At 43.3% G+C, this 72,089-nt stretch overlaps 1 protein-coding gene across 1 annotated transcript; it reads right to left on the reverse strand.

Annotated features, from left to right (window-relative positions):
- Positions 1 to 21,745: 21,745 nt before the first annotated feature.
- On the reverse strand, positions 21,746 to 48,469 carry LOC141510958 (vitamin D3 hydroxylase-associated protein-like). The gene is made up of 15 exons (XM_074220334.1): positions 48,024 to 48,469; positions 34,302 to 34,415; positions 33,880 to 34,029; positions 33,277 to 33,410; positions 32,455 to 32,661; positions 29,939 to 29,979; positions 29,569 to 29,693; positions 28,281 to 28,406; positions 27,241 to 27,338; positions 26,732 to 26,831; positions 26,509 to 26,552; positions 25,794 to 25,833; positions 25,256 to 25,364; positions 24,092 to 24,237; positions 21,746 to 21,933 (listed from the first exon to the last, which is right to left on the reverse strand). The coding sequence occupies exons 1-15, from the start codon at positions 48,225 to 48,227 to the stop codon at positions 21,808 to 21,810; spliced, it is 1,764 nt and encodes a 587-aa protein (XP_074076435.1). The 5' UTR covers positions 48,228 to 48,469; the 3' UTR covers positions 21,746 to 21,807.
- Positions 48,470 to 72,089: the final 23,620 nt, after the last annotated feature.

Genomic DNA, 72,089 nt, shown 5'->3' on the forward strand with positions numbered 1-72,089 from the left:
TCTAAGAAGAGGAGAGGGAGCAACAGAGATAAAAATGGTTGATCACAAATCACATTTTAACTTAAAGGCCTGCAAACAGAGAGAGAGAGAGAGAGAGAGAGAGAGAGAGAGAGAATGGAAATTCTCATTTTTCAGAGGCCTGAGTGCAACAAGGAAATCAGAACAATCCCAAATAGAGGGTGTTGCCTCCATAAGGGGAGAGCTTCAAGGGATGCTCAGATGGAACTCCTGCCTAAGTCCAGACTGGGCTGGGTCTGTGGACTTTAGGCTCTGGCATGCTAGGAATCTGTAAGAGACTTATCCAGTGTCACCCAGTGTGACAGGGGCAGAATTCTGACTAGAACCCAGACTCCATACTCTGGGGCCTCTAACCCTTTTGGTAGTTGTTCTAAAGGTCTTCTAGACCCTGACATTGACCCCCACTCCCAACTCAGGGGCATCTGAATTCATAAGTGACAGGTTACTTGACTGAACCATTGAAATCAAGTGGGAAGAACAAGGAATGTTTGTAGGAGAGGAACTGAGGAAAATGGGAACTTCCTGAGAAGAAGGATGAGAAGGACATGAGAAGGAGGAGGAGGAGGAGGGAAAAGAGGAAGAGAGAGGAAGGGGAAGAAGAGGAGGAGGAGGGAGAGACGAGGAAGGGGTGGAAGAAAAGAGGTAAGGGAAGGAGGGAGAGAAAAGGAGGGGAAAGAGGAACAAAGGAGGGAAAAGGAGGAGGAAGAGGAGGGAGTGAAGGAGGAGAGGAGACAGAGGAGAGGAAGAGGAGGAAGAGGGAAGGAAGTGGAAGAGAAGGAGGAAGAGGAATAAAAGAGGGAAGGGGAGGAGGAAGTGAAGAAGGAGGGGAGAAGAGGAGAGAGGAGAAGGAAGAAAGAAGGGAGAGAAAAAGGAGTGGAGAAAGGGAAAGAAAAGGTGGAAGGGGATGAGAAAGAGGAGGTGGAAAAGGAAAGAGGAGGAGGAAAAGAAGAGGAAGGGAAGAAAGATATGAGGAAGGAGAGAAAGGGAAGGGAGGAGGAGGGAGAGGGAGAGAAGAGGAAGGGGAGAAGGAAAAGGAAGAAAAAGAGAAGGGGAGAGAATAGGAAGTGAAGAAGGAGGGAGGGAGAGGGGGAGGAGGAAGAGAAGAGAGGGGGAGTGGGAGAAGAAGAAAAAGAGAAGAGAAGAGATGAAGAAGGAGGAGAAGAAGGGGGGAAGGCAGAGAGGTTTGGCTGTAGAAGACCGGAGGCTAGAGTTTTTGTAGGGTTAGGAGGGGCCAAGTAGCCCTCAACTCTGGCCCTGCAGCCCTGGAGTCTGATGGGAGGGGCGCAGAGGGCTGGGCAGGGCAGGGATGGCAAAGGGACCTGGTTGGCCGCCTGGCTCCGGGCTGGGCCGGGCCTCCTTGGGCCCCAGGCAGGCAGGGCCTCAGGGTCTCACCAGGGTGTAATTAGCTTCCCAGGATTAGAGCCTCCCGCGGCTCGCGTCTCAGTTGACTCTGTCAAATCTCGTTTGCATTTTAAATGGGAGTTTGACAAGGTGGCCAATTTATCTGCTGACGGGGTTAATGGGTGTTCGCGGGCCTGGAGTCCCTGCTTAGGGCCGGGGCTGCGCCTTTGGCCTCCCGCACCCCCTGGCCCGGCCTGCCCCCAGTCCTTTCGGAAGAAGCCTTGCGGCCCCGGGCTTCTCCTGGGGCCCTGGCGATCAGAAGAGGAGAAGCCCCCTTCCCTTTGGAGAGCTTTCTCTGTTGTCACCAGATCAGTAAATGGTGAAGCCCCTGATGTGCCCCCAGGGCTCGAGATCTGGTCAGCCGAGGTCTTCTGGCAGTCTGGGGCAGGTGGGTGGCCCTCGCCCCCAAGACTCCGGGAAGGCAGAGGCGCGTCCGCCCCTCCAACCGGGTGCCTTCTCCTCCAGTTTGGTGGAGACCCGGGCCCCGGGCCCCCCACACCCACCCACACTCCCCCTCCTCCACATCACACCCCCCCGGGGCCCAGAGGCGGGGAGCCCCCCCTTGGGTAAGGAAGCACAGTCGCCGCCCCCAGGACAGAGCTGCAGGACGCTGGGAGCCACCGCCGGGGAGAGGAGGCTCAGGAGGAGAAAGGAGGAGGCAGGAGGAGGCGCCCCCCCCTCCAGCCCCCGCAGCCCCAGGCCCCGGGTCCGCTCCCCCCAAAGCCGAGCGGCCCCCGCCCGCCCGGCCGCCCGGCTAATGGGGCCCAATTACCTCCTAAGTGCCCAAACAAATGGGCGGGCTGGGGAGGGTGACAGTCTCCAGGTGATGGATTCGGGCCATCTCGGGCTGCGCGGCCGCCGGGGGGGCGCGGGGGCCAACACTAATATTGTAGCAGCGCCGCCGCCCGCCCGCCCGGGCCGTGATGAATATGTGTCACTTTGGACGCCGCGGCGCACTCGGGGGCCCGGCCTAGCGAGCATGGAAAATGGAGTGGCTGGGATTAATGATATTGAAAATGATAGAGAGCAGATTGGAAATGGCTTCCCCGAACCGGCGAGATTGAAACGTACCTCACAGCTATCTGCCCGGCCCCCTCCCCCCGCCCTGTGCCTGAGACACGCGCGCACACACACACGCACCCACCCCTCCGTGTGCGCCCCGCACTGCCTCAGCCCCCTCCCCTTCTGAGCTTCGCTCCTGTCCCTCCCCAGGCAGCAGGGCCCTGCCGCACTCACAGGACACACACACACACACACACACTCCTCTGGGTGTGCCCCTATCCCGGCCCAGTCTCCCCTGTTCTTCCACATCCCCCCCGCCACAGCCGAACCCCACTGCTCCATCCCCAGGTAGGAGCTACACACAGGCACACACACTCCTCAGGGAGAGGGAGTCAGAGTTTGCCACTGAGAGTAGCTATGGGTGCCCCATGAGGGGGAGGGGATGGGTTACTTGTGGGTGACATCCTCCTATCTCTGCATGGGTACAAGCTGCCATCTGAGACCTTCGAGATGAAGAATCTTAACCCGGCAAGCGGGTCTGAGCTCCTTCAGCTGTCCTCTAAGCTCTTCCAGCATTAGCACAAAGTCTGGTACACAGTAGGCACTTAATAAATGCCTATTGACTATTATTGACTCTGTTTAGGGACCTGAGGAGAGACACCTGCTCCTCAGAGAAGGCTTAGGGTGACAGGATACTCTGTTAAAGGGAGATAATGACCCTGCCCTTAGGGGAGCTGAAGTCTGGGGGGGGGGGCAGGAAGACAGATTTCAATCCCCACCCTTCCCCAGTGCAGGCTGTGCAGTGGAGAGCAGTTCCCATCCTGCCTCAGACTCTCCCTAGCACCTAGGCCTGGGCTTGTGAGGTGCATCCGATGAGATAACACACCATAGCGCTTTGCAAATCTTCTATGTTAACTATTCTTGTTAGGGGTCTGGAGGTCAGGAACTGATTTCCATTAGTAAAGAATCCCAGACTGGCAAGAACCCCAGAAGGCTTTTCCTCTAGCCCATGACTAAACAAGCTATCCTTATGGCACTGCCACAAGGGCCTGGGGGATGGGGGTGCGGTAGGAGACCCGTCATTATCTCTGGGGCAGCCTCTTCCAGCACTAGAGATCTCGAATGGTTGGGCAGGTTTTTTTTCTTAGAATTTTAATTGTCCTCCTTGCAACTTTCCCCTCTCTATTGCTCCTGATTCTGCCTCCCTAGGACCTAGCAGTCCAAGCCTTTGAGCCAGTGGCCTCTTGAAGACAGTCCTCGAGAGAACCCTTTTCTTTGGCCTTTTTCCTTCCCTAATTTGGGCTATGCTGAGGTTCCTTTGCCTGTGGAGGTCACACAGATTCTCAGCAGTGCAGGAAGAAGCTTCTGAGGGCATTGCCAACATCATCCACTCTACCCCCCATTCCTGCTCTGACTGGCTTGAAAGTGGGTGCTTAGTTAATGGACAGAGACTTGAGTTTGGTGTCAGACACCTGGATGACTAGCTGTGTGACCTTGGACAAGTCCCTTCCTCTCCTCTGTGTCTCAATTTTTTGCTCTGTAAAGTTAGACTGGAGCAAAAATGTCTCTAAGGTTCCCCCACCCAGAATCCTATGATGTAATAAATTCCTTTAAAGATGGAGGAATGTGTCCTGAACCTGGACATATTCTTGCCTCATTGGAATCTTCCCAGTCAATCACATAGGCTTGCTCAAATTGCCTTGAACCCCCATCCTATCCCCAGTGGAGCTGAGAGTCTTAACTTGGGTAGAAAAATTCCCACTCTGGCACTACCAGGAGACAGTGAGGGCTGGAAATGGCATCAAGGAGTCTCAAGGAATGGAGCAAGTAAGCATTTATTAAAACCTTGCTATAAGTCAGTCATTTTGCTAACTTACAAATAATTTACAAATATTATCTCATTTTATTCTCACAACATTCCCAGGGATTAGGTGCTATTATTCTCATTGTACATTTGAGGAAACTGAGGCAGAACAGTGTCCAGAGTCACACAACTGATAAGTGTCTGGGGCTAGTTTGACCTTAGGCAAATCACTTACCCTCTGTCTGCTTCAGTTTCCTCAAATGTAAAATGAACGAGGCCAGACTAAATGATCTCTAAGGCCCTTTCCAGCTTCTAATCTATGAATTTATCTTTCCTTCAGAATTGAGGACTCAGAAAATGTCAGGAAAAAACAAAGAGGCTTCTAGTCCAGTCCACACCTGAACTAGAATCCTTTCTACAACATATCTGACAAGTGGCCATCTAACTTTTGCTTGAAGATCACCAGTGATGGGAAGCTCACTACCTCCCAAAGCAGCCCGTTATCCTTTGGGGTCACTCTAATAGATAAAAGTTAGTGCTAGTGACTGGTGAGTAACTGGTTGAGTTTTTTAGTTCTGGGAGTCTTGTCAAAGCCCGGTTCTCTGCTGAACCTCAGGAAAGAGGCCCCATACAATGCACTGGGACCGATGGCTCCTCTGCTGAGCCCCCTTCCCTGGAACTTTGGGTCTTAGGAATGACAGAAGTTGGAAGGGGAGGAGTGGAAACATTTACCACCTTTCCATACAGTGAAGAAACTAAACTCATCAAAAATCATCACTGAGTCAGAGCTGGAAGAAACTTTGGTGGTCAAGCTACCCAACCCTCTTATTTCACAATTATGAACTAGAGAGAGAGAAGGACATCCCCAAGGTCACAAAGTGAACCAGGGACAGAGCAAGAACTCAGAATGCCCCGAATCCCAGTCCTACGTCTGACTGAAGCAAGGTGGGGCTGTTTGAGAAAGCTTCTTGTAGTAAGTGCATTTGACTGTTGGAGAAGAGAATGCAAAAGAGGGGAATGGAAGAGAGAAGGAAGAAAAGGATTATATAGGAGGGAGAAGAGGAGAAGGAAAGTAGAGAGGAGCCAGGGGAAGGGGAGCAAAGTCAGAAGATGGAAAAGGCAGAAAGAGGAGAAGAAAAAAGGGGAGCTGGTGGAAGATGAAGGCAGAGCAGGGTCCTTCTCTGATTTCCATCTCTCCTCGCCCCTCCCCCGACCCCCACCCCCATCTGTCTCTCATTTTCAGGAGCTCAGAGATGGCCTTGCCCATCTGGGATCGAGGGAGGGAGCCAGGCGGGCAGTGACGGAGACGCAGGTAATATAGCCGAGTGGAGGAGAGAGAGACGTGGAAATTTATGACATTGAGAATGACTGAGGGGGATGGGGAGGGGGGAGCTGGCCAGGCAAGCATTACACACACACACACACACACACACACACACACACACTTTCCTCCTGCCCAAGGAGACCACCTTGTAGAAAAGGAAAGGGCATGGCGGGAGAACCTCTTCCCATGAGAGACAGACAGATAGGAAGATGGAGAAACCCAGGAGATTTTCACAGGGAGATGACTGAGGAGAGTAGAAACCAGTCCCTGACTGGGGGGTGGGGGTGGAGCAGGAGAGGGAAGGTCCTGCTTCAGCTCATCTTGGTGGTGAGGCCAGGATAAATACAAATCAAGTCTGCCTATGGAAGCCCCCATTCCTGGGACTGGACTACCCATGGGTCTGTCTTTCTCTTTCTATGATTGAGTCACTGTGTAGATTTGTTATGTTTAAAGGCATCTCCCAGTTTTTTATGTGTCCAGGGGGAGGGTGCCAATGCTTTAAGGAGCCCAGAGAGTTCAGATATTCAAAAAAATCTCAGCTAGCAGGAGGCAATCTATGGAAATATCTCAGGTAATTCTTTGTTTTACAGGTGAGGAGGCTAAGGCCCAGAAAAATGGAAAGGGTTGCTCAGATCTCTTAGGGCTTAGCCTGAATTCCTTTCCTCACAGCTGAAGGAGGTCAGTGACCTGAATCTTACAGCTTCAGATCTGAGGAAGAGGGTAGGGACTGAGTTCTAGTTCTGGTCAAGGGATCTTTGGTGAGCCATTCTCTAGGCCTTAATTTTTTTTCTTCTCTAAAATGGGAATAGTAAAAAAAAGAAGAACAAAATATCAGAACTGGGAAGGGACTTCAGTCTCATGTAGCTGGGGAAGAAATCACTGCAAAGCATCCCCAACAAGTGTTTGTGGGTTTCTTATACAGCAAGCTCACTTCCTCCAGAAATCGCCCAGGTCGATTTTCAGTAGAACTGATTATGAGGAAGTATGTACAGATGTTGGGCCCAAATTGACGTTCTGGTAATTTCACCCATCTTCCCCTGGTTCTTTTCCCTGGGGCCAAGTCGGCAGTTTCCTTTCCCATCTGATAGCCTTTCTCTGAAAGATTTGAACACAACCAGCATGCTCATCCCCATCCCACCCCACCCCCCAAGTTTCCTCTCCTCTATCCCTGACTTTGACCAAAGAAAAAGATGTGACCAGGGAAGATGATACAGGACTGACCATTTCCTTCTTCATGGATGCTAGCTTGGGACCTGCTTTCCTGCAGGCTCAGATTGCCTTAGCTTTCATTCCTGAGTCTATAGTTCCTGCTTTGGCCCCATGAGCAGTCCCTCATAGTGGGTGTGGGACAAAGCCTTAGAATCATGGCAGTAACTAACTTCTCAATCTTAAAGGTCCTGTCCTCAGCCCATCCCACATCATCTCTCACCCTCCCTCTCTATAGGGAGAATCAGGTAGCTCCAGGAGCCAAAGGACTGGATTAGGCTAGAAGGCTTCCACAGGTAATGTTTGGAGCTGCTAGAAGAGATCATTTCCCACCATGTATGAATTAGATGATAATCAATGTCCCCTCACTAAGGACCACCCAGACAGCTTAGGGCTCTGAGCTCATCTTTCTTCTTGTTTCTAATTAGATCCTAAACAAAGAGAATGCCTTAAGACAGACATTCTGGGAAGAGGCTCTGGGGTCAAATAGCCCGCAAGAGTTTGATCCCAAAGGCAGCCTCCATCCAGGCTTATCCTGCCCCCTAAGGGCAGGAAGGTCTGACTGCTCTCTTCCCTGGTCTAGGGGGAAGAATCCTGCCTTTCCTTGTAGTCCAGGGACCCTATCTCTAAATCTCTCCCTACCCTAAGACCTCTGTCCCCTGCTAATATGACTTTCCCTCATAATCTGATGAAATAGATGATAATTCCAACATTTAAATATCAATTTAAGGATTTTGAGGTATATTTCATATATATCTCATTTGAATCTTATAATAACCCTATGTGATAGATGTTATCATTATTATTATTCCCTTCTCACAAATGAGGAAACTGGACACTAGGGAAGTCATAATGAATGTCCAGGATCACACAGGTATGTCTGAGAATTCTGACTCCCTAGTTGGTCCTGTGTTCTAAACACTGCTCCACCCTGCGGCCTCTCTGGGTAATGCAAGCATTCTTAACCATCCCATTTTACAGAGGAGAAAAGGAAGGCTGGAAGAGAGGGGAATCTGCTCAAGGTCAGCAAGCTAGTAAGGGACTCTCGTGCCTTCTTGGTATCCCCAGCATTTACTTGGCACAGTGCACGAGACATAGTAAGCCTTTAATAAATGCTTTTGATTTGCTCAACTCATCTGATGGGCTGAATTTTATCCCCCTTTGGGGGATATTTATTGGAGGCTTCCAGGATTTAGGGAAGCCCTGACATAATAACTTCTGTAGCATTCCAAACTTTGGATTCAGAGGAATGACATGGGTTCAAAGTCATCTCCATCATTTACTATCTGGGCAAATCACAAGTTCTCCAAGCCTCAATTTAAAAAAAAATGAGACTTTGGACTCTATGGTCCCAGAGGTCTCTCTCTCAGCTCTCTATCTATGGGCCTAAGATTCTACAATATATCAAACTTCTCCCTCATAACAACCCTGTGAGGTCTACAGAACAAGGAGCATTATCCCATTTTATAGAGGAGAAAACTGGAACTCCTGGCAGGTAAGTGGGTGGGGAGGGCAGGAATCCCTTATCCAGAATCACACAGCTAATATATGTCATGGATAGAATGACCCCAAACTGCTTACCTTCAGCTCCTACACTCATTCAATCTCCCCACATTGTCACCCTTCATAAAATGGGGGCAACAGTTCCTCATCAAGGAAAACATGAGGCAGCTCTTCTGTGAAGGAGACATCATAGCCCCAGACCTTTAGGCAGTCCCTTTGAACACTCATAAGTTTCCCTCAAACCTTTTGCTTTACCTAGCTTCCCAATTACTATCCAGGGTAACGCTATCCTCTTAGACTGTCAGACTGCCAACCAGAGTGCCATCCTTGACTCCTCACTCTCTCTCACCTCTGTCCCACATCCAATCTGTTACCAAGTGTTGTCCTTTTTGCCTTCTCAAAAATCTGTCTCCTTTTTCCTTCTGACATTGCCACCCTCTGGTGCAGGTCTCCATCCACTCAGGCCTAGACTACTGTAATAGACTGCTGGGGGTGAGGCTGCTGTCTCAAGCCTCTCCCCATTTGGGTCCATCCTTTAGTCAGTGGTCAAAGTAAACTTCCTAAAGGGCAAGTTTGACCATGTCACTTGGCTTCACTATTTTCCCCAGGATTAAATAGAAAGTCCTCTGTTAGACATTTAAAACTCTTCACATCCTGACCCCTTCCTAGCTTTCTGGTCTTCTCATGCTTTATCTCCCCCACCAACTCCATTATATGATCCAGTAGTAAGGGCATGCTTGTAATTCCTGAAGCAGTATAACCCATCTCCCAACTCCATGTCGTTGCACTAGCTGTGCCTCATACCCTCCCTCCCTATCTCTTACTCTGAGCTTCCCTGCTTTTTCCCCAAGACTCAGTTCACCTTCCACCTTCCACAGCCCTTTCCATATACTCCTGGCTGCCAACAGATTATTTTCTCATGGCTCTGTTTCTATCATGTATGTCCCTAATTATTTAAATACGATCTCCCCCATTAGAGGGCAGAGTCTTTGTTTTTATCCTCTTGTCCTTGTGTTCTTCTTGCATTCTCAGCCTCTAGCACAGGGCTTAGCACCTAGCAGATGTTTCATTAAATGTTTGTCGACTTACTGATGGACAGATTATACTTTCAGCGTTGTAAGAAAAATTCCTTGTAAACTCCAAAGCTTGTATGGATTTGAATTGTTGTTATCACTCTGTTATCAACAGGATGTGTTTGGAGGAGGAATGTTAAGCAGGAGAGGAGGCAGGGGAGAACCATGGCTCTCCCTCAGCTCTGTTTTTACATGCTGTGTGACTTTGTGGAAGTACTGGACCTCTCTGCTCCTGAGTTTCTCCATACACAACAAAGCACAAGTGAGGTCTGCCCAAAAACTTTCCCAAGCTTTTCCAACCTTAGCCCAGCCCTGGATATCCCTTATTCTCAGGCTCCTCCTTCCCTCCTCTCTCATTGTCAGCACTACCCCCCTCTTCCATAAAGCTTCCCGGACTGACTTTTCTAGCTCCTCTTTGCCTGAGGACACAGGGTTTGGTCTGAATCGACTTGCTCCTGGGTTCTCTTGTTCTGGAATCTTGACCACTTGGATCTCAGTCCTGCTGAGTTTACTTAGGAGGAATCTTGGTAAAGGCCCCTTCCTCTTCACCCATCTCCAAGTTGGTCACATTCAGAAGACAAAGGTCAACTCATTCACGGAGAGGGATTCGGGTATAAGCTGAGAGAGGTCTAACACAAGAAGGAACAGACCTATGTTGGAAAGAAAGGAACTTAGAGACCTGAGGAAACTTCAGAGAAATAAAAGCCAACGATAACCAAGCCATCATTAGGCATTTATTAAGACCCTACCTTGTATCAGGTGCTGTCCTAGGTACTGAAGATGCAGAGTCAAAAGTAGAAAAAAGTGCCTGTGCTCAGGGGGCTTACAATCTAGTTGGAGCCAACATATATAACTACAAGGTGGCAAGGTTGAGAGAGCCCAACACATTTCACCAACACCAAAGTCCTTCCAGTCTGTGCTGAGATTAGGTACCAATTCCAAGATAAATAGATGCAAGAATACACACATGACAGGGTGGGGACAGTTATTCAACTGAATAGGACCTGAAGGTCTTAGTGCATCAAAAGTTTGATATAAATCAATAATGTGATGTGGCAGCAACACCCCCCCCCCAAAAGTTGAGAGAATTATGGGCTGTATTATTCAGAAGGGAGAGGGCTTCCAAGAACAGAGTGGTGAGAGTCCCAGTGTTCCCCCCTAAACTGGAGTCTTGTGCTCAGTTTTAAAGAAGAAAGTCAAGGGGTCATAGATTTCAACTGAAAGAAACCTTAGAGACCATCTAGGTCAACTTTTTCACTATACTGATGAAGATTTTCCCTTGTCCTTCAGTTAGGAGTTACCTAAGATAGTTTTGAATTCAGGTGTTCCTGGCTCCCTTTATTATGCACACTGCTTCTCATGTTCAGAGGTGGGTGAAGCACTCAAGACCATTCCATCACAGAGTCAGTTGAAGGAAAGGGGAATATTTATCTAGAAGAAACAGGTGGGGGTGAAGATGAGCTCAGGCTATCCAGTATGGAATCCTGGCAACAACATTTGAAATCTGGGTAACCATCTGCAAATTATTTTTTTTTTCAGTTTGTTTTTGCAAGGCACTGGGGTTAAGTGACTTGCCCAAGGTAATTAGTAAGTATCTGAGGCTGGATTTGAACTCAGATCCCTCCTGACTCTAGGGAGGTGCTCTATCTACTGTTCCACCTAGCTGCCCTCATGTACAAATTATTATTCTGTCTGACACTTAGTTTCTTCATCTGTATAATGGTTATAATCATACTTTTTCTACCGACTCAAGAAGATGTTGTGGGTGGGGGGAGTCCTAGCACATTTTAGCTCACTTTAGAAATGTGAAGTTATGATTATTGAGTATTTGCAGGTATTTTATCAGGAGCAGGTTAATAGCCTGGTTCAGGGTGACCCTAGAAGGCAGGACCTGAGGCCTTGAGGAGAAATTGAAAAGGGTCTTATTAACATTCAGCATGAGGAGATTTCCTACCAATTAGAGCTGATTCAAGCTATAAGGAGCCCTCGTGTTTGGAGGGAATTCTAGAAGAGGCTTCTGTCTGTTTTTCACTTTCAGTGTAGGAGATTCCTGCCCTTGTATGGGTTGATGATAAGTCTGAGATCTTTCTAAGTCTGAGCTTCTGGAATTCCATGATATTTTCTAAGTAGTTATTCAGCTTTTAATTGAAGGCCTCCACAGATAAAGAAGTCCCAGATTGCCAGTTAGCCCATTATCCAGTCCCTTCACTTTGATAAGGTCTGTGAAAAAGCAACTCCCTCACACATGAAAGGGTGGCAGTGGAAGGTAGTGAGCTCCTATTAGCTGAGAAGCAGAGGATGGATGACTACTGGTCAGCAATATCACAGAGAAGATTCCTGATTGGGCTGGGAGAGGGCCTGTCTGGGTGCCTTCTGAGATCTCATCCAACCCATATTCTGGGACTCTCAGATTGCTGGTCCTGAATATCCCTGGGGCTCCTCTATATGGGGCTGAGCAGGGGTGAAGAGTTCAGCTGGCCCATGGAGCAGAGCTCTTTGGGATTTGGGGTGGTTGCCTGCCAGGGTCTGTCTCAGACCCCCCCATCACCCCTTCTGCCTCAGCAGCATAAAAGGTGACAAATGGTTAATGGGGGAGATAACAGGATTCATAAGGGAAATTTATCGGCCACTCCGGGGATATAAATATATTTACACCAGACAGGGGAAATGAAGTCACTGATAAATCATGGCATATCTACCAGGACGCTAATGGTAGGAGTGACCGGTGGAACCACCAACATTTTCACATGGCGGGGCCCTCCCCCTCCCCTGCCTGTCCACCCAGTCCCAACACCCCCTCTGGCTGCCTGATAATGGGAAGGAAGGCCAGCCAGGCCCTGCTAATGGGAATCAGGCAGACTGCATGACATGGTCCTGAACAAGGCCTCAGGGATCTGGCCCCTGCCCTAAACCCAGGGACCAGTCCTCCCCTCCCTTCCCTCCCTCTTCTCCTTCCTCTACCACCCCCTCCTTCTCTGGGCCAAGACAGAGGGATGAATGGGCCTATTGGGGAGCTCCTGCCCAGCAATCCATAAAAGCAGGGCTTGGTACCCCAAAATACAGATTTAGAAATCACAGAATAGGGTAGATATCTAGGGGTTTCCCCTGTAACCGCCAATCCTCAAAGACCTGGCTCTGAAGAAATAGAGGATAAAGTCAGAGAGATCTTTGGGGAGAAGAGTTTTGTAACCTGACCTCAAGGATTTCCTCAGTCTGAATCTTGGTTCAAGTCACTCATTCCTCTTTGCCTCAGTTTTCTCATCTGTAAAAATAACATAATCCTATCACTTTCCTTAATATCACTGGATATGAATCTTGAAGGATCAGTAATATCATCTAAGTCACACACATACACATACTAAAGATGGGCTAGGGACTTGCCCTCAAATTTAGATTCAAACCCTGGGACTTAATCCCATTTTGCAGATGAAGATTCTAATGTTTAGGTTTATACTCTAAGGCACTTGCTTAGAATCACACAGTCAGTTAATTGTTGGGGCAGGATTCGAACCCTGAACTCTGCCTACAACTTCCACTGTGCTAAGCTGGTATCTTAAAACAGAAGGTAAGAATGTCCTGGGATCTGTGACTCCAGGATCTGTGCCCTCAAGAAATCAAGTTCAAACTAGAAAATAGAGGCCTCAGAGCTACCAGAGCAAAAGGAGGCTGGGATAGGGACCTGGGACAGGTAGATTCACAGCCAGCACTAAAATGGAGAAGGGAAAGGCATTCTGGGAGACTTTTTTCCTGTAGTACAACAATTGGGTACTGGAGTTCTCCAAAGAAAGTAGAAAGAGTATTAAAGAGATGATTCTCCAATTAGAGTTGGAAGGGATCTTAGAGAAAGTATTGGGTCCAATCCCCTCATTTCCTATCAGAAGTCAAGCCTCCAGCCTAAGTCACCTCAGTAATAAGAGGCAGAGCCAAAATTCAAATTCCCAGCACCCTAAGCACATCCAGAATCTCTGTATTGCAACACCTGCCTTCAGGCACACAAAGGAACACAAAAGCATGGCTACATTTGAGCCTGATAGCACTTGCATGCAAGTATCGGAGTTGACTGGTAGAAGATGATGCTCCGATTAAGTCATTGGAGAGGAAAAGAATCCCTGACACCCTAAAGGATTCTATGATCAAAATAAATCACTGGTGTATTATGGCAGATAAGAAAACTGGGTGATTTGGGGCTTCACTAGGAGGGGCAGAGAGTCCAGGCTGAAGAAGGAGATGGATGACTTGGCCTTGGTCGGGCCACAGTAAGAGTATTGGTTCAAATATGTTAGAGGTTATTTTGAGTACAGCAGCCAGTCTGGTGGAGGAATTTGGATGCATGCTTTGTGCAATGCTGGAAGAGATATAGAACCTGGAGAGGAGATTTAGGGAGGCCCCGAAAGTTGTGTCTCAGATTTGGAGGTCTATCCAGTGCAAGGTGTTCTGCTTGGCTTTAGAGGTCAAAATTAATGGGAATGTGATAGAAGGAGGTTCATGCTGAATAGGGATGGGTGGAGGTATTAGCCAAAGTGGATCAAGCCATCTCTGGATGTGGCAGATTCCCCTTCCTGGTTTACTGATGAAGTTGATTCCCCTTCCTGGTCACTTCCATTATCAAATGTTGGCACAGGTTGGACTAGATGCCCCTGATGTTTATTCTTTCAAACCCAAGATCTCACTTTTTTTCTGAGTCCCATTCCTAGGTGTAATTTCTATTTTATTCAGAGGGAGCCATCAAGATATCCACTCTGAAGCCTTGGAGTTTCTGGGCATGGAATCATGGGGCTGAATAACTGAGTGGGACCAAACCTGTCACCATCAGTAGAGAGTAGCCACTCGTGATTTGTCTTCCTTATAACCAGTGCTGATTACAGGCTGCAAGGGCATCACGGAACAGTTTAAGGAACTGTTAAATTTCTTAACACTTTTGAGGAGACCATTGGGCTCTTATATCAGAATTAATAGACACCCCATCTTCCAGATAAGAAAAGGTGTCAGCCAGAAAGAAGAGACTTGACCAAGGTCATGTAGGTTGGCAGTAGAAGTCACTAGATAACCTTGAGTCTCTGAGCTTCTGAATTCAGATCTGGGGCTCTTCCCACTGTCCCAGGAGGGAGTCAACATTCTCCAGCATCCTTCCAGGGACACCCTCTCTGAAAATGCGATTGTTTTCCTTTGTGACTTTACCTGAAGTGAAACCCCAGAGATTATAAGGGAATGGCAACGAAGAAGGGACTTCAACAGAAACCTCAAATGATTCTGGAAACAGAATCCCAGAGACACAGCCAGATTCATAGACTCCCAGGATCAGGAAAGGCGATAGACATAGAGAGATCATAGAGAGGATCAGGAACATAGAGAGACATAGAGACATAGAGAGGTCAGAGAACTGGGATTCCCAGATCGCTTCCCATCAAAGTGGTCCACACACAGAATCTGGGTCAGCGTCCTGGGACTCAACAGCCCAGAGATCCAAAAACTAAGTCCCCATCATCCTCTGGGCCCCTGAGCTCTAAAAACCCCAGGGAGGACGGGGGGATTTTCAACCAAAGAAAGAATTCTCCAACCTCCTTCAATCTTTCATTTAAAAACCTGCCCGACAGGTTCCCTCAGGCCTAGAAGGAACTCCCCCCCCCCAACTCAAAGAGGAAGGGGAGCTCCTCTCACACCCCTTCCTATCTCCCTCCTTTTCTCCCCATTCCCTCAATCTCCCCGGGTCCTTCAGTTTCTCCAATCTCTCTTCCAAGTCCCCCCAGAGCTCCCCACATCCTCTATTTCTCCCCACTTCCCTTCATCTCTCCCTATTTCTGTCTCTGCCCAAGTCCTTAAGCCCCTTCCATCTCCCCCCATGTCTCCCCATTGCTCTCCCTCGGTCTCTCTCCAGCTCCCTGGGGGGGGGGATGGGGCGGGGGGAGGGAGAGGGTGGAAGGGATGTCCTCCTCTGCCTAAGGTGAGCCACTCCCCCGCCCCCTCCAGTTCAGACACAAATAGGTAAGACCGAACTCCTCCATCGCCCCCCCCCTTGGAGCTTGGGGAGGGGCCCGCCAGGCTGCGGGAGGGAACGCTCTCTGTCGTCCTCCCCCGGGGCGCCGCGGTCAACTTCATCAGTAAACCTATTACCGCCGCCTCATTTCCCTAAGCGCCCCTCGCTGCCCCCGGGAGGGGAAAGGAGAGAAGAAGATGGGGAGAGAGGGGGCTGGGGAAGTGGGGGGGGGGGGGTGAGGGGGAGGATGCCAGGCCGGGAGGGAGACTCCTGGAGAGGGCGCAGGCCAGACCCGGACCCGGGGCCCAGTTGGAGTCCACCTTGTTCCTACTCTCCCAGAGTGGGTGCGAACCTGCGTCCCTGGGGGTGTGGTTGACGTAGGTGTGCGGGGGGGGGGGGGGGGGAAGAGACAGAACTAGAGACATAGAGGGGAACAGAAAAGGAGACTGCGGTTCAGAGAGACCCAGGGAGACCCAGCCCGAGATAGGAACGAGAGACAGACAGACAGACAGACAGACAGACAGACAGACAGAGAGAGACAGACGGAGAGAAAGAGACAGAAGAGAGACAGAGACAGACAGACAGAGAGACAGAGACAGAAGAGAGAGACAGACAGGGAGAAAGAAAGACAGACAGACAGACAGACAGAAAAAAGAGAGACAGACAGAAAGAGAGACAGAGACAAAAGAGAGAGACAGAGACAGAGAGAAGGAGAGAGACAGAGACAGAGACAGAGACAAAAAGAGACAGACAAGGAGAAAGACAGACAGACAGACAGAGAGACAGGGAGACACACACAGAAAGAGACAGACAGACAGACGGGCAGACAGAGACGGGCGGAGACACGGGAGGCACGGAGACCTAGCGAGGCAGCCGGGCAGTGAGAGGGGCCGGGGCGGGAGCGGGAGGCGGCGGGCCAGGCCCCCGCCCCCCGCAGTGCGCCGGCTCCCTGGCTCGGGGCGATCGCGCCCAGACGCGGGGCCGCGCCGGTAATTGACTCCTTTCAGTTGATAATTCATAGGTTGCATATGCGGCTTTAATGCGGGCGAGGGGTGGGGGAGGGGCGGGGGGCGGGGGGGGGGGGGAAGGTGGGCGACGCCCATGATGGATGGGCCGCATTAGGGCTTTGGGAATGAGATCGCGCCGCTGCGGAGGCCGCGGGCAGGGAGGCGGGGAGGCGGCAGAGGCAGAGACGAGGAGGGGGAGACTTGCGGTGTGGAGTTGGGGAAAGGGGCGCGGGGCCGGCCGGATTTCGGGCGCTTCTGGAGACCCTAAGCCAAAGCCACCCTGGGAGGGAGGGCCCGCGCGCCTTGGGCCAGTGCCAGGGTTCTTGAGGCCGCCTCCCCAAGTCTTGCCTCTGTCCCGGGGTGTCCCCGACGTCCAGCATTCTGCCCTCGAGTGACCCTAAAGTCCCCTAAGTCCAGGCCCCGCTCCCCCAAGTAGAGGGCCCACTCCCCCATCCCACGCCCCGTCGTCTCTCCTCTGCGCCCGCATAGACCCTGACCTTTACCCACCCGAGTGGTAGCACCTTCAAACCCACTGAGTTCTCCCTGGGCCTTTGATTTTCTCTTCCTCTACACCCCCCCTTCCGCACCCCCAGATCCTGGGCTTCCTTCTGGTTTGGAATCGAGAAATAGAAGACGCCCTGAACATGCCCTCCAATCCCTGAAACTGAGGCAGGCCCTCTAGATCCCTCTGGATAATGAGGGTCGCGCGATGTCCCATCCTTCCATCCTCCTCGGGAAGAGGGAGACGGGCCCAACTAGGGGAACCTCCGTCCACTCCCTTCATGGTGGTTGTAGCCACGCCCGGGGTCCGGGGTGAGCCATTGCCAGTGGACGAAGATGCTCTACGCTCCAAGTTGGAACGGAAAACACCCGGGACTGGAGGGTCCAGGAATCCGAGCTGGTCCTCACTTTGTCTGGAACGCAGGACCTGCGGTGGGGGCGAGGGGAGCTCCTCGGAGCCTGGAGACCATCCCTTTAGGTGGGAACTCCAGGATCTGACGGCTGCTGGTCTCCAAAAGACCCTGGAGAAACGACCTTAACACTTTCCCCTGCCTTCAGGCTCTCCTACCTCTCACCCTGGGAAGTTCTGACATCCCTCCTGCTTTAGTCACCCAGGCTCAGCCTCTTTTCCCACTTAGTGGGCTAGAAAACGCCCCCTGACCAATTGGAGGAGATCCCAGTGAAGGTGAAAGTGCCTAAGGACCTAGAAAGCGTTTGGGATGTAAGTCTGCTCCGGGTGGTATCCCTTCCCTCAATGCCCTAGAGTTTATTTTCATTACTATTATCAATACAAATAAACAATCTCCCGCTTCTTTATCATTTTAAGGCTTACAAAGTGCTCCCCTCCCATCTCCCAACCGCCATCCCCAAGTGCAGAGGTTATTATCTCCCTTTGATGGAGGTGGCAGGCTCAGAAAAGGGGTGGGGTGGGGGGGAGGAATTTTCTCAGAGATCAGTCCGCGTCCAATGCAGCTGGAGGGCAAAGCTAATTTGGAGCCAGGCTCTGACTTTGGAATCCGGACTATTTTCATTGTGGATGACCTCACCTCTTACTTAGGTCCTCTCCATTCTCCAGAAAATGTGGGAATAAACCAGAGAAAGATGGTGGGCCTCCCTGACCCTTCTCTTCTCCCAGTGAACCGGTTCCTTCAGCAGATGCTCTTCTGTCTTCATTTCAGAGAGAATTCTCCTGGCCTCCAGAGATCAGACTACCCCACCTCCAGATGGCAGAAGAACCAACATACAGTGTTTTCCCTTGTATAAATAAATGTAGGCAAGAAAGGGTACAGAGATTCCATGATTTCCCAGAAGTTAAACTCATGTATTAAAAAGTCCTGTGAGAAGGGAAAAGCATTTTATATCTGCCCTCGAGTACCTCTCAACTGCTCACTGAACCCTATTCCCTCCTAAAGTTCTCTTACCCTCCCTAAGTCCCCCAATTCCTCATGAAACCCCATCCTCTTATTGAGTTCCCGTGCAACAGCTAAGTCCCCCAAATTCCCTTCACAGAGGTCCATCTCATCATCGAGTCTTCATCCCTTCCTGAGCTCCATCTGTCCCCCGACTCCCTAAACCTCCATGAGCACCCATTCATTCCCTGAATCTCTCTCCTCTCATTGATTCCCCCACCCCTGCCCTGAGTCCCCAGCCTCTTTTTTGATGCTCCATCCTCTCCCTGAACCTCCATCTCCTTGAGTCCCTATCCTCTAATCGACCTCCCTGTCCTTTGTCATCCTTTCAATGTCATCCTCTCACTGAGCCCCAGGCTCAGTAAACTCCCAACTCCTTGAGTTCCTATCCTTTTATGGATCCTCTAGCCCCTTTACTAATTCCTCATCCTTTCACTGAGCCTCAGTGATCCCCCACTTCTCTGAAGTTTCGTACCTTTGCTGAATCACCATCGTCTCACCGAGCCCCTCATACTCTCACTAAATTTCAATCCCCAAGACTCTTATATTCTCACTCCCATTCCTTCTTTGCCACATCGAGGCATGGATAAAGTCAAATGACAATTGCTAGCCATATGACCTTGGGCAAGTCCCACACTCTCTCATCTTTTGTAAAAATGATGTTGGGTTTGGGGAGATGGCTTTCCACATCTCTTCTGGTTCTAAATCATAGACCCTGGGACTCCCTCAATAAGCCCTACTATCCAAGCTCTCAGTCTGCAAGTCTAGCCTCTGGCCCCCTCCTTGGCCATATGCATCACCAGGCCCACACATTTTTGGAAGGGGAAGAGTAGCCCAGAAGCTAGCATAACTGTAGGAAGGGGTGAGAGGGTAGGTCACCTTCTCCCATTGCTCAGGCTCTGTTGGGAGGTAGATCTACAACTCAATGCTGCCCCCTGGTGGTCTAAATCAGACTTCAACTTTTCAAGGTTGGTGGAGCAAAATTAGCCAATAGGCAAGAAGGGGAAGGGATGTGTCCCCCAAAGACCAGGTCACAGTTTAGGGACTCAAGAGTTCAGCAGGCATTGCTGCTCTGTCCTCAGAGCCTTCAGCTTCACCCTGAGCAGGGAGATATGATCTCTGCCTTTGGTGAAGGAAGATGTCAGCCTGAGACTGGGGAAGGGGTTGCCATATCCAGCTAAGGAATATTGGGTTCTGTCCCTAATTTGCTGTAATTTTTCAAGTGTCTTCCCTTCTCTAGGCCTCAGTTTTCTTATCTATCTGTGTGAAATTCTATGTATGACAGAGATCAGAAGCTGAATTTAATCTTTAGCCCATTCAGCTCCTCTTTGCTAAAAGGACCAGTGGGGAGACTTTGGAACTAGAGGGTGATGAAATGTTCCAGGGCAGGGGCAGGGGCAGAGAAAGAGGAAGACCCAGACTGGCCACTGATTCTACTGGGCAAGCTGTGGGGTGAGACCAGACGATGTCAGCTTCCCCTGTCAGTGAGTAGGCAAACCACCAACCCTTTCAAGTTTCACTTCTTCCTGGAGCCCACTTTCCAGCTCCCCTGGCAAGAATGAGCTGAGACAGATTCCAAAGTCTGGTCCAGCTTCTTTATCAGATGAGCAGACCTATAGGAAGCTTATGTTGAACACCCCAAGGAAACTGGTTTATTTCTCTGCTTATTGAAGAGGGGAAAAAAAACAACTAAAAAACTGCACTTTCTAAAAAAGTCATTGGGTCCAAATCTATCCTATGTTTGTGTAGACTTTCAGAGTCTAGGGCAGACCCTCCCTCAGTTGGTAGTGTTTGTTATTACATATTGTCCACTTGAAAGCAGACTAGATTTTGGGGTGTATTTTCAGCATCTAGCAAAATACCTGGCTTTTCATTCATTAATAAGAATATATTGGTTCAGGCAGCTAGGTGGCACAGTGGATAGAGCACTGGCCCTCAAGTCAGGAGGACCTGAGCTTAAATCCGGCCTCAGACATTTAATAATTGCCTAGTTGTGTGACCTTGGGCAAGCTACTTAACCCCATTGCCTTAAATAAATTAAAATTTAAAAAACTTATTGGTTCTATGCTACTAATGTAATCTTCCTAAATGTATGTCTGCTAGGGTAAGGAGCAAGGAGAGGAACCTTCATACAGAATAAAGTCAAAGAGAGTTAATTGGAATAGTAAAGTTCAAAATGAGGGGCTCAATTATTTTTCATCAGGGAGATCCAGCTTAAGATACCCCAACAAATAGCTATCAGAGTCACCTGCTGACTAATTTTTATAAAATGAGAGCCCGGCTACAAGGCATTCCAAGTCATGCCTAATTCCAATCCAGTCATGCTTCTGGCTTCCCAGACATCCCCACCCTGTCCTAGCCACCTTGGAGATGTCTCCCCTCCACTGATGAGAACTTTTTGCCCAGAACCTCCATTGAGGAAGCACCCAAACCAGCCATGTTCACTCCTAACCCCATTGGTCTTTATCCCATGGGTATGTTCCCACTCTTGTAGCCAACATTTACGATTGTTGAGCTTTTATGTTCTGTCTTCCCTTATTAGAATGAGAACTCTTTATGTCCTTTCTGCTTGTTATTGTATTCCCATCACTTATACAGGTAGGAACTACTAAGTGTTTTCTCTATCCTAGGGACAGTGAGGCGGTGCCATAGTGCACAGAGTCCCAGGACCAGAGTCAGGAAGACTCATTTTCATGAATTCAAATCTGACCTCCAATGCTTACTAACTATGTGATCCTGTGCAAGACACTTAACTCTGTTTGCCTCAATTTCCTCATCTGTAAAATGAGCTGAAGAAGGAAATGGCAAACCACTTCAGTATATTTGCCAAGAAAACCCCATGGGGTCATGAAGAGTCATGATTGAAATGACTTAACAATTATCTATCTTAATGTTCTAAGGTTCCTTCCAGAACCAGAACCACCATTACATGTTCTGTTCTAAGGTCCTTCTCAGTTCTGACATTCTGTCTTCTATTCATCTCTCAATTCTGAACTTTCTATTCTATGTCACAAGAGTCTTCCCAACTCTGATATTTTTTTCTTGGCTCCTCCAAGCTTTGATTTCTTCCCACCCCTTCTTCACCTGTTGATGTTACCCTCATTCTCTCTAGGAAGCTTCTCCAGGTGCTGCCCTGACATTTGGGTAAAAAATCATCTCCTTTGCTCCTTACAGTGCATTCTCACTATTCTAAACTTATTTTGAAAAATCATATCTTAACACTCTGTGATGCTTATCTTATCTCCTTGCTAGACTCAAGCTCCAGAAGGACAGGCACTATATCTGATCTGGGGTTTAAATAGGTAATAGGACCTTAGGATTTATTTGTTGAATGAATGAATGAGTGAGATAAGGAGACTGGCATAAGCATCGTCATCCAGTCAAGAGAGGATGAAGGTAAACTCTGTCATCATCTTCTCCGATGGCTGTACCATCTAGAGCTGATAGGGACCAAGCCCCTCCCCTGAAAGAACAAGGTCTGCCATCGACTGGTTAGGGAACTTTTATTGACCAGTCCCTCTGCCCTCACTGAATTCCAGTGGGCCTTGGCAGAGAGGAGAGAGGTTCAAGAAGGAGCAGATTCATTCATTTTTTTTTCTTCCCATGGACCAAGGTCTCCACCTCCTTCATAAAGCGAAGACATAGCTCTTCCTGCCATGGAAGAGCTACACACTGCACAGAAATGGGAAGGCCCACTGATCCAGCAATTACCTGTGAACAAAAGTCCATCTAAAGTTCTCCAACTGGTTACAGACCCCCGTCACCCTGTCCCAATCTCTGTACCTCACAGACTCTTGGCCCTGGCATTGCCTTCAAGTCATTTTCTTAACATTCAACCAGTTGATTCTATGAAATAATCCTCTAGATTCCTTTTTCCTTTTGTCTAACTAAAACCAAGTTCCATTACCAAATTAGTGACAGATAGGTGGATAGAGAGATCACTCAATTTGAAGTCAGAAGGACTTGAGTTTGGTTATTAGCTGTAGGAACCTGGGCAAGTCCTTTAACCACTGTCTGCCTCAGTTTTCTTATCTGTAAAATGGGGATAAGAGAGGGACAGCTAGGTGGCATAGTGAATAGAGCACTGGCCCTGGAGTCAGGAATACCTGAGTTCAAATCCAACCTCAGACACTTAATAATCATCTATCTGAGTGACCTTGGGCAAGTCACTTAACCCCATTGCCTTAAATTTTTAAAAAATGCAGGTAATAAATAGCTCCTATGTCTCAGGGTTGTTGTGAGGATCAAATGAGGTAATGATTATACAGTATTTAGCCCATGTTTGGCATGTGACTATGAAAAGTCAGCCTGGCTGTGGAGATTCATATCCATACTAAGTTTGGTTGACATAATAACTGTCTTTTTTTTTTCAGTTTTTGCAAGGCAATGGGGGTTAAGTGGCTTGCCCAAGGCCACACAGCTAGGTAATTATTAAGTGTCTGAGGCCGGATTTGAGCTCAGGTACTTCTGACTCCAGGGCAGGTGCTCTATCCACTACGCCACCTAGCGGCCCCCAATAACAGTCTTTTAATCGGCCCTTTCAACAAAATCCCTGCTTGAGGAGAGTGACTCAGTTCTTTCTTTGGGAATGGATAACATTTTTCATCATAAGATCATTGTATTGCTGAGACTAAGTCACTCATAGCTGACCATTTAGAGTATTGTTGGTATTGTGTACAGTATTCTGTCCTGCTCACTTCACTTCGCAATCAGTTCATGGAAGTCTTCCTAGGTTTTTCTGAAATCTGCCTACTCATTATTTCTTATAGAACAATAGTATCCCATTATATTCATGTACTAATTTTCAGCCATTTTCCAATTGATGGATATCCCTTCAAATTCCAATTCTTTGCTACCAGAAAAGAACTGCTATAAATATTTTTGTACATATAGTTCCTTTTCCTTTTAAAAATATCTTTTGTGATACAGAACTAGTAGTGGCATTGCTACATCAAAGAGTACATGGTTTTAAAGTTCATTGGCAGAGTTCCAAATTGCTCTCCAAGAATGGCTGGATCTGTTCACAACTCCACCAATAGTGAATTAGTATCTCAATTTTCCTACATCCTTGAGGAGAGTTATTCAAAAAAGCAGTCACTAAAATGCTGAGTATGAGGCCCTGGGTGACCCCTTCCTTAGTTTCCTCTCCTGCAAAATGAAGAGATTGAACTATCTCCAGCTCTAACATTCTTAGTTTTCCCCCCCAAGAACTCAGCTCACACCCCACCCCCCACCCCCGGCTGACCAGAGGTATGGTCATCTTTAGGCACCATTCCTCTTCCTTTGGACTAGTTTCTACTCTGAAGCCATACACTCATATATAAGTAACTTCCATTCTCAGAACTGATTCATTTTTTAAATTTGGATTCCCAATGCCTAGCAAGAACCCCATTAGATTGTAAGCTCCTTGAGGGCAGGGGCTGTCTTTTGCCTCTTAGAAGCACAGTGACTGGCAATATTAATAAATGTTGATTGATTGAACAAGTACTTCATTGAAGTTTGTTGACTTGATTAATGTGGGGAAGATAATGATCCATCTAGATTGGACCATGTTATCTCCTGTAAGTCTTTCAACAACCCTGCTTGGAAGCGAGGATAGGAGCAATGGTGGTTTCATCTTCATTTCACAAATGGGGTGACAGAAGACTGGAGAGCCCTAATAATTGGCTCAAGCTCACTCAGAGCTGGGATTCAAACCTAGATCTTCTGACTCTCTCCTTTCAACCAGGCAGATGAATCTTTGCAACTGCTATATGAAAAAGACCCAAATGAATGACCTAATCAGATTAGATAGCTAGGGATGGTCCAACCTGGGAAGAGGTGGGGAAGATGTGAGGTGAGATAGCAAGGAGTCAGAAGGGCAGCTAACCTTTGGGAAGTTTTTGTCTACAGAGTCTCCATAGTAGCCATGGTATAAAGCCAGATCCTCTTCATCCTGTTCTGTCACTGTGCCCACTGGCACAACACCAATTGGGAAGTTCAAGCTATTGAACAGAGCCATGTAGGACACAGGACCTAGATTCCCAAGACAAGGGAGAATCAGGGAGAATTCCAGATCTCCATAGACCAGTCTAGATCCATTCTCCCACCCCCATTCCCTCACTGGTTAGGTCCCTCCCACCTCTCAGAAGTAAAAAAAAAAAGCTCCAGCTCTTCTACCTTTGCCTCAGGGAGGCAGGAACTCTACCCAATAGAAGATGGGGTTCTGGTACAATAAATTCATTTCAAAGTCATTTCTACAGGGCCGTGTCTTGAACTGGATAGGTCTTTAGATGTTTTGGAATGGGTTTTGATCCAAATGAACATCCTCAGTAAAGATGGGACTTGCAAGAAATGAGTCACCTCATGGTCTGTGATACTAGGGACATGATAATAAGATCATTTAAGAGAACAATGCGAACACTAACCTAAGTAGAATGGAGCTTCTACCTCCATTTCTCAAAGCTTCCTGCCTTTCTGGTTTATATGGGGGGGGGGGGGGAGATCCATTGATTTGGGCTTTAAAAGGTTCCTCTGATGAGAATGAGCAAAAGTGATGACTGTGCCAAGAGACATCAGAATACAGAGATTTAAAACCCAGCCAAACCCAACCCCAGTGTGAACAAAGATCTCCCACTTAATTCCCAACAAGATCTCTCCTTTGCTCATAGAGCTCTGGGGAGGAGTAACAAACTGATTTTTGAGGCTAATTTTGTCTCCTAATTCAGTTTAGAGGAGGTGGTTTAATATTAGGTTTAGGGTTAGAATTGGGTCTGGTTGGGATGGATGGGATTAAGATTGGATCTGAGGTGTGGTCATGGCTTGGGGATGGGGTTAGTCTAGATCTGAGGTTGACCTTGGGTTCCCTTTGGAGTGCAGGTTGGTCAAATACAGAACACAGATGTCAAAGAAGTCTTAACCTAATTGCTCAGATTAGTACAGCCTCTACCACCCCCCAAAAAAGTTCTCATTCACTTCCAGAGACATATCCCTTCCCCTATCATACTTCCCTGGCCAAGAGCAAGTGGGCTGAGCATACTCTCAGCCTTCCTACCTCCTGCTTTGTTGGTTGTCCCTTTGTCGTAGGCAGGGCCAAGAGATGGGTACAACATCACATCCAGATTCTTTTCTGTCCACTCAGACATAACTTCCTTCTGATAGTCCTGGAGAGAGAACAGCTCAGAGAATCATTGCTTCCTGATTCAAGCCAGATTCTAGAAGGAACTTTCAAGCATGGTGCTCTTGGGCTCCCATAACCAGAGAGGAAGTAGGGTTTCTCAGAGGATGTAAAGGTTAAGTGGGTAATATATGGGCTAGTGGTGGGGATCAAGAAAAGATTGATTCTCTATGTTCTATATAAGAATAAAATGGAGTTCCTAAGACCACTCTCTCACACAGACTTCTAAGTTTCCTCCCTTCTTGGATAAGAGTATATTCAAGTGTATGGACTGAGTATTCCCCTCAAACCAGGCTGGGGACATGATTCTCCTGTGACTCAGAAATGAGTGTGTTTGGTGGGGAGATTTGGGGATCCTCTTTCTTCTCCTAAGCCTTCCTTGAAGCCTCCCCAGGGTCTGCCCTGATTCAGTTACCTCCACATCCACATGTTGCTCCCAGAGATTCTTGGGTGTCCTAGGAAAGAATAAGATTCAGGATCTGAGGTGAGCAGAACTGAGATGAGATGAGCATAATGACTCTCATAGCTCCTACCTAGCCCACCAGCCAAGGCCAGAAATGTTCCCTGGTCTCTTATGGAGGACCTGTCAGTCCCCCTGAGTCTGGCTCTCTCAATTCAGACTCCCCACAGATCTCACCCCCCCTTTAAAAAGTGAAAATGGTCTAGATGTCATATCCTACCTGTCCCCCTTGGGTACCTTCCCTATCCTGAGAATGCCTGTCAGAGTCCCTTCAGGTCCTATCTAACTTCTGTCCATGGCAACCTTAAGTGAGGTTGAGTTCCCACCTTAGTCAACATGATCTTGCATTCTGGAGAGCACAGCTATTTGCACCAATCCCTCTTCTAGAATGTGAATCCATATTCTAGAGTTACCTCTCTACTACTCTCTATGGCCCCCAAATTTTTCCCAAGGCTTTATACATACTCCCTTTGTTATTAAATGTCTATTGAATGAACCCTAATGAGAAGTCAACCCTGGCTCTTCTCTCAATCCCATGCAAAACTCAATATGTACTCCATTTCATACACTGATCAGAATTCTAGTCCTAACTTCAACACTATCCTCTATTGGTATCACCTCTACCCAGGGCCCCAGAGAATATGCCTGATGGAGGGTGGGGAGAACTTACCCCACCCCTCGAAAAGCACTCAAAGTCATTGCAGTCCGTGGGTCCTATGGAGAAGAATCAATCAATATCAGCCTTCCTTCTGAGAGGTCCTATCCTTTCATTGAATCTCCATCTCTTCTGTGAGCCTTTATCTCCTTCATTGAACCTCCACCCTTCTCATCCTTTGAACCTCCACCCTTTTTGTTGAGCCCCGGCTCATCTGACTGAGTCTCTCCAGACTTACCACAGGCCTCAGGATCCAGGAGAGGAGGCACTTCAAGAAATCTGGGATTTGGAGCATTGATACCATTGAAGAAATGGCATAACTTAGTTTGTCTCCATAACTGGCAAACAAAAAAAGAGGTCAACAGGTTTTCTCCAGTGCCAGTGCTCATCCTACCCATACTCCCACTTTCAGCCTAGAAATTGCTCTAGGATCTCATAGCTCACTTAATAGCCTGAAAGGGAATCCAAAAAGGCAAAAAGGTTGATAGCAAAAGGGAAGGTCTTCTCAATAGTGAGGATCATTAGAGGGATAGGAAGATGTCCCCTGGGGATCTATCTCCATATTGTGGGGAGAGGGTGGGACCATCTACATGACCAAGGCCCACAAGGTTGATCTGGTTTCCTGGGCACTTCCCCCTTCCAGTTTCCAGCCTTGATTTTTCCTTCTAGTTTAGTTCCTAGAGTTTGAGCTTCCTTGGATCACTGATTCTCCCCAATAGTCCTCCACAATTTTGAAATTCAACTCACAGTTTTTCCATAAGCATTTCACCCCCATCAGCAAACAGCCCTGCTGAATATAACTTCATCATCGCATATTCAACTCGAGGCATGGAGAAGGGAATGAGCTAGTTGGTAAGAGAGAGGAGAATGATTTGGACATAGAAGCTGGAAAGCCCACCTTCCTTCCCCCAGCACCTCATTCTTGCCTTGCAATGTTCAAACTCTTCAACCTCAAAGCTCTTTTCCATCTGTCTCACTTTTCTTTCCAGTCTCTTCTGCCCCTGATGTAATATTCAGCATCCCTTCAATGACTGCTACCTCCCTCAGTCTGCCTCCATAAGCCTGCCAGTCATTCCTAGTTTGGTTGCAGCCTCACATTCCCTGATTAGGCAATCTCCTTTCTGCCACCCCAAGGCCCTGATCCTGCTTGGAATCAATACCGGAGTTGCCCACTATCGTGTCTCCTCCACTGATCTTCCATGTGTGCATGGGAATGGGGAGTGGGAAACATTTAGTATACCCCAGCACTGAGAGCTCCCTGAAGACAGAAGTTTCTTTCTCCAGGAAGAGACTTGGTGGACTGAGAGCAGATGGACAGAACTGAAATGGAGTCTTGATGAGGGCTGGGGGCCAGGCCCAGATTATGGTTTTGGAGGGAGCCAGAGACAAGGGTGGCCAGCTGCCTGCCCCATGAGCCCTCCAAGGAGTCAAGGCTTTCTGGACATCGGAATCACTGGAGGGATGGTAGGATCATTTCATGTCAGAGACACCCAAGGCACTTAAGGAATCAGCCTAAGAGGCAAAGTCTGACTGAAAAATAGCAATTCTATCCTTTAGTACATCTGAAGGTTCTTGGGCTTCTAAAGTGTTTCCTTTTCAAGTCTTCCAACAGCCCAGGAGCAAAGGACAAGTCTTATTATTCCCATTTCACAGATGAAGAAACTGAAGTTCAGAGAAAGGTAGTACTCTACCCAGAATCACAGAATTATTAAGTTTCTTCTGACCTCAGACTTAGCTTGCTCCCCACTATCCCATATTACTTCTCCCATCCAAATGGTGCAGGTTACCTGGTGTCCAGCAGCCTGGAGCTTCTCTGAGACCTCTCGGACAGCCCGAAGCATGCTGGGGGATGGCTGCGAAAAATCATCTGTCTCCACATAACCAATTCGAAGGGGCGTGTTGCTAGAGTATATCTGGGGGAAGAAGGAAAGCTAGGGGCTTCTCTCCCACCCAAATCCCCCCAGATTTCTTCCTCAAATTTCCCCCAAGTCTCTTCAGCACAGTTGCTGTCTCCCCAGGTTTTTTCCAAGGACTCCCCTATAGCCCCATTGATTCACAGGCCCTCTCCAGGGTGATAGACAGACAGCTATTGATAGGTAGAGTAATTAATGAGAGATGACAGAGCAATCAATGGTGATGGATAAGGAAGGACAGATGAGGAGACACACAAATGTGATGACAGGTGATGGATTGATCTGGGTGGTTAGAGATGAGGGCAGGCAATTGATCTGCTGGGGACAGAGAATGGAAGATGATCATAGAACATGGAACATAAACTATTTGAGTTGGAAGAGACCAAAAATGCACCACCCCCACCCCAACCCAGCACCATTTTACAAAGAATAAAATGGAGACCCAGAGAGGTAAAGAAACATGGATAGAAGTATTGGCCAGAACCCAGCTTCTGCACTCCTCTATTTAGGCCAAGGTCCTGGCTTGTGTCTACAAGGCAAGTCATATGGAGGCTGTCAATCCAAGGCACTAGCCCTGGTGACACATGTTAGTAAGGCCAAGGTCAAGAGGAGAAAGGGTCAGGTTCCTCATGATCTGAGCAACAAGACCCAGAGAACACAGCCTTCCCACAAGATTCCCACATCTTTTCTATAGGAAAGGAAGGAAGGAGAGAGAGAGAGAGGGAGTAAGGAAGAAGGAAGAAAGGAAGGAAGGAAGGAAGGAAGGAAGGAAGGAAGGAAGGAAGGAAGGAAGCAGAGAGAGAGGGAGTAAGGAAGAAGCAAGGAAGGAAGGAAGGAAGGAAGGAAAGAGGATAAGTGAATATTAATGATTATGACTAAGAAGGCTAGAAATTATTTTTTCCAAAGAGTTAGATTTCACATAGCTTCCTTCTCACCCCAATTCTATCAAGTAGGCTTGACGGGGGAAAAGGAGTAGGTCTTGTGGAAACTGCCCATTAGACCATCAGGGAAATTGGACCCTGGAAACTGGAAGATTCAGCCACTGCCTGAGTTCACAGAGAAGCTCAGTAGTAGAACTAGGAATTGAATCCTGAACTCCTGCCCCAGTCTAACATCTCCTTTGTAGTCTTTTCCTTCCCCACCATCCCTCACCCCTGTTCACCTCCTCCCTGAAGGGCATGGGGGGCACCATGGGATCCAGCTGGAACATGGTTTCTGATAGCAGCACTCGGAAGACATAGGCCAGGCTCTCTACATCTAGAGCCATGGGACCAGCCATGGAGGTCACTAGAAATAGGGAAAGGAAAGATCAGAAGAGAGAATGTAAATGCTCTCTAGATTTCACCAGGAGAGGAAAACTATATACATCCAGGGAAAATGAGTCCAAACAGCAAGAAAGACTTCCCAGGAGGCCAGAAGCAGAATCTAGGGGTGGGGGTAAAAGGTATGATGAGTTGACATCATATTTGATTGATCATCAAGGTAGTTTGGATACTGAAGTAACAGGAAGAAGAGAACTATGGTAAACTTACCTGACTTCTTCCCCTTTACAGGTGAGTTGATGCCATTGTAGCTAAAAATTGGAACCCAAGATTAGAGGAATGAGCAGGGAGCAGTAACTTACACCCCAATTGCCATCCCCTGTATTAACATTTGCCTCCCCCTGCCCCCACACTGGAATCCATTACAATATCTTCAAGGCCCAGAGCAGGCTCAGTAAAGTAATAAAGGTAACCAGTCTACCTTCAAAATGTAGTGAATTCTCCAAATATAGAGTAGAGTAGGACTGGAGGACCAGAAGTAGGGATCAATTGAAAAAATGGAGAACGTTTAGTTTGGAGAAGAGACACTGAGATGGGATATTGGAGCTAAAGTATGAAAGGCTGTCCTGGAGAATAGAGCTGAACTTGGTTCTCCTTGTTCCCAGAAGAATAGGGAAAGGAGCCAAGGGACAGAACAAGATGTTTAGGCTCTGCACTAAGGCAATCTCTCCAATAATTAGAATTGTCCACCAAGAGAACAGGAGATGTAAGGATGCATTGGACTCATCTAAAAGAAGGTAGTGAGCTTCTCCTCCTTGGAGAGGCTGGCTAGTCACTTATCAGAGATTATGAAGAAAAAATTCTTGTTCGGGATCAGAATCAAATGCTACTGAGGTTCCTTCTAGCTCTGAGGATCCATGATTCAAAGGTCTCTGACAGATAGCTAATCAGCCTCCACTTGAAGGACTGATTTGTGAGAAAGAAGAAGAAAGAAGAAGAAGAAAGAGGAAGAAGAAAGGAGAAGGAGAAAGAGGAGAAGAACAAGGAGCAGGAGAATAAGAATGAGGAGAAGGAGAAGGAGAATGTGAGCAAAAAGAACAAAAACAAGAAGGGGAACAAGGAGAAGAAAGAGGAAAAGGAGGGGAAGGGGAGGAAGAAGAGGAGAAGAAGGAGGAGAGGAAGAGGAGGAGGAGGAGAAAGGTTCTAAGGGTACTGTCAGGTGATTGACAATTCAGTAAAGATCAGAAGAAGAAACAAGCAGTGACAGTTGGCACTTCTGTTTTCAGAAGTCATGAGGCAGCTATTTGTCCATCGGAGAACAATGACAGAGCAGTCTGTTGGGGTCTTCCTAGGGAACATATTCAAATTGTGCCAAAGAATCTTGAAGATTCATCAGAACACATTATTACCTACATATAATAATTTATGTGGGTGCAAATGGCAGTGCCAGGAGGATTATAGAAAGCATTAATAACATTTACAGTCTTGGAAAAGAAACAAGATCTTAGGGGCATAGGAATTGTTTTCATGACTGGATTTCTTTGGAGTCAAAGATGGTAGAAGAAAGGGGAGTGGCTAGTTGATTAAGAGGACAGAGCCTGAAAATAGAATTTGGGTTTCTGAAATACAGTTTAAAATGATAAACTCCTGACCAGGAATAGAAGATACCAGACAAGGGGCAGAAAGAATGTATTTGTCTTATCCAAAGAACATTAAAAGAAAGGAATATGGTGGAGAAAATTGCCTACTTAACCATCAAGTTAGATACCTTAAAGCAGACCCATAATGTAGAAAAAGGACCCATATGTACAAATATTTATAGCAGCTCTTTTTGTAATATCAAGGAACTGGAAGCTAAGAGAGACCCACACTAACAACTGATAAAGTTTTTCTAACTGCAGAAAATGATCTTTGAACTTGAAAGGATTAAACAATGGGTGATAAGGAATTGAAAGGGAATTGCTTCCTTCCTTGTATTTTTATCTCCATCACCTGGTCTGGTGCCTGGTATTTAGGAAGAATTTAACAAATATTTGTTGATTGAATGTTTTATTGGATGACAGCACTTAGTGCCCAAGATGAATTCAGGTCACCTCTTCCAAATGAACTGGGGATCCTGAAAGAATTGTCCCCTGTGATTGCTCAGTCACTGCAGCATTGTAACAGGATAGGTACCACAAGAATGGAGAACCAATGTTGTCCCAATATTCAAAAAGAGACAGGGAAAGGAGTTTGCATAGTGACTAGTGAATTTGGTTTGAATTCTCGATCAAATTATAGACGAATGAAAGGGATGGTTATAGAATACCTAGAAAAGGAAGCAGTGATCACCAAAAACCCTAAGGACATTAGCAAGAACAGGTCATGCCAGAATAACCCCATTTCCTTTTTTACATGGCCTTACTAGCCTTGTTGATGAAAGGATCAAAGACTTAGCAAAGATATTCATGCCATTCTTGTGAAAAAGATAGAGAAACATAGACTAGGTTCATTCAAACTGTTTAAATGGATGAATCCAAAGAATCGTCATATGGAAGAAGAATGAGATTTGATTCATTTGGTCCAAGTAAGTAGAGATGAAACAATGAGGGTGTGGGGAGGAAGGTTACAAAAAGACTAGAAATCAGAAAAAACTTTCTAAAAATTTGAGCAGTCCCAAACTCTGAGGTTCTCAGATTCTGATTTTGAGGAATTTTGTGAATTTCTCTCTTGATTTTAAATCCTCTCTTCTTTCCATTATTCCACAATACCCTAGAAGGAATTCTTATGTCCCACCAGAACTGTACCTCAAACGGAAGCCTGTGGGTTTAATGCCATAAATGCCACAGAAGGAAGAAGGGATACGTATGCTTCCACCTGTGTCAGTGCCAAAGCCAATTATGGACCCGCCAGAAGCCAGCAATGCACCTTCTCCTCCAGTAGAGCCTCCTGTGGTTTTCTTTGGGTTCTGGGGGTGCAGAGTCTCACCAAAAATAGGGTTGATGCACTCAAAGCTGCAAAGGGAAGCAGAGAATCAAAAGGGATTCCCAGATCTGCTCTATACCCTTCCCCTTCTCACTCCTGAGAATCATCCTCAGAATCAGCACTAATTTGGCTCTCAAGGCTCTTTGGGACTATTCTTGGGACTTTCCCCCCCTCTTCCAGGGATTGGGACTGGGCTACATAAAAGGCACCAATTTATCTCCTTAGAGACAGGATCACAATAGAAAATCCCATTAAGAAAATATAATTTATTACATAATGAGGTCTATCTAGTTTGTGAGAGCTAGAAAAAACTTAGAAAAGAGAACTTTAAAAACAGGACTGAGCTTAGAACTTATACCATTAGAGCAATAATAGATTAATATACAGCATTAAAATAGATTGTTGAGAAGGAAGGGACCTCAGATGCACAACAAAGTTGGTTAGTACAGAACAAAGAAATGCTAGAATAAACTATTGCAGGTCATCAGAATCCATGGAATTCAGCCTTTTCCTTTGGCCATTAGGGATGTGAAAACTCAGAGTACAGGGCTGGGACCTAGGCCTCTTGCTTCTCAGGCAGCAGCTGCCCCTTCCCCTCCTGCCCTCCCCCTCCCCCCACCAGCTATTCTCCCTCTACCCCAGACCTGAGCATGGTCTGGGGGATGTTGGTCTTGACAAAGGGCACTGCTCCTTGGTTCTTCAGGACTTGCACTATGACAGAATCTTCCTTTGCAGGCTTCCCCAGGAAATAGGCCATACCACAGGTGGAATCATGGCCCTGTAGAGCAGGGAGGAGAAGAAACATCAGTGATCTAGCTGCCCCTGCCCTCCAGAGTTCCAGGGGTTTCTTGGTGCCTCTCTCCCCCATTCTTCTGGATCCTTTTGACTCATGCAAATAACACAAATGTTCATGACAATGTGCACCTCAAGTCCTTAGTCCTTCTCCAGATGGCCTCAAAGGTTAGCTCCCCCCTGCACACTCATACTCATATTCAAACACATGCACTCACACTTACACCCACACTCACACACTCTCATACTCACACACCCTCTCACATTCACACACACACATTCACACTTCTGCTCTGTGGGCTCACATTGTCACACACCAGCAAGACCTCACCTTCCTCCATTGATTCGCCAAACCCTTAGGAAGCAGCTACCTGACCAAAGCCCCAGGTGCCGTTTCTTATTTACCCTAGTTCCTACGCCTCTGTGAGGATACCCTTCTGACTGTAGGGACTCACCTTGTAATCATAGGGATCTTTGATGCTCACAGGGACCCCATAGAGGAGTCCTCGCTTCTCCTTGGGCTGGTTTTTCAGCTCCTGTACTCGAGTCTCACAATCTTCCAAATAGTCAGTCAGACAATTCACCTTATTGTGTACCTCCAAGGCCTGAGTTCAAAGGGGAGAAGTGACAACTGTGAAGGGGGGAGGGGAGAGAACTAAGAGGTGCCCCCTCTTAAGGAGTCTTTCCCAGCTTTTCTCTCAAAACACAGAGGTAACTCCTTACTCCTAAGCAGTATCCCAAGATTTAGACTGAGGTTATGAATCCTATCCCCCTACATTTGGGATTTGATTATCCAGTCATCCAGTTGGAGGCTGGGATTGCTGAGGTGGGTTAGGTGGTTCCCTCTTGACCTTCTCACAACCCGAAGGTCCCTTACCTTTTCCATGTAAACATAGAGTACACTATCTGGGCTCAGGGAATCCTGCTGTAACTTGTGGACCAACTCTTTGAAGGACAGGGAGAGGACTTGCTCTGGGTCCACTTTAGGTGCCTGGGGAGAAAGAAAGAAAGAATGAGAGAGAGAGAGAGAGAGAGAGAGAGAAGGGAAAAGAGAAAAACAGGGAAAGGCTTCATGTAGCTAGAGATGGGTGAAGATCAAGTCAACTTAATTAAAAGCTTGTGGATAAAAATATGGCAAAATATAAAAATATAAAAAATTATAAAGATATATAAATATATATTATATATATGAAATATAGAAAAATATAAATAAAAATAGCAAGGGACTATCCCTTCTGGTCCTTCCAGTGGGCTCAGCCAATGCAATTCTCATCTGCATTTTGAAATATGTGAAGACATTTCAGGTGTGTCCGAGCTGAAGTACATTCAATGGCATTACCTTACCAAACTCAAGAGCTAAGAGGGTCTTCATTCCTACTAGTTGTGTTTAAGTGAGGAAGGAAGGACTAAGCCCATGGTCTCAGGACTTTATTGCTCCCTTCCCTCTTCCCAGGGCAGTATAGCCCATGAACACATGGTTCTGTTTTCCTGTCTGTTTTGACCAATTTTTCCTGCTTTAAGGTGAAAGAGATTGGATATGGTTATGCCCTTGTGAACATCCAAAGGTCTTGAGAAAAAGTCACCAGAAACCTAGGAAGTCCCTGCCTGGATTTGCCAGAAGCCAGATAGTGAAGAGGGAAAACCAGAGTAACCTCTTTAACTCTGACCATGTAGCAGAAATGCAGATTCTTCATTCATCAGCCATAAAACATTTGGAAGGAAGTTTGGTGGGGCAAATGCTATGAAGGAATACTGTGGTGTGAGACCATTGTCCCTAGGATTTGGTGTGGTATAGGAGAGAGCGTTCCCCAAGGTAATGGGGGAAAATATTTGTAACTTCTGTTCTTGCTATATCTTTGAAGAAAATATCCTGTTTTGAAAAGTTAATTGGTTGAAGGTAATGGGATTTTTAATTGGAGTTAATTCCAAGGTTAAATAGAATTGAGGTGTTAATCACCTATAATTAAAAATGGCAAGAAGACAATGGAATGGAGGCAAACCAGCATTTTAAAAAAAAAGTCGCTCCTAACCACTTAAAGATACCCCTAGAACTTTGAGGGAGCAGGGAAACTGACCTTACTAGGGTTGAGTCTTGAGTCTGTCTTTGAGAGAGAGAGAGAGAGGGAGAACTTTCTATTTCTTAAATAAATAAATATTTTATTAATGAAAAGGGCAGAAAAAAAGACATTCACATGAATAAAAAGAAACATCTAACTAACTTCTAACTTCCAGATCCAACTAAGCCTAACCCTGAACACAGCTAATTCTGAAAGGTTTGAGATGAAAGCAATCAAAGAGAAAAAATGCTAATTATACAGATATCTAGAGTGAATTGTTTTCCAGCAATTAATTTTAATATGACTATTTTTCAGGACTTTGCAGGTTATTTCCAGGACACTGTGTCAAAGAAATACTGACACTATTGTAGAATAAAAATTTGTGCCCAGTCTATCAGAAATATAGTTAAAGTTTCTCAGCCTAAGGTAGGGATGAGTCTAGACAGGAGGTCCGGACTTGAGGCAAAAACAATCAGATGAGAATCAGTATCAGATGACCAAGAATCAGTAACTAAGAAAGAAGAAGGTGGAAAATAGATCTGAGAAGCCTGTGAGAAAAACTGCTTACAGAGAAAACAGAACCCAGAAGCTGCTAGAAATTAAGGTCAACTCACTAGGAGTCCTGCCATTAATGTGGGGAGACGATCTGATTGGAGGACGTCTCTGTTGCTTGAAAGAGTTGACTGGGAAAAAAGATGATACTCTACTATGGGTGAAGAACCATCAGGGAAAAATGCTACTGTACTCTTAAGAAAATTTAATAAGTATTTCAAACCTACATTCTTGGTAAAAAGTCTAATTTGTTTCTTTTGTAATAAATGGAATATTATCTTCCCCTAGGTTAATTACAAATTAGAAAAACCAGAAAACTTGTTCTGCCCTAATTATACTTTGGATCCAGGAAGAAATAATTCATCAGATAGCATTGTATAATGATGATATTCTTTGCCAAGTTATTATTAAACCTAATCTTGTGCAATCTAATAAACAGGTCTCCAAGGAAGTTAAGGATTCCCTTATACTTTGTTTTTCAATAAATACTTCTTTCTCTTTCTGACCTCCACTTATAGGTTTCCTGGTAAATCCTAAAGAATAAACTTCCTTTCTAATCTATATCTTCTGTCATTTTATTTTAAGCCTACATTTTTAAGGTTTACACTCCTCCAGGGGTTACCTATATTGCACTTCTTCTGTGACTCAAGATGGGAAGTCCCTTCAAAGTCTCAAGCAACAGCTCATTTACTTTGCAAATTCCAGTATTACAGAAAACAAGTTAAATGTTGCCTCAGCACCTGGTCAGGATGGAACACCCTGAAGATCCCATGCTTAATGCTGATTTGCTAAAAGAGTTTAATGTAACTTCAGTGATCCAAGAGAAGCATAGAAGCATGGTGCAGTGGCCTTGGAGTCAGGGTGGGAATTTGAATTCAGCCTCAGACACTTGATATGCACTAGCTGTGTGATCTTGGGCAAATCACTTAACCCTGGCTGCCTCACAGACAGGGCCATCTCCAGTCATCCTGATCCACATCTGGCCAATGGATCCAGATGGCTCTGGAGGAGAAAGTGAGACGGGTGATTTGGCCCAGCCTCCCCTTGCTCAAATCCAATTCATGTGCTTGTCATGTCATCACCTCCCTGATGCCATGGTCTTCTTCCCGAATGAAGGACAAACAACATCAGAAGCAGTTTAGATCAGCAAAAGAGTTGGAGCAGGTGAGAAGTAGTCTCATTCAGTGAGAGAGCAAAGAGACTCAGGAGAAAGAAACAAGACAGTTCCTGTCCTCGGGGGACTTACATTTTAATAGGGGAAGATAACACATAAAAAGAAGTTGAATACTGGGGAGGTAGGGGTGAAAGGGAAGGTATCCAAATGGGGGGATTGTAGAGAAATTCTGGGAAGCTGGGAGTGGAATCTGGGCAGGTATGAAGACAGGACTGGTTTAGGGATTTTCCTTAAAAAGGAGGTTCTGGAATGAGCCATTCATTTACAAAAGAGAGGCCTCAGGGAGAGAGTATGGGAGATTATTTCCACTAAGAAAAATGGAGGGCTGAACTATACTTCTAAAAGGAGGAAGCTTCTGTGGAATGGTAGCAAAAGTCAAGTCAAGAGTGGAACTTGAAGAAGAGTGAAGGTGTGGTTGACCTAGACACTTTTCTTAAAATAGCGGCCCTGGAAGGAACTAATCGGTAATAGGAAAAGGCAACAAGGGCAAAGAGTACTTCTAGTCGGTGAAATTCAGGGATGAAATAAATTTCCAGGATGAGAAGTTAATAATGTCATTGTGATTCATTTTTACAAAGGAAAAGCAACAGGCATGAGTGTAGACATGGGGCTCTTCCCACACCAGGGTTAGCCTTAGGACCTTGAAAGTGAACTCAAGATGAATTATAGTTGTTCTCTGTTCTGGGAATACCATTATCTCCACCCCAAACATGCTAGAGTGAGAAGAGGATAGAGTGAAGGAGTCAACCAGAGAGAACAAAGGGATATTGATACTATGATGCCCTGCCATGGCCTCCACACACACACACACACACACACACACTCTCTCTCTCTCTCTCTCTCTCTCTCTCTCTCTCTCTCTCTCACTCTCTCTGTATATATTTTATATATTTTGTCTTTTATTTATGTGTGACTATGTATATATGCACATATACAAGTATGTAATGTTGAATGTCATAATTTGGACAACAAATATTATTCATCCATTTGTTTTTGTGAATGGTCAAGCCAAACTCTTGGATGGTAAGAAATATCTTCCAGGAGATTCTGTTATGCTCTGGGATTTGATACAATCAGCACAACACTATTTACAAACACAAGCAGCTCAAGGACCTCAAAATCTATAGGGACTAACATCTGTACTGGATGTCCTCCATCACAATGGCCAACATCTTTGATGAGCAGATAGCTCCTTGTTGTATGTCTCAACTGATGATTAGAATCTGAGGGGAGCTGAAAGAGGTTGTTTTGTTGTCGTGTCTTTCAAGGAATCTTGAATAACTTTCTATGGATAAGACAACTTTTTGGAGGAGAGACCTTAATGTTGCATTTTCTTCTGCTGAATTAAATTCTCTTCCATAATGGACAAACTACAGTGAGAGTTTGTATTTGCTAGATTTTTCTGACACTTGAGTGATGAAAAAGATGTTTTTTGGGATATCTTGAATAAGAGCCTGTCTGTCCCCTACTAATTCTCTCATTGAGGGAGCCCCCAGTGGCTCATTCCTTGGAAGACTCATTCACATAATATGTTGCATATAAGTAAATGCAAAATAAATACAAAAGTTATTTCAGTGGGGAGATAGAAGGGAAACAACACCAATTGGGGGAAATTAGGGAAAGATTTATATAGGATGTCGCATTTGAAGTAAGTGTTGAACAGAACTAGAAATTCCAAAGGATAGAGGATGACAGAGAACATTCCAGGCTTGGGGAATATCTGTGCACAGGTGAATTAAAAGAAAGGAAGGAATACGAGTAAATAGATAAATGGAGAATAAAGGGGAAAATCATTGAACCTGGAGAAACAGACATTGAGTTCAGATCTGAGTTCTGCTACTTAGAACCCTTTGAGTAATGATAATAATAATGAGAGTCATTGGGCATTGAGGTGGTACACCAGCCCTGGAGTCAGGAGGACCTGGATTCAAATGTGACCTCAGACACTAACTAACTAAATGACCTTGGGTAAATCATTTAGCCCCATTGCTTTGCCCAATAAATAAATAATGAGAGACATTTATGCCATGCTTTAAAAGTCTTCAAAGTACTGAACCTGACAATGAGGTGACCTATGAGTTGCATACTTTCTAGAGGCATTATTTTCTCAGTTTTATATATCAGGAAAAATATAGAGGAGAAATTTCTTGCTATGAGCACATAGTTAGTCCTTATCAGAGATAGGATTTGCACCTATGTTTCTTGACTCCAAATTCAGTACTCTCTTCCTCTGGGTCTTAGTTTTCTAGTCTATAAAATTAGGGGTTTGGGATCTCTAAGGTCCTCCAGCTCTAAAAATATGATCCTGCAAATCAATAAATGAATGAATAAATAATATAACAATAAATTACAAAATGTAAAAATATAATTTAATAAATGACATAAATATTATAAACAATTTACTTGTTAATAAATAAATTGTGAATGAAAGAGGAAGAGAAGATGGGAATGATTATAAGCTTTAAATATGTTAATGATGGATAAAACCTAATTGGGCAAATGCATAACTCCAGAGGAAAACTTACCTATTCTCAGAATACATAGGAGTCAATGGTTCTGACCTGGTTTATTACAAATTTGTTATACAACCTTGACTATATATCCTCACTGCTGCTGGTCAGTCTTACTATATATCCATTATCAACTCATCACAATGGCTCTTCTAAACCTTTCCCTCCCTCTCAAACTTCCCATGACTCCTCTCTTCCTCTTAATTGAAAACTTGTCTCATATTTTACCAAAAAAAAAATTTCCATGAGTTTCCTCTTCTTCTCTCTTCTGTTTCACCTGTTTTCCATGAAGAGGTGGCCTTACTTCTTACCTAGACTGACCCCTCTACCTACTCAAGTGATCCCATTCCATCCCATCTCTTCCAACAGATTGTGCACCTCTATCATCCCCACTCTATCACCTACCTTCAGTCTCTCTCTGTCTACTGGATCTTTCTTTACTGCCTACAAACGTTCCTATTTCTCTCCTATCTTAAAAAAAAATCCTCACTTGATTCTTCCATTCAGATTAACTCCCATTCTGTATAAACTTAAAAATTCATCTACAATGGGTACCCCTACTTTCTCTCTCCTTTCATTCTTTTCTAAATCTCTTACATTCTAGCTTCTGACCTTGTCCTCTCACCAAATTTACTCTTTCCCAAGTTACTGATGATTTCTTAATTCCTAAATCCAAGTGACCTTTTCTCTAACCTTTCTCCTCCTTTATTTCTGCAATTTCTGATACTGTTGATCACTCCCTCCTTCCTGATACCCTTTTCTTTCTGGGTTTTTGGGTCACAGTTCTAGTTCTCCTCCTACCTTTATGATTTCTCTTTCTTCTCAGAATCCTCATCCAGATCATGCCTTCTAACCATATGTGTATCCCAGTGTTCTGTCCTGTACTCTTTTCTCTTCTCTCTCTTTATATTTTAGATATCTTGGGGACATCTTAAACTCAATATATTAGAACTGAACTCACAATTTTTCTCTTAGTGATCTCATCAGCTTCCATGGATTTAATGATCACCTCTGTTCTGGCAATTCTCCAGTTTAGATATCCTGCCTCAATATCTCTGTTGACCTCTAATCCCACATCTCAAACTTTTTTTAATATTGATCCTTTTTCAGGTGGCTAGCTGGTGCAGTGGATAAAGCACCAGCCCAGGAGTCAAGAGAACCTGAGTTCAAATCTGACCTCAGACAGTTAATAATTACCTAGCTGTGGCCTTGGGGCAAACCACTTTAACCCCATTTGCCTTGCAAAAACTTAAAAAAAATATTGATCCTTTTCAGGCTTCTTGAACTGGATGTTCAGTAGACATTCTAAACTCAACATGTCCAAAACTGAATTCCTCATCTTTCTCCCCAACTGCCCTGTGACTATCAAGAATAAGACCTTCATCTAGATAGTCCCCTCAGGCTTACAACCTAGGAGTCATCCTGGCCTCTTTATTATAACTCGGCCCCCACATATAAGTTGCTGCCAAGGGCAACCTCTGCAGCACCTCTTCTCTGACACTACCCCACCTGGTGCCCTCATTACCTCCCACCTGTACTATTGCAATAGCACTGGTGGGTCTGCTTGTCTCAAGTCTCTCCCCACTCCAATTCATCCTCCATTTAGACACTAAAGAAATTTTCCTAAATCTCAGGTTTGATCATGTCACCACCCCTACTTAATAAATGCCAGTGACTCTTATAGGATTAAATATAAAATCCTCTGTAATGTAAAGCTCTTCCTAACCTAATCCCTCTCCTTTTCTAGTCTTCTTACACCTCATATTCCTACAGATAGCATACCCCTCCTCTTTTAATTATTTCCTATTTATCTTTTATATAACTTGCTTGTGCTTGTTTGCTGCTTTTTCTCCTCCTTAAGGGTAGCCCATAGTAGGTGCTTAGTAAACTGCTAATTGACAGATCAGTAGCTTTGGGGTTTGTTTTGTTTTGCTTTGTTTAGACCCCACCTGCCAATTCCTTATAATGGGAAATTTCCTTTACCAAAGAAGACTGGTCTCTGCTCAACTAGTTACAATTTAGGGAGTTGCTTAGGGTAAGAAGCCTGCTTAACAATAAAATGCTGGCATCCATAGTAATTTGAGGCAATGTAAAGCATTATGAGTGCCATTTCATTGAATCTTCACAACCAATCCTTTGAAGTAGGTGCTATTATTTTACAGATGAAGAAACTGAGGCAAAGGACAATGACTTGCCAAAGGTCCCATAGCCATTGAGTTTCTGAGGCAAAAAACAGCATAATAGACAGCATTTATAGAGCATTTCAAGGTTTTCAAAATACTTTTAAAATGTCACTGATTCTCCCAGCAATTCTGCGAGGTAGGTTCTATCATTATCCCCTTTTTAATAGATGAGGAAACTGAGACAAACAGGTTAAGGGACCTGGGGTCACACAGCTAGTATCAGAAGGTTGGTCTCAAACCCAGGTCTTTCTAAGTTAGGAAATACTCTGTCCACTGCACCACCTACTTAACTGGCAGAGCAGGACTAAAACCCTAAATATTCTTCATTCCTCAGTTACCTCTTTATTTTCTACTTCCTGCTGCTGAGGGTGTTTTGTGCTGCTTTTCAGTTATGTCCAACTCTTTGTGGCCCCATTTTGAGTTTTCTTGGCAGATCTTGGAATGGTTTGCTATATCCTCCTCCAGCTCATTTTACAGATGAGGAAACTGAGGCAAAGAGGGTGAAGTGACTTGCACAGGGTCACACAGTTAGTAAGTTTCTGAAGCCAGAATTGAACTCAAAAAGATAAGTCTTCCTGATTTGATGCGCAGCCCTCTATCCACTGTGCTACTTAGCACAGTAATGTACCATTGAGGACATTACCAATAATGGATTTCAGCTGCCTGGGAAGAACTATATGGACATATTATTATTAATTTTTTTTAATAAAACTGATATTCTGACCCTGTTCTGAGTATTGTCTGGTAAAGCAATGTCTCAAACAAAACTGAAGACAAGAAGGAAAAAAAAAACATTTGTCCTCATAACCAATCAGAGCTATCATCTGTTAAAATCAAAGCTTAGTACAATTTCTCTACACATTGTGAACAATGAGTTTTCTCCTTTTAAAATAAATATATGTATATCTATATTACATATAGATATACATATGCATATTTGATTTATTTTTCTGTGCCTCTAAGAACAGAAGGGTTTGGAAAGTTACTTTTCACATAGATACTAAAGAAGGCCCCCTGGTAGCCAGATCAGTTTAGCAAAATAGCTTTCTTGTCTCCTAGATTCCATTAAGATAGACCTCCAGCTTGGAAGGGGAGGCCCTCCATGTTTTGTGAAGGTTTTTTTTTAGTATAACTGATACCCCACCCCCAAGTGCTGAGTGAGGAGGGGCATTTTTCTGATATTATTGATAATGATCCTTTTGCCTTTAACAAACATGATCCAAAACATCAGGGAACTCCTTTAGTGGACAGACTGAGAATCTCACCAACTAAAGACCCTGTCTTCTGATTGAGTAAATATACAACTAGCCCCCCCCCCCAAAAGCCTCTTTGAGTTCAGTTCCATTGAGCTCGATTTCATATATGACTGACTAAAGGTTTGGATGTAATAATAAACATGTGAACATTACCCTAACTCTGTCTTTAAGTAACTTTTTCAACCTCAAATCGAGGAAGTGTTGGAGTTAGAGAGATGGAGAGCAGAGGGAGGCATAACAAGGTGACAGGGAAGTGGGGTTGGAAATACAGGCACCCATCTACCAAGATTGTTGGGAGAACCAAACGGGGGGAGGGGTGTAACTCAAAAGACCCCTGTTCAAATTGTAACCTTGTCGATGATTTGCTACAATATGACTGTGGGCTTGTTTCCATCTCTCAAAATGAGAGAAGTTGATTCGATAGTCTCCAAAATTCTTCTTTAATTTTGAGATTCTAGGATTTGATGAGAGAGAGGGTAGGAAGGAGTTGATCTGTTCATGGGAGACCTCTGGTCCTTAGAGAAGGGAGGAGATAGGTTAATATACTAAGGGAGCCCCTTTTCATTTATCTCCATTTCAAAACATAAAATTGGAATAGATCCCAGAAATTGTCTCCCTTCGTATAACGGAGGTGGAAACTGAGGTCCAGAAAAATGATTTGCCCAAGGTCATATGGGTGGTTTCAGTGATGGAATTTGAACCCAGACCCAGCAACCTCTTTCTGTTCCTTCTACACAGATACTACTTCCCCTGCATGACTGATCCTGGGACCAGTCTCCTCCAATGCATGTAACTTTGAGATAGGACCTCTTGAGTTCCCTCTATCCAATAACCCCAAGGCCCTTAGGAATAAACCTTACCCCACCCAGACAGACTAGAAACCCCCCTCCAGGCCAGACCTTGACATCATTCTTCCCCTCCCTCCTACCACCTTCTGGCATCTAGTGAAAAGGTTATTGGGATAAATCCCAACTTTTGACTTAGACTCTGGTTTTAGGGGCTCTGCAGGAACAGAACTGGGGGGTAGAGGGAAGACAGTCTGCTTTCTTCCCAACAGATCTGTGAGGTGAGTTATATGAAGATTGTTCATGCTGCTTTACAGATGAGGAACCTGAGACTCTAGTGGGAAAGAGAGTCAAACCTCTGACTCCCCAACCTCCATCACAATCACACCCACCCAACAGTCCCAATCCTACTTGTCTACCTCAAGGGTTCCCTATTCCACTTCATTTGATTCTCCCAATCATCACCCAAAGATGGGTGCCTGTATTGCCTGTATGAGACAACTGAGGGGTCCCAGACATGGGGGAGTCAGAGACAGAATGCAAACCTGGGTTCCTCACCCCAGAGTGGCTTCATCCCCACTGCAAGGGTGGGGGGGGGTCCTCACACACACAGATGCAGCTGTTCACCATCAGACACTCAATCCCACACAGTGAAGTAGTTCAATCTCACACAAACACACCCCCAGATGCAGCTGTTCACCATCAGATACACTCATCTCACACAGTGAAAGTGTTAAATCTCACACACACACACACAGAGAGAGAGAGAGAGAGAGAGAGAGAGAGAGAGAGAGAGAGAGAGAGAAAGGAGAGACAAACATACTCCCTACAACAACCTCATTAGACCTGTCTGGCCTGCTCCAGTCCTGTTGGGAACAGCCCAGTCTCTCCGGGCGGATTGATTTATCCAACTAATTAGCCCCAATTAATATTAATACACATTCTTCTCCCAGGCTGTCAGAGTCAGACAGGAGACCCTAGCTGCAATCAATCTCCCCATCACTGGCATCCTGGTGACGCTACCGACTGGGACAACAGCATGAGGCTGGAAATAGCCCCACCTTTCTGGCCTGGGGCTCCTTGGGCCTGGTTCAGACAACAGGGTCCCCTCATGGTTCTGTTTGGCCTGGACTCTCTGGGATAACCCCAATCCCCAGTTCTTCACCCCCCCACCCCCTACTTGGAGCTGGTTATAAAGGATGGCTACAGACCATGGGGCTACTAGGCTCTGGGGCTCTGATGGTTTTTCTCCTTCATACAAGGGGCCTTGACCACAGCAGGAAGGATGTGAGTTAAACCTAGTGATGGCCTCCCAATAGCAAGGGCAATGAGACTGCAGTGGACATGGTTTCAAAAGTACTGTGACCTCCAAACAGAAAAAAGAGAAGCCCAGAGGAGGGACTATGGGGCCTACCTATTTGAAGCATGTCCCAAGGATAACCTTTTAGGTTTACTTGGGTTGGTCCTATGGGGCAGAACCAGGAGCAGTGATGGGGCTGGAGGAAAGGACATCAATTCAGAATGTCTGGAGAAAAGATGTCCAGAATTGGATTTGACTGCTTAGATAAGTAGTGAGTTCCCCATCCTTGGTGGACTCCCAGCAGAAGTCAAGGCCAGGTAGGGGGATAGCTTAGGGTATGGTTCAAACTAAAGACTTTCAGCTTCCTTCAAGCACTGAGATCCTGGAAGTCTGTGAACGTGACCTCAATACCCAGCCTAGCTGAATGTTTACATCTACCATGAGGAAAGGGTGATTTAGGAGAGAAAATGATGCCATAGAAAGAGATTCTGAATACCTGAGCTACTTTACTACTGAGATGTAAAATCTATAAAATCAGGGGATTGAACTTTACCCTCTCCAATGTTCTCCTAGTGCTAAAATCCCTATGGTAAAGTCTGGGCCCTCAGGGCTTCCTCTCCCCATTCACATCCCAAGGATTTCCTACAATATTCTCCCTCCTTTTGGGTAGGAGAATGAGGTGTCCTCTTGGATTTTCAAGCTGAATCCCCTGAAGAGCTGGGGGAAACATTCTATTGGCTGATGAGTGAGAGAGTCAAAGCCAGGACTCTGGAAATGACACTTCCCTGCTCTGAGAGCTCCACTGGCTCCCACTGACTCACTGGACAAAGCCAAGGCCTTCCATTTGCCTCTAACCCCTTTTCTCATTTTGTTCACCAAACAGCCAGGTTGACCCTTAGCCATCTCTTTCATATATCAGATTCATCTCTCCCTCCAACTCTTTGTTCAAATCCCCTCCCCACCCCAGGTCTAAATCATTTTCCTCTTTTGCTGCTACTGGTAACTCAGTAGATAGAGCTCTGAGCCTGGGGTAGAGAAGACCTGAGTTCAAATCTGAACTGACACCAACTGTGTGACCTTGAGCAAGTCACTTCATCTCTGCCTGCCTTAGTTTCCTCATCTGCAAATGAGGATGATAGTAACACTTACCTCCCAGGCTGATGTGAGAATCAAATGAGATTATATTTGTATATTTGTGGGCATCTGACACATAGTAGGAGTTGTATAAATGAGGTGTTTTTTCTTTCCTGCTCTTGTGGGAACTCCAGAAGTTATACCATACCCACTCACAGGACTTAGGAAAAAAAGGGGAGTCTAGGGAAGGCTCAAGAGGGAGTCTTGGCAAAAACATGGGGCACTGGATAGAACATTGGCCTTGGAATCAGGAGGACAGGAGTTTGAATCTAGTCTCAGATACTTGATACACACTAGCTGTGTGACCTTGGGCAAGTCATTTAACCCTGATTGCCTCACATCCAGGACCACCTCCAGTTGTCTTGACCCATATCTGGCCACTAGATCCAGATGGCTCTGGAGGAGAAAGTGAGGCTGCTGACTTAGCATAAATCCAATTCATGTGTTTGTCATGGCATCACCTTGCTGATGTCATGGTCTTCAAGAATGAAGGACAAATATTATCAAGGTAGGGAAGGAGGATTAGGAAATTCAAAAACTCTTAACCTTTCCATGGAGGGTCGTGCTCTGACTCCAAATGATCCTTGCCTATCCCTGCATCTTTCAAAGTCCCCTGGGAATGATTAGGGTCTTGTGCCCCAATTTTCTCTTAGACATGAACCAAAAAGCAGGCAGAGCCTACCACCTCTGACTAATCCTGAGGACAGACAAAAGACACTCTAGATTAGATTTCAAGGGTCAAAGCTCAGCAGAGGCTGCACTCCTAGAAGAGCAACCAGCACCCTCACTGACTCACTGTGGGTCCTTCAATAAGCTGCTTCTCTTCTCTTTCTTCTGGGTAAGATGAGGGTAATGATATGACCCTGCCCCAGGTCACAGCAACAGGGTAGTCAAGATTCAATGAGGATGATGGATGACAATTATCACCACTTAAATTCTTATAGAATCTGTGCATCTATTTACTCTAGAGAGGAGAAAGTGTGATTTTAAAAAAGTCTTGGGCTTGAAGTCAGAAGACCTGAGACTGGACCCTTTGCCTCTCAGCCTCAGTTTCCTCCTCAGAAAAAAGAGAAACACAGGGACGGCTAGGTGGCGTAGTGGATAAAGCACTGGCCTTGGAGTCAGGAGTACCTGGGTTCAAATCTGGTCTCAGACACATAATAATTGCCTAGCTGTGTGGCCTTGGGTAAGCCGCTTAACCCCATTTGCCTTGCAAAAAAAAAAAAACACCTAAAAAAAAGAGAAACACAATAATTGTACTATCTCCTTCAGAAGGAGGAAACTGAGGAAAGGGCTCTGTTAGTGATTAAAATACTAGAGAAATTGGAGTTGGGCATTTCCCCTGAGTTCTTGGCCAAGCCCCTTCCTCTCCATGGGCCTTGATCTCTACCTGTGTCACACAAAAGGCCTGCTTTCAATATGAGATCTTTGCCAGCTCACAGATTCTGGCTGAACTGCCAGGATTTATGTTGGTGCATGGGCTGATCCACAAAGGGGCCCTTTGTGTCAAAGCTTCCCCACCCACCCAGAGTATGGAAGGGTCTTGTTCTTAGATGACAGGATTGGTCCAAATAGAGTCTGCCTTCCAGGTCTCCTGTTGGTCCCTGGGTAGGTGGCCAGTCTGGGTGGGACTGCCAAGGGGGTTTACCTGTTGCTTTAGTCGTTCTATCGCAGCCCTCATTTTGATCAGGGACTTCGTCCGCCTCTCCTGGGCCTCTTTGATCTTGGCCTGAGCTTGGGCTTGGGCCACCCATTTCCGAAACAGGCAGGTGACAACCAAAACGAGCAGCAGGGCCAAAAAGAAGGACAACAGGAACTGGAGTGTTTCAGAGATTCCTTCCTGGAGGATCATCCTGCAACCAGTCAGAGGATCAGAGGAGAGAGCTCTGGAGTAGGCTAGGCTGGCTGGCTGGGTTAGCCAGTTCCTCTACCACTACCTTGGGTTTCCTGGCCACGTCGATCAAGCAGTTCCAAATCAACTGAAGCAGCCCTTGGATCCAGCAACCTCTAAACTCTGATGACTTGAATTCTCTGGGGTACAGTTCTAGAATAATGGTAGAGAAAATGATGGAATAGAGAACAAGACTTCCTCCCTGGGCCTTTGACTGATGAAGCACCAGAAGGGTTCTGAGCTCTAATTTATATCTTGCCAACAGATGACTCAAATGGGCCTCACCCAACCTGGGCTTTGCACCAAGGGTGGACCCCACCAGAAGTTAGCCCCTAGGGCCTATATGTGACAATCCCCTGGCATCTGTTGACCATTCTCATTTCTCCCCATTCCTCTATTATCTAATTTCTCTGGGAGCAGGTCACCAAGTGCTAGAGCTGGGTAACTTTTAGCTCCAGGCAGAGGAAGGGGAGGAAGGAGGGAAGAAGAGGAGGTCTCATGGCCTTCTGTTGCCAACATATCTGACCTGCCATGTAGGAGGAGTGGCAGGGGCAAAGGGAGGTGGGGAATAGTGGAGTTCAGACATAGTAAGAATGGAGAGCAGCCAGCAGCCACAGGGAAAAAGGAGAGATTTAGGGCCAGGGAGAATCCCTGCCTCAGCCCCCAGCATCAGGAAGGAGACTAGCTGAATTGGTGACCATTGTCTCCTTGATCCTTCAACCTCCTGTCTTATGCAATGGATGCAAAACTAAACAAGACTCAGATACAAACAGAGAATAGGGTAGGACAACTATATCTTTCCCCAACTAAGCCTCTTCTGGAACTCAGGACCCAAAGATGGCCAAAGATGGCCAGCAAACATTGATCAAGTGTGTACTATGGACCAGGCACTATGGGGTACAGACAAAAGTAAAACTAGTCCCTGCCCTCAAGGAGCTCCCAGTTTAGTGGGCGAGACAACATGTGAAAAGCTAGGGACATTTGGGATACAAAGAACCTGGGAAGAAACGTCAGAGGGAAGCTATTGGTGGACAAAATGCCCCTGGAAACGTCAGTTGCAGAGGTGGGATATGACCTCCATTAAAGAGGGTCCTAGGACAGTCAATCCCCTTTCATCTGGTACCTTCTCTGCCTCCCTCTATCCAGGGGGTATTTGGGTGCTGTCTTAGTCCATTAGATTATTAATCCTTTGAGGGCAAGGATGGTTGTTTGTATTTGTGTCCCAGAGCTTAACCTGGCACATAGCACCTGCTTAATCAATGTTTATTGACTGACTGACTAACTTGAGTCTTAAGAAAGGAAAACTGAGGCAGAGATGAGGAGAGAGAGCATGTGGGGTAAGGGAGAGGCAAATGCACATTGAGTCCATCTGGTCTACTCTACAGGTTGGGAAATGAAGGGGAAAATATTTACCTAATATCTCACAAGTCAATGGTTGTAATTCTTCAGGGAGCTTTTGTTCCCCTCCAATTACTTCTATTTCTGTTATTATCATTTCCATGTTATTGTAGTGTGTAAAATCTCCATGGGTAGGAGTAGTTTTTCTTTTGTCTTCATGTGCTCCATGCAGAACATAGTTTAAAGAGATTTACAATCATTTGGGTTGGGGCTTTAATAAACCAGAGAGTTCAAGAAGGATCTGACTCCCTCCCCTCCACCTTTTGTGACCAGGCTCCTCCAGGACAGAACTCAGACATTGTGAGTCCAGAGCCATCACCCCGTGATAAGAGAAAACACATCCAGAAAACACATCTTTACATAATTCATGCAAACTGTGGTCAACTCCCACTCTCACTGGCAAATTAAGTTTCTATAGAGCAAGTCTAGATTCCTTTCTGGATAATTGAAGGTTTAGGGGTATCTATAGAGATAGATAGATAGATAGAATCTTATCCCTGAAACTTTCTAGTTGGTGGGACCTTGAACAAGTCACTTAGCTTCTGTCTACCCCAGGTTCCCCATTTACAAATTAAGGATATCAGTAGCCCTAACCTCCCTGAATTATTATGATGATAAAAAGAATTAAATCATAAAGTTATATTGGTTTAAGGTTGAGAAAGGAGTACAACAAAGCTATACATACATATATGTATATATATATATATATATATATATATATTGCTACCTTGTTTATTGGAGTTATTGGAGTTCTAAGCAGAGTACATCATGATAAATGACAGACTGGGTGAGTCAAAAGTCAGAATTAAAGTTACCAGGATAAATTACCAACAAACTCAGACATGTAGACAATACCACTCTGAGGACATAAAGTGAAGAGGATTAAGAAACCTTTTGCTGAAGGTGAAAGGAGAGGGTATAAAAGCTGGCTTGAAGTTTAACATAAAAAACCCCTCTAAGATCTTGGCAACTGATCCAGTTCCTTTCTGGCAAATAGAAGGCAAAGAAATAGAAGCACTGTCAGATTTTGATATTCTTGGGTTCAAAGATCACTGTAGATGGTGGCAGCAGACCTGAAATTAAAAGATACTTGCTCCTTGCTATGGCAAATCTGGACAGCACACTTGCTGACAAAGGTCTAGGTCATCAAGATATGGCTTTTCCAGTAGCCATGTATGACTGGGAGAGTAGGACTATAAGGAAAGTTGAGTACCACAGAATCAATGCTATGTTGAGTTCTGGTCCTGGAGGAGACTTTTGAATCCCTTGGACAGTAAGGGGATCATCAGTCAATACTGAAAGAAATTAATGTAGACTTTTTTTTGGAAGAAAAAAATATTGAAGCTGAGGTTTAAATATTTTAACCATACAATGTGAAGCTATAACTCATTGGAAAAGACCCTCATGTTGGGAAAAGTTGAAGGCAAAAGGAGAAGGGGTAGCAGAAGATGAGATGGATAGATAATGTAATAGAAACAATGAATAGGAACTTGGGCAGAGATAGTAGGGGACAGAAGAGCTTGGTCCATGGGGTCTTGGAAAGTTGAACATAGCTAAACAACTGACCATCACAACAAATGTTACCTATTATTATGAATTACTGTTCATTTTAATGCTATTAGATCAGGTCTCCCTTCTGAAGTCTTTTCCCCAATATCAATAAACAGTACCTCTCATATTTTTTATTGATCCAGTGTTCTTAATCACTCCAATATCATCTAACCAATATCAATTAACTTTTGAAAAGAAAATATAGAAAGAAATATAAACGAATTTCTCCTATGTCTAGGGGGGTGGGCAGGATCTCAGCTATAACACTTGGGGCTCTGGAGATAATAGGCTCAACCTTAAATCATCTGCTCTAAATAATTTGTCCCATTAAGTTCATTTCCCAAAGAGTCCTATGCTAGGGCAGAGTTGAACCTGTACTTAAAACAGGACACAGTATATCAATGTTCATCTAATAATACCGATGTTGGCAAATATTGGTAATGATTCCATTTCCTAGTTCTTTTGCAATATCATGGGCCCTAAACCAAAGGAAAGACAAGTCAAGAAGATGCACTGACTCATTGGGCTCTCATGACTGAGGCTTGTGTGAGGAAGGTGAAAGGTCCCTTCTCCACCAAGAGTTCTCCTTGCCACTCACCACCAGTTCTCCTTGCCACTCACCACCAGGTTGGAAGGAGGTTTATTTTGGCCAATTAGTACCTTTTAAAATTACACTTCCAATCAATCAAAAGACGCCTCCAACAAGGGAGAAGTGAGGATTGTGTCAGGCTGAGAATCCTGCACATGCTCATAAGGACCGGTCTCTCATTGGCTAGTCCCCAATTACACATGTCTCTATAAAATTATTACTTTGATGAAGAAGGAACTATTATCTTGGAGGAAGGAAAGGGTTCAAAAGTTCTCATGGAGAGAGTCTAAGAGGGAGATGTGAGGAGAAAGAACATTCCTGGAATGGAGGACACATAGTACAGAAGAGGGAGAGAGAAGTCACATGTATGAGCACTACGACTGGTTTGTAGAATGAAAGTGGGAGAGTAATATGGAAGAAGACTGGAAAAGTAGGAAGGGAGGCATGATATGAATGAGGAACCAGCAAAGGAGACTGAGGAGTTGTCAGAAAAGTAAGAGGAGAGTCAAGAAAGAGTAGGGTCCCCCACTGAAATGGAGCAGACATGTCAAAAATAGCTATATACAGGATAGATACAGAAAACATGGAATTAATCTCATAGGGGAGGGCACAATTGAAATGAATAGATAATTATACAAAAACAAACAGGAAAGATGGTTGCTTGTCAAACAGTGAGCTTCTGTTAGGTATAGTTGGTTATGTTTTTGTAAATGTATCTGTGTGTTTGGGGGGCAGGGTTAGTGGGTGATAAACCAAGATTTCCACGATTGAGTGATGAAACTAATCCCTCAAGTCTGGTTGATGGAAGCAGAGAAGGGTCAGGTAGCAAAGATCATCAGATATAACGCACAAAAGAAAATGCAAACACCCGTCTACACTATTATTCCTGTATGAAAGGTGACCATTCTCCATGACTAAACAGGGTAACAACTAGCCATTGGTTGGCCAAGGATGTGGCAAGCTCCTATTGTCTTTAAAAAGTAGGAAAGAAACTCTAAGGCAGACATCTTAACCAGGAGTCCTAAAAGTGTTTCAACAATATTATTTTTTTTTTATTTAAAGCAATGGGTTTTTTGAGTGACTTCTCCAAGTTCACACAGCTAAGTAATTTTTAAGTGTCTGAGGTCAAATTTGAATTCAGGTCCTCCTGACTCCAGGGCTGGTGCTCTATCCACTGAACCACCTAGCCACCCCGATGTTCACTGTAAAATTTAAAAAACAAGTTATGTTCCCTTTTTTTTAAAGTAAATAAAGGCTTTATCATACTCATATTTTTATTATTATAGTTTATTCTATTATTGAATGTTATTATTATGCTCATTGGTAATATGGGTTGCAGTGTAGTAAAAAATATATATTGAATTCTATATGCAAGCCTTAACAAGTTTTATGGGGCGATGTGGCCCAAAAGAGTTAAAAGGAAGTGTGCTCTAAAGGAAGCAAGCCCAGGAGGGATAGGATACTTTCAACAATGAAAAAATATAGAGGATGATACAAAGGAAAAGTTGCTGTCTAAAGAGACATGCATAGATCATAGCGAAATCTTTCACAAATAATACTTCCTTCCCTTGAGAGGTTTAGATATCACCCCAACTTGTACTCATATTTATCCCTGAAGATGGTTGCTACTGTGAGTTTTAGAAGACAACACTATTGGACTGCATTCCTCTCTGTAATCATAAGCCCCTATCAGTGTGCTTTCCATTAACATAAACCATTAGATTCATTAGAACTTAGCAAAAACATTTACTCAAATGACATTAGTTCATCATCATAGTCATTATAGAGCTCTAAGATTTGCAAAGCACTTTACATGTTTTCTTATTTAATCTTCACAACAACCCTTGAGGTAGGTGCTATTATTTCCATTTTACAGATAAGAAAACTGAGGGTAAGTGTCTAACTGAGGCTCATACAGCTAGCAAGTGGTTGAATTCAATTCTACCTGATTCCAAGACTAGAATTCTACCTACCAAGCTACCTAGTTTCCCCTAATTTCAAAAGGCACCCCACCCCTCACCAACTCTTATGCCTTGTGAGGTGTGAAAAAATTTCTCCCATAAAGAGAAACTGCATCAATGAGAAGACTGGAGACAAATTTAGAGGACATTCATAAGACAAACTCTTAGAAGCTGATGCACATGTGGCAAAGATATTTCCTATCTCCTAGTCTTGTGGGGCATAGAAACCCTTTCTTTCTTTATAGAGTCCTAATAGAGTTCTTCTTGGTGCAGCAGCACAGGTCAGTTACCTAAGTTTCCAGGATCAACTCCTCTCTTTATTTTGACCCTCCTCTCTATAGGCTTGTCAACCACCTCCTCCCTCAGATAACACAGATAGCTTTGTATCCATGAATGTCTCTACTCCCCTACTATATTCTCTGTCCCCCTACTGGTTCGGTACTTTCCCTTCAAAGCTACATGGCCAATATGATGTTGGGAGTGGGAGTAGGGGGTAGTTTAGAAGGAAAAATTATCTTTTATTACAAGTCTTACCTAGTTAAAGCTGCTGAGGCATGACTAATTTCTTTGATTAGTCAATCACATTATTTCTTTTTTTGGCTCAAGAGGGGTGATCAGGAAGTGATCACAAAGTGTTAAACTTCATGAAAACTTCATGTGCCTGCAGTCTATGACCAAATCAATTAAGCATGGTTAGGGAGTGAATCATATCCCTCTTCCCTTATAGTATGCAAAGCATATCATAGGGACTAAGTACTGACTCGTAAGAAGGAGAAAAAACAGTATGAGAGAAATAAATAGAAAGGGGAAAAAAATTCTCTTTTCACCTCTCCCCCCACCCCCAGCAGCAGAGGTCTCCTCCCTAAGTAGTTCCCAAATTGCAAACTTAGCAATTAGAACCCTAAATGCAATTAAACTCCTCAATAAAATGAAAGAAGGCAAAAATGAATAAGAAAATAAAATGAGAATTTTCTGCACACAAGAAATGTAGTAATATAAAAGCAAATACAGAGCAAAAATGAATAAATTTTACTTGGCTTTAGGTGATTCTAGCCTGGAAAGATTAATATAATGGAAAGATAAACAAGAAAATGAAGAACTTAATCATTGGAAAAAATTAAATTTGAAAGATATGTCAGTTTCTGAATAGGACCACTAAATAATATAAAGAATTCTCAGTGTTATATGATATATTTACAAAAATTGATAATGTTCTAGGAAAAAGAAATCATCAAAAATGTAAAGAGGTAGAAATATTAAATATATTCCTTTCGGACTAAACTAAAATCAAAGTAATTAATAAAGGAACTATAAGCAAATGATGAAGACCAAAGTGAAAAACTGACATTCTAGATAGTGACAAGATCAAAAAACAAGTCACAGAAGCAATCATTAGTTATGTTAAAGAATACGATAATATAAGCAACCTACCAAAATTTAGGTAATGTGGTTAAAGTAGTTTTCAAAAAGAAAAATTAAATCTCTGAAACTATATACTAAAATTCAAAGGACCTACAATTTTTTCAGAGTGGGAACTTCTGGTGTGGAGATTCCTCTATTGACACAATATCACAATCCATCTATAATTCAGAAGGTTACCTGAGGCAACATATATTAAGAAAGTAGAAGAAATAAAAGGTAAATGACCTAAAATAATAAAAAGACATCAACAAATTAACAACTCCAAAACAAGCACTTATACCAAGAAAAGAAGGAAAAGCTATGGAAAATGGAAAATAAAGAACATAGATCTGATCACTAGAACAAAGTACCAGTTTTTAAGACTAGCAAAATCAATAAAACATTGGCTATTTTGATTTGAAGGAGAGAAAAAAGAAAATCAAATGACCAAAATCAAAATGAATAGGATTAATTCCAAACTATAAACGAAATAAAGAGAATTACCAAGACTTGTTTTCCACAATTAAATGTCAAAAAACAAAAAATTTTTTAAAGGAAATGGGTAATGAGCTACACAATTAAATAATAAAATTAGTTAAATTTGAAATAATTATACTAATCAAACTACAAGAGTCACAATGTAACTAGACAAAAATGAGAAATAAAATTTCATCTGTATCCACAAAAAATCCACAATTTAAATGGAAAAAAAATGACAAAAGGTTGAAGAGAACCTAGTGTTACAAGTTCTCAATGACATCACCCTATTAGAGTAAGTAGTTCATTTTAAGCCTAGGAGTTACTATATGTCCCTAAGTCCCTCATAGTTCTCTCTTCTTAGGCTTTATTTAGGGAGTTTATAAAGGATGTTAAGTTATGAGTTCACACAATTATTCTGAGCTCCCAATTTAGAAAATTCCTAATTTTTAGTCAGAGTTTAGTTTCTCTACCTAAATTTTTATTTATAGCTACCTCTAGTTAACTTCCAACTCCTTTATTGAAAATATTTGAATGTTATTTTTTTCTTCCTTTTTTGAAGAGGACCAGTGACATCACAGGGTGATATCTTGGTTGAATTTGAATGCACAAAGGCATCAGCCTCACTTTTCCTTCCACAGTCTTTGAAGTCCAGTGGCAAGACAAAACTCAGTATGACTGGTGGTGGTCAGGGATGCAGTGGATGACCTTGGCATCTCTTCCATGTCAGAAGAAGGTCTAAGCACTCCACTATGTAGCCACTTTCATGACCATTGGAACAGTTGCTCCCATCTGTCCATTCTACCATGGCGGAAGTTTTCACAAATATAGGGTAGACATTCCCCCAAATCACCAGCAGGCTTAAGACCAGTTGATTATCCTCAACCTGATTTAGCTCATCTGTTGAGATGGTTTAACTGAGATGTAGTTGCCCATGCTACATTTTCTTGAAGACTCAAAGTTGGGTGAACCAGGTGGACACCAAAAGTGGATAAGCATACCTGAAAAGGGCTCAGCAGGCCTTCATACCAGTGTGGATACACTGGGTGCTGTAGTCACAACCCTACACACAGGTGGGTGACTGAGAAGTCTTTTTGTAGATTGCACTGCTCACCTCCTGGTGTGAGGAAGGGGTTAGAAAAGGTGCCCTAGGGAAACTAGGTGGCACAGTGGATAGAGCACTGATCCTGGAGTTAGGAGAACCTGAATTCAAATCCAACCTCAGATACTTAATAATTACCTATCTGGGTGACCTTGGGCAAGTCACTTAACCCCCTTGCCTTACAAAAAAAAAGTATCTTAAAAATTGTTTACTCAACCCTGGACTGATTACCATGGCTGGTTGGCGAGCATCCCATCCTGCAGTCAACACACACACACACAAAAACATCTACAAAAACTTCTTCAAAGAAGATTCCACTATCATAAGAACATGGAATGTATGCACACTCATTGACATCACAAGATACAATAGACTTGAAAGATGAACAGCACTTCTTGCAAGAGAACTCCACAGGTATCATCAGTCCTGAGTGAAGTCATGAGGGCTTATGGAAAATTACGTCAAAAATGTGGTTGCCTATCAAAATTCATCAGTATTCTTACGTCAGTCTCTTGGCAGTCTGCTTGCCCAGATTCTGGATAATGGACGACATTCTCAAGACTTCTAGGAATAGTGGAGGGAAACAAGGCTGTGTCATTGCTCCCATGCTTTTTAGCATGATGTTTTCAGTCATGTTATCAAACACCTTCACTGAGGATGAACATGGTCTCAAGGTCCTCAAGGTCAGCTACTGCACTAATGGCAAATTTTTCAACTTAAAAAGGCTACAAGCCAAGACCAAGGTGGAGGAAGTGTTGGTGTATGATCTTCTGTTTGCAGATGATTGTGCATCAATGCTCTCTGAAGCTGAGATGCAACCAAGTATGGATTGATTCTCTGTTGCTTGTGCTCATTTTGGTCTCACAGTTAACACCAAGAAAACACAGGTGCTCAATCAGCCAACATCACACCATCCATATGTGGGACCACTGATTACAGCAAATGGAGAAGTTTTGAGGACTGTGGACAAGTTCACTTACTTTGGCAGTGTCCTTTCCAAGGAGGTCCATATTATCAATGAAGTTGACACACACAATGCCAGAGCTAGCTCAATATTTGAGAGAGAAAGTGTAAGAGAGAAGAGGTATTAGACTACCAGACTGAAGGTCTACAGAGCTACTGTGTTGACCTCATTGCTGTATGCCTGTGAAACCTAGACAGTCTACCAATGCCATGTCAGGAAACTGAGTCACTTCCATTTAAATTGTCTTAGGAAGATTCTGAACATCACCAGGCAGGAGACTGAAGTCGTTTTTTGAGCCAAAGTGCCTAGCATTCCAATATTGCTACAGAGAGGGTAATTACGACAGGCTGGACACATTGTTAGAATGCCAGACATATGTTTGCCAAAAAAACCTATTTTATGGAGAACTCACACAGGGCAGCGCTCACAAGAACATCAGAAGAAGCGATATCTGGACACTCTGAAGGTCTCTCTTAAGAACTTTAGAACTGATTATGCAGCATGGGAGAGTACAGCACAGGATGCCCTCATCAGAGAGGGTGCTGTGCTCTATGACCAAGGCAGAATTGAAGCACCTCAAAGGAAACGTGAGATACATAAATTTAGAATAATAAATGATCCAGGTGTTCACATGGACTATTTTTGTCACTGAGCTCATATTAGTCTGATCAGCCACTGTAATTCATATCTAACATAGTGATATAATTTTGGTTGTCTTCAATAATGGAAGACAAGAATCAACCAACCACTCGGTAATCATCAACTCTTCTCAGTGCTGGTTGAAAATATTAGAGTGGGGGGAGTGGCTAGGTGGCGTAGTGGATAAAGCACCAGCCTTGGAGTCAGGAGTACCTGGGTTCAAATCTGGTCTCAGACACTTAATAATCACCTAGCTGTGGGGCCTTGGGCAAGCCACTTAACCCCGTTTGCCTTGCAAAAACCTAAAAAAAAAAATATTAGAGTGAATCAATGGAACAGAACAGCTAAGCAAGATCTAGAAGAACACTGTAATCCACTGTTCAGGTTAGGGGTGTAGTGGATAGAGCACTGGTTCTAAGTCCTGGGGACCTGAGTCTGACCTCCTATGCTTGACCCTTATTAGCTGTGTGACCTTGGGCAAGTTACTTAACTGATTACCTTACATTCAGGGCAGTCTCTAGTTGTACTGATTCTTATCTGGCCACTAGACCCAGATAACTCCGGAAAAGAAAGTAAGACTGGTGACTAAAACACAGTACTTCCTCACCCAGATCCAGTTCATGTGCATGTCATGGTATCACCTCCCTGTTGTCATGGTCTTATTCAAGAATGAAAGACAAGCAACAACAAATGACTCTCTATTTGACAAGAGTTCCTAGGAAAACTGGAAAGCTTTTTCCAAAAAAAAAGAAGGCTAATTAGGGGAATTAGAAGGAATTTACATAGACAGAGGATATGGGTATGAGTTAACTTTTGGAATGATATGAAAAAATGCAAAATTAAGGAGTGAGAAAGAAGATTGCACTGGGAGAAGAGGGATAGGAGAGATTGAACAGGCAAGATTAATTTTCTTGCCTTTAAAAGAGGCGAGAAAGAACTATTATAGGGGAGGATGAAATTCAAAGGTTGAAGGGCAACAGTTTGAATCTTATTCTCACTATAGTTGGATCAAAGAGGGAATAACATACTCAGCTGGATATAGAAATCTATCTTATCCTATTGGGAAGTAAAAAGGAATGGGGAGAAGAGAAGTGAATGGGGGAAACTAATAGAAGGGAAGGTCGACTGGGGGAGGTGGTGGTCAGAAGTAAAACGTTAGAGAGAAGGGACAAGGTGAAAGGTAAGAAAGAGAGAGAGAGAGAGAGAGAGAGAGAGAGAGAGAGAGAGAGATAAAGAAGGGAAAATAGAATGTAGAAAAATATAGTTATCCTAACTATAAATGTGAATGGGATGAACTCACTCATAAAATGGAAGCAGATAGCAGAATGGATTAAAAAATAGAATCCTACACTTTGCCACTTGTAAGAAACATGTTTGAAGTAGAGTCACATACAGAATAAAGGTAAAGGGTTGGAGCAGAATCTATTATGCTTCAGCTAAAATGAAAAAAAGAAGGGGTAGCAAGTATGATCTCAGACAAAGCAAAAGCAATAATAGAGCTAATTAGAAGAGATAGAGAAGGAAACAATATATGTTGCTAAAAACATGCCATTAATGATAAAGCAATAGTAATACTAAATATATACATACACGAAATGGTATAGTATCTAAATTTTTAGAGAAGTTAATGAATTATAGGAGGAAATAGACAAAATTATACAAGTAAAGGACCTCAACTGTCCTCTCTCAGACAAAATAAATAAAAAAAAGAAGGTGTGTAAGTGAATAGAGTTTTAGAAAAGAAATGATAGACCTCTGGAGAAAATTGAGTGGAAATAGAAATGAATATGCCTTTTTTTCATTCATATATGGCACTTAAAAAAAATTGACCATGTAGTAACAATCTCACAACCAGATGCAGAAAAACAGAAATATTAAATGCCTCCTTTCATATAATAATGCAATAAAATTACATTAAATAAAACACAGTAGAAAGATAGATAAAAAATCAATTGAAAACTAAATAATTTAATCCTAAAAAATAAGTGGGTCAAAGAACAAATCATAGAAACAATGAATAACGTCATTAGAGAGAATGTCAACAGTGAAACAATGTACCAAAATTTATGGGATGCAGCCAAAGTAGTACTAAGAGGAAAATGTGTGTCTCTAAATGCTTACATCAATAAAAATGGAGAACAGATCAATGAATTGGGCATGCAATTAAAGAAACTAGAAAAAAACAAAAATAAAAAATTTCCAATTAACCACAATTTTGGAAATCTTGAAAATCAAAGGAGAGATTAATAAAATTGAAAGTAAGAAAACTTTGAACTAATAAATAAAGCTAGAAGTTTATTTTATGAAAAAAACAAATAAAATAGATAAAACATTGATTAATTTGAGTTAAAAAAGAAAAGAAAAAAGAAATTATTGGTCTCAAAATGAAAAGGCAAATTCACTACCAATGAAGAGGAAATTAAAACATTAGGTACTATCTTACCCAATCATATATCAATAAATCTGACGATCTAAGCAAACAGGATGAATATTTTTTACAAATATAAATTGCCCAGATAAACGGGAGAAATAACAGAATACTTAATATCATTTTAGAAAAAGAACTTAAACAAGCTATCAATGAACTACCTACTCTTTCCAGAGCCAGATGAATTCACACATATATTCTACCAAACATTTAAAGAACAATTAATTCCAATACTATATACTCTATTTGAAGAATAGGTGAAGGAATCCTACCAAATTCTATTTATGACACAAATATGGTATTGTGACTAAACCAGAAAGAGCAAAAGAGAAAGAAAATGATAAATCAATTTCCCTAATGCATATTGATATACAAATTTCAAATAAAATACTAAGAAGAAGATTATAGCAATATATCAGAAGAATCATGAACTATGACAATGTATTTACCAGGAATACTATACCAGGAATGCAGGGCTGGTCCAGTATTAGGAAAGCTATCAGCATAAATGACCACATCAGTAACAAAATCAACAGAAATCATATGATTATATCAATAGATATTTTGTTTTGTTTGGAGACAATTGGGTTTAAGTGCTTTTCACAAATCCATAGCTAGTAAGTGCCTAAGGTCAGATTTAAACTAATTTAAAGTAATTCCTTGAGTGGATAAGAATACTTTGTTCCAATGGCCATAAAGTCAGTTGAAGTAGGTGGTGTGGAACGCTTAGAGCTTGGTTAGACACTGAAGATACCAAAATAATCTACTCTATCTAGAGCCATCACCAGTTGTCTTCACTCTGTCTTGCCACTGGAATGTGAGAAAAAACCCTTGACAAAATACAATATATATTTCTATTAAAAACACTAGCAAGGGGCAGCTAGGTGACTCAGTGAATAGAGCACTGGCCTTGGAGTCAGGAGTACCTGGGTTCAAATCCAACCTCAGACATTTAACAATGACCTAGCCATGTGGACTTGGGCAAACCACTCAACCCCATTGCCTTGAAAAAAAACATCTAGGAAAAAAACACTAGCAAGCATAATAATGCTTAAAATAATAATATACAACTAAACCATCAACACGTATTCTCTCTAATGGGGATAAATTAGAAACCTTCTCAATAAGATCAGAGGTGAAGCAAGGTGGTTTATCCATTACCGCTACTATTATTCAATATTATAGTAGAAATGCTACCTATAACAATTAGAGAAGAAAAAGAAACTGAAGGAATTAGAATAGGCAAGGAAGAAACAAAACTATCACTCTTTGCAGATAATATAACAATATACTTAGAGAATTCTAGAGACTCAACTAAAAACCCAGTTAGCAAACTTGTAGAATATAAGATAAACCCACATAAATCATTAACCTCTTTATATTTTACCAGCAAAGTCCAGCAGCAAGAGATAGAAAGAGAAATTCTATTTAAAGTAATCACAGACTAAACAAAATACTGGGGAGTCTTCCGGCCAAGACAAACCCAGGACTATATAAACCCAATCCTCTGAAGCATTTGTCCCAGCTGCCATTTGCACCTGATAAGTGATGTTCAGAACTGGGCTAGCTACCTTAGGGCTTTAGGGTATCCTTGAGGGGTTAGGAGTATCATTCTCTATGCTATTGGCTCAAACTCATACATTCTCTTCAATATCAATTGCCAGTGGAGTAATTTAACCAATTAGCAAAACCAATTAGCAACATCAAACTTTTGTAAAGATATATTTAAGGAGATAGCAGAACAAGAACATAACCATTTCTTCCTCTCACCTAATAACACATTTTCTTCTATACCTACAGCCTACATCCTTAAGGAGAGTAAACTTAAACTTAAATTAGTTCCTTCATAGCATTCACACCATCAGCAACACTTCCGAGTATGGCATAATAAATGATAAATTACTATAATTCCCTCTTGGCTTTCTTACATCTACATTAGATCAAGTAGGACTTCATTCCTTAGCATCTTAGCTCTTAGACCTCTAATGTTTTTTTGTTCTGACATTTTGAACCCCACAAGGTCATTGTTGTTGTTATTCAGTCATTTCAGTTATATCAGATTCTCCATGACCCCATTTCTTGGCAAAGATACTGTAGTGCTTTACCTTTTCCTTCTCCAGTACATTTTATAAATCAGGAAACTGAGGCAAACAGTGTTAGGTGACTTGTCCAGGTCATAAAACTAGGGCTTCCTGACTTCAGGGCCACACTAAACATTGAGCTTCATAGCTATCTACAAGGTCTTAGCTTTCTCCAAAACTACTCCTAATAGCAGGAAAGACAAAGCTCCATATTCACTGACCACTTATTGGCCCCAGGAGAGAAGACCCAAAGCCTCTCTCCAATCAGGGCCTTAGAGAATATTTTTCATTCTCCAACATAGCAAGACAAGAAAGAGCTAGTTAGTTTCTTTAAAACATTTAATTTGTTTTTATTCTAATAACTACCCCCCAAAAAGATTATTTCCATACAGACAGAAGAATATATATATATAAACATAGAATATATATAAATATAGAATATATATATATTATATGTAAATATATAAATCTCCATTTCATAATGTTTACCTAAAAAGACAAGTTCCACATGTTACTTTCAAAGCTACCCAGATCTATGCCTCCTTCCAAACTTCCTTTCAAAAACTTCAATAGTCCTCTTATTTTTGGCAACATATTTGCAAATCCTCCCCCTCACTCCTTTATATCACCATTGAAAAGAAAGAAAAGAGGAAAACATTTTTAACATATAAGTACAGACAAGCAAGACAAACTCTCAAAATGAAGATATCCTTCTTTCTATATAGAGAAGACAAGCTTCATCTTAGGTCCTACGGTGCTGTGTGTGATTGGTCATGTTGTTTGTCCTGACAGTGTTGCCATATTTGGGTTAATTGTTCTCCTGGTTCCAGTCTCTTCATTTCACTAAATATCAATTTGTCCTACCCAGGATTTTCTGAAATCATCATAAGTTATAGATAATTAAAATTGTGGATGACTGAATAGCTTGGTGGGAGTTTATCTATCAACAATTTGAAAGAAAGGCAGAAAGGATATTAGGATTTAAAGAAAAGTCAGCCTACCTTGTAAGAAAGAAGGAGAATTGAGAAAGATACCTCCAAAAAACATAGCTAACTTATGCCTTATTCATGGCATAACATTCCATATGCCTCAATTGATATAACATTCCTTCAAATGTTCAAGAGGCAATCTAAGGCACACCCTTGAAATCAAATTTTCTCCCTGTCCCCCTTTTACTCCTCCCCTTTGTGATTATAAAGTTCATTTTGCTTATGATTACTCCTTCTCCTGGATTATCCTCCTTCTTAATCCACTGTCATCACTGATTATTTTCCTGTTGAATTTGGTGTAATTTTTATACCAAACTCTGTATTTATACCAAACCTCTTTTGACCATTTCAGTTAAGGATGAGTATCTGATGGCCACTTCTGTCCCATACTTTTCCCACATTTTTATAAATTCTCACACACTTCCATTATGAAAAGTAGCAAGACTTTTTTTCTTTCTTTCTCCATTTTCCTCCATTATTCTACCTCTTCTTTACCTTCTTTAAGTTCTCAGAAAAGAACCAAGTCATTCTCTAGAATCACTCCCCCCCCTTTTTTAACTCCTTCAATAAGCGGGGAGACACTAAGGTTCTGGAGGGACATATATTTCTTTTCTCCCTATTCAAAATGTTAGTATGACTTAATCATTTTATGTTTTCTAAATTTCTTGTGTTTGTGGATCAAAATTCCTACTCAGGTCTGGTCTTTTCATCAGAAAGCTTGAAAGCCCCCCTTTCCCATTAATAATTCATTTTTTCCCATGCAGGATTATACTCAGCTTTGGAATGTAAATTATTCTAGGTTATAAACTTGTATCTCTTTTCTTTTAGAATTTATATTCTAAAGTCTTTTTCCATTCTTAATAGTTGCTGCCAAGTCTTGTATGATCCTGATACTATTCCTTGTTATTTAAATCTCTTCTTTCTACCATCCAAATTCATCTCTGTCTTTCTTTTTCTATTTTGGGGGGGGGGGTTTGTATTTTTGAGGCAATGGAGGTAAGTGACTTGTCCAAAGTCATATAGCTAGTGAATATCAAGTGTCTGAGGTCAAATTTGAACTCAGGTCTTCCTGATTACATTGCACCACCTAGCTGCCCCCAACCCCCCACCCTCAAGTCTTAACTCATTGCATCAAGTCTTTCTGGAAGCAGACTCCCAAGCCATTGAGAACTTGTAGTGCCAAGTGGTCACATGGCAGCACCTGTTGTTGAACCCAAAAAGTGAGTCGGAGACCAGAATTTGATAAGTTTGGAGATCTTTATTTCCCCAGGGTCTGCCTGGGGATGAAGCATACCCAAATCAGACTACCTGAGTATTCAAGGGATAGGGTTTTTATAGTGTTTTTTTTTTTGCGGGGGGAGATACTGAGAGCAAGCAGGATACAGAAGCAAAGCTCGTCTTATCATATGTAAATATAGGGTTCCTATAGTCAGAGTGGGAAAATGGTCAGGGTCTTGTTTGAACATATTTCCTGAGATGAAGGGAATCACATATTCATGGGCTTCCCACAGGTTTGAGGAATTTCCTATCTTATTGTTCCAGTCATACCTGGGGAATGGAGAGGCAGTCCTGGAATTTAACAGATACAGCAAGATAATTAGGCTGATGAGGGTGCTTTGTGAATCTTCAAACAATTTTGTGGTATATCCTGGACCCCCAGGATCAAGTACTTGGGTCTTATCAATTATTTTCAGACCTAAAGGCACCTGGCCAAATTTGTATTTCTAAGGAATTTCTCAGGGCCCAGAAAGACCCCTTTCTATACAGGAATTTCACAAACATTGATATTGTACTTCACTATCAGAGATGAAAGTTGAACCTAGGTCTCTCCAAACTTGATAGTGCAATGAATAGACTTGCTTCAGAAGTGTTAGGTTGCCCCTCATTGAAAAATTTTGAGCCACAACAGGAGGCAGGGTTTGGACTAAATAACACCTAAGGTCCTTTTCTCTATTTCTGTGACTCCAAATCTAACCCCTTTACTACTCTCTACCTACTCTGCCCCATATCCTCATTTTAAAAATGCAAATTATCACCTGAGGGAAAAACCTGGGCCTCCCTGGGACACCTGTGGAGTTATAATTTGCATTTTGACCTAGTAGGTGCTTTGCATTAAACATCATGGAAGAAGAGCTAAATGGATCACATTTGTGAAATTGTGTCACCCTTCTCAAAATCTCAAGAAATAAACTGGAAAAATGAGACATAAGAGAAGGAAAAGATTTGCCCAAGAGCCCATACACAGCTGCTGGAAAAGACAGGACTAAATGAGTTTTGAGAGTGTGGGGAGAGAACAGAAGGGGAAGAGGAAGACAGGTCTCCTAGAATAGAAGAAAATGCAGTCCAGGGCAGTGTTCTGCTCTAGGAGCCTTTGAAAGAAAAAGGGAGGGCATGGTTGATAGTGGCCAGTATTTTTGAGAAGAAAGAGGATGGGCCCTGAGTCAAAGGGATACAGACCATAGAATTTGACCATAAAGTCCATAAGGCACCATTAGGGAATAGCTATTCACTGTCTTGGATCACCTGTGAGGCTATTATTCACATTTTAATGTAGCCTGCAGTGGCACAAAGCTGGAGAACAAACTGAATTCATTTTTGTGCAGTCCTTTTCATGGCTCTGAGACTCTCCACACAAAGCTCATCTTTTATCAGCAGATTTTTCTATTAAGAACATTGAGGCCCTATGACTCTTGAGTCATGGAGAATTTAAATGGTTTGGTGGGATCTTGTCATCAATGCCTATAATGGTTCAATATCAATGATATGAAATGTGTGAGACCAAAACCATGTGTTACAGCATTGGTTCTCCTTAACAGAATAATCAGAAGATTCAGGTCAGAGAACAAAAAAGTAGTTTATTTGCTCTTCAAGAAGAGAGCACATAGGGGTGGCTAGGTGGTGTAGTAGATAAAGCACCGCCCTTGGAGTCAGGAGTACCTGGGTTCAAATCCAGTCTCAGACACTTAATAATTACCTAGCTGTGTGGCCTTGGGCAAGCCATTTAACCTCATTTGCCTTGCAAAAACCTAAAAAAAAAAAAAGAGCACAACCTCAATAACATGAATTACAGCTCTAGGAGGAGTGCAAATTACAGAGGCCTGCAAGCCCTCTTTTATCCTAGTCCCTAATGCAGTCCCATCCCCCTGGCCTATTGGCTAGATAGCTGGGTGCATAATCTTTCCTGGCTATCTAGCTAATCAATACAAAACATTTCAAGCTGTATTTGCATAATTATTCAGATCCAGTTTTATCCTATCAGAGAGATAATTCTGTATCTTTCCATATATGGCTTCAATCAGCACAGTGCTGTATAATTTTTATTACCACTTGACTTTGGAGAAATGGAAACTTTGCAATCTCTGCTGTCATGACCTTGGGGGAAAGGGAGGGTCATCAAAACCAAGTGGAAGGTTTCACTTAGTTATAATCCCATGCACCAGCCCACCCTCAAGGAATTTATATTCCAAGAAAGACAGTACCTAAAGGGGGATCAAATGGGAGGAAGTAGAAGGGTACTCTCATAAAAGGAATGTGGAAGACAAGGAGAGGGAAAATTTGGATAAATGTGGGAAGCTTCACTTAGTTATAGTACCACTCAGAAAGAAAGGACATTGGACTTTATAGGAAGTGGGTCAGTCTACCTTGGAACTAAGAGAGCAAAATAAGAAAGATGCTTTTTGGGAACTTTAGTGAAAAAGACTTAGAAGGAAGCCCTGACAAGATGGGTGCAATAACCTCAAAAATTCTTTCCAACTCAAAATAAGAAAGATGCTTTTTGAGAACTTTAGTGAAAAAGAAGTAGGAGACCCTGACAAGATGCGTACAATGATCTCAAAAATTCTTCCCAACTCTGACATTCCCACAATTACCACATTAGAGCTTCATGGTCACCCAAAAGTATCAAGTCCCCTGGAGACCTGAAGAGAAATTCCCTCTCTATCAATGCCAACAAGAGGCTGTCCAGCATCCAATTGGAGACACCCCCCCTGCCCAGAGAGTGGATTCTACCTGTTTCAGAAATAGTTCTTTTTAGACAACTCTAGCTCTTTTTAGACAACTACAAATGTTAGAAACTATTTCCTTTATATAGATCCTAAATCTGCTGAGGGAAAAGGGTGGGGTAAGAAGGGAAACCTGCTAAATCCTTGGAGTTGGAATTCAGTTCAAAGCCTAGGAGAACCTAGGGTGAAACCAAGCAGATCTGACCATGTCCTTCCAAAAGCACATCAAGGGGCAGAGCCTGACCCTAGCATAAAACTCTAATTAAGTAACTTGAATACAAATTCAAGAAAAATAGCTAGAAAAACTGGAAAGTAATTTGATAAAAAATAAGTTTGGGCTACTAACTCATGCCAAATGCCACATTAAATTTTACAGATTAAATGCAATGGATGAATATCAAAAAATAATAGCCAGTAATTCATTACATCGCTTATAAACTGGCATCAACATTGCCATGACTAGTTGGATCTTAAGAGTAGATTATCCACATTCCTGTTGGATGCAGCTTAGGTAAGAAAAAGGAGAGTGGGGTACTTGTAACCTAGTAGTTTTCTCTCATTTTCTTCTTCCTGATAATGGGTTGTCAAATAGGAGACATCTCTTACCAACATGGAAGTGTTTAAAGAGTAGACTGCTGGTGTTATATGAATTGTCCAGCCAAAAAGTGAATGCCAACTGTCCTGGAGTATAGAGCTTGTTTCATTCATAGAGCAAGTATCCATTCCATTAATCCACAGTACCTGGTTGGTATTGGATCTGAAAGACCCAACTTATACCCATTCAGACCCATTTAGAATCTAGTAAATGAATGGGTGACAAGTGTGACTACCCCAAACCTTGTATAGGTATCTTCTGATGTGTCAAAGTATGCACTTCTAAACTACATTTCTAGTTTCAAAAATAAGGTGATTTTTTTTTACAGTACTCAGCCTTTTGTCTCGGTCACCTTTTGCCACTAGGTGAGAAGTCAAGATGAATGAGCATCTCCCTCCATGCTAGTTGCAAAGTCAGGAAGATATTGATCAGTATGTTGAAAAATTTGGCCTGCTCTCATAATGCTTAAAGTTTAGGAAGAGATAATTCATCAGATATGTGAGGAATGTGGGGTGTTGATGATCTTCACAAGGTGGAAGCTGCCTAAGAAATACATTACAAAAGGGAATAACCCCAGCCGATCCCTAACCAGGCCCCAACTAGTCAAGGGTGTTTAGAGAGTTTGTGCAATTAGGTTCATGCATATTACTCCACACACACCCTGGGGTTCATCAACATATGATCAGGGTGGGGGTCATAGGACGGGCAGGCAGACCTCTTAGATAGTTACTCAAATGATTAAGGAGAGTCTATGAAAAGTCAGATGGGAGGGGAAAGAGTTTCCAAAACTGTATATTAGCAGACATTACTATACCTTGGTATGCCTTACATTAGGGAGCACCTGTGTCTTGCAAGATCCGTGAATAAATAGTCCAATTCTTCTCTCACTCCAGCAGATTTATTTTTCTTACAGATTGTATTTGGATGATAGTTCAACTGGGCAATTTAAGATTGTGCAACTTTCATAGTCAGACCAACAAGGAGGTTAAATTATTCCTCTATCCTTTGTTTTTGGATAAATATTCCCCTCTCTCTCAGTTCAGGGTGGTCATCTTGGAAATTTAGTCTCCACCTAGAGGTTAACAGTAAATCCCAGAGAATAAAATTTCATCTAAAATTTCATCTATGAATATATATTTTCTGTGATTTTATTTCAATTCTATATTTTTAAGTTTTATAATTTTAGATTTTTATACAAGATATATCATAGACCCTGGTGACATGGAAGAAGGTCCACATAATCCACCTGCCAATATCTGGGCAACTGTAGCCTCCCCCCTTCCAGGGATCTTCCCTAGGAGTCCCTTTTCTATATGGCAGTGGAGTTGGCAGAAAGTTCAACTAGCTCATCTTTCCTTGACTTCTTGAGAAAAAGAAGACCTCTCATAGACCTAGTCCCTCATAGTGGTTTCATTTCTGTATTTGCTTCAGGAAGGGAGCCATTAGGTAACTGAAGCTATTTGTCAGATTAGCCAAGTCATTCCATTTGGGTTCCTTGAAAAGGGTCTTTTTTGGATGTTGTGTGGATCAAATGAGATAATATTGGTAAATCAGTTAGTATAATGTCTGGTAAACAGTAGGTACTTAATCATTGTTTCCTTTTTTCTAAAAGATAAGAAAATGTATTTTCCCTTCTTTTACTGGAAAAGTGAGGGACTGTGGATGCAGAATGTATAATACATTGGAGGCTTGTGACACAATGATTGGTAGTATTGAATACCTCTGGGGTTTTGTTTGTTACAAAGGGAAGGTTAGTAAGTGGGAAGGAAAGATTATATCTGAAAATGACAATCTAAAAACAAAAGGCAACATTAATAGACTCTATTCAAGAGGACACCTGAGACAATAGGTCCTGGTTCAGAGACACTTCCTTTTTAGAAGCAAATGTCCTGGAACCATCTGCCATTCAGCCTCAAGTATTCTGACTTGCTTAATTTTATCCCTCTTCTTTTGGTGTTGCTATTGTTGCTGGGGGGTTTTCAGTCATTCAGTCCTAGCTGACTCTCCATGGCCCCCTGGATCACACTGTTCATAAGATTCTACTCAAGTGAACTCAGGTGAAGAGGCTTGGTTTGACTATTGGTGAGAATACCAGTGTCCTCCCCTCTCCCCCTTCAGCCAGATCTTAATCCCAGTTCAGCAAATCTGAGAGAGTCCTTAGAACAGAGAAAAGAAGATCTAGGTGGAACCTGAGAACAGAGGTCAGAGTTGGGAGAGGCCTTAGAACTCAGCAATGAGGATGCTCTACTGGACAAGGGACTTCCAACTTCTGGAATACTTCCAAGGAAGAGGAGCTCACCTATTTCTGTAGCAGTTCCTTTCATTCTTGGGACAGTTCCCATTGTTAGGGAGGCTATCTCTTGGCTCCTGGTTCATCCCTTTGAAGTCAAAGTGAATAATTACCTTCTAATTGAGATACCCTTCAATCACTTGGACCAGCTATCACGTCCTCCTCCTCCTCCAGATATAAATGAACCCAGTTACTTCAACCAATCCTTTTAAAAAGATTGTATCTAACAGAAAATAGTCCTGGAAACACAATCTCTGTCTCCCTGTCTCCTTCTCTATTTCTCTGTTTCTCTGTCTCTCTGTCTCTGTCTCTATCTCTGACTCTCCCTCTCTCTATCTATCTATCTCTCTCTGTCTCTCTCCTTCTGTGACTCTGTTTCTCTGTCTCTCTCTGTCTGTCTGTCTCTTCAATTTTATCTTATTTTCAAGTCCAAACTGTTCCCATCTCATTCTCATTCCCCTCCCCTCCATCACTGAAAAGGAAATGTTGAAATATAATACATTGCTAAACCATATTCCCGGTTTAAAAAAAAACAACTGATTCTTTTGACAATACTCAAACCTTTGTGTCTCAGTCACCTTTGCCTTTAGATGAGAAGGCAACTTTTAAGAACTGTGGGTATCTCCCCTGTATTAATTACGAACTCAGGAAGACAATGATCAGAATGCTGGAAGACTTGCCCTGCCCTCATGATGCTTAAAGTCCAAGAAGAAATAACAATTCATCAGATAGAATTGTGTAAGGATGATAGTCTTTGCAATTTAACTTTGTGCTACTTTCAAAGTCAGGTCACCAAGGACATTAATGATTTTCCCTGTCCTTTGTTTTGATAAGCACGCCCTGCCCCCTCAGCTCAAAATGTTCATCTTGGACAGATGGGCTCCACCTAGAAATTCCAAAGAATAAAAGTTCTTATCTTATCTATATTTTCTGTCATTTTATTTTGACCCTATGTTTTTTGTTTTTTGCTAGGCAATGGGGTTAAGTGGCTTACCCAAGGCCACACAGCTAGGTAATTATTGTCTGGGGTCAGATTTGAACTCAGGTTCTCCTGACTCCAGGACCAGTGCTCTATCCACTATGCCACCTAGCCACCCCAAAAAACACATAAATAGAAAGAATAATATATAATAAAGCAAATAAACAATAAAATAAACAACATTCCCTTACTGGCGTTACCCAAAAAAAATCAGACAAATAAAAACAAAAGCATAAGCCTCAATCTTTACATCTGCTCTCTACCTGGAGTTGGGTAGTATGCTTCATCATGAGCCCTTTGGAATTGTGAGTGGTCATGGGATGATCAGAATTCCTAGGTTTTTCACAGTTGTTTGTCTTTACAATATTGTTTACTATA

The sequence above is a fragment of the Macrotis lagotis genome, chromosome 2 (genome assembly GCF_037893015.1).
Source record: "Macrotis lagotis isolate mMagLag1 chromosome 2, bilby.v1.9.chrom.fasta, whole genome shotgun sequence".
Lineage (NCBI taxonomy): Eukaryota > Metazoa > Chordata > Mammalia > Peramelemorphia > Peramelidae > Macrotis > Macrotis lagotis.

Bases quoted from the DNA above. Each gene is read 5' to 3' on its own strand.
- LOC141510958 (XM_074220334.1), bottom strand. From the start codon at position 48,227: ATGATCCTCCAGGAAGGAATCTCTGAAACACTCCAGTTCCTGTTGTCC. The intron at 25,365-25,793 runs GTAACTGAATCA...TTCTCTCTCCAG, and splicing joins AGCAACATGTGGATGTGGAG to GACTATCAGAAGGAAGTTAT. The intron at 24,238-25,255 runs GTAGGAAGGCTG...TTGGGAATCTAG, and splicing joins GACAACCAACAAAGCAGGAG to GTCCTGTGTCCTACATGGCT.